Here is a 72,089-nt window from a genome sequence, read left to right as displayed (position 1 = left end):
CCTTAAAATGCTAAATTAATGGTTAGTATAATTATAACTGTTATTCTCCCTCTCCCTGCCCTTACCTTTGTAATCAAGTTGAGAAAAACAAAATAAACCAGCATGTTGGCCATGTCTGATAATAGTAAACACCATCCCCTACTACAGTGTGCCATGTCTCTTCTCAGAGTACTGAGGCATTGCCTTCCCCGGAGTCCTCTGAAGTCATGAATGCTCCCTTCATTGACCACCATTCTAATATTTGTTCATCTTATTTTCCTTTTCAATGTCAACGCTATCTTCCAACATGTGATCTCATAAAGGATAGAGCATCTTCCTCATATTTAAAATAGGAGTTTCCCGAACCACTAATTCTTAAGACTATTTTGAGTCTTTCCCTTTCTCCAATTTAGAAAGTGCTTTCAAGCTGTACAGTGAACACGTAGGCAGTTCTCATACTGGGACATTAGAATGAGAGCTCCTTGAGGGCAGGGGCTATCTTTTTCTCTTTATTTTCTCAGTGCTCAGTACAGTGCTTGGAACGTAGTTGGAGGTTTAATAAATGCTTTTCCCCTTCATTCACGGTTCCTGGCACATATTAAGCTCTCAATAAATGCTTTTTGGCTTGAATGAAGGCCTTCTCCCTTAAATTTCATACCTCTTATTATAGACTCCTCTCCAAAGTTTCTGAAGTTTCAGTTCTTGTCCAAGTAGGAATAGCAACAGGCCTATTAAAGTTCAATTTAGGGTGCAAGTTTAGGAGACTTCCATCCCATGGCCAAACTGCAGCTGCCTTGGGTTCTCCAAAAGAAAGAAACATAATTCTTCTCACATAACTTGACTTAAACCCTTAATTAGCAGAAGGTGATTAGCAGAAGGCACTGCATCAGTGTTTGCTTTCAATTTATTTCAGGAGGCTAGGAAAAGGTAGGTCAGGCACTAACTGCTTTGCCTCTGTCCCAAATATGAAAGGGAATTCCTTCTGGGTACTTGCCCAGATCAGCTGCTCCTCAGCTCCTTGCCCTCCAGCAGGCCCTCTCTCCATCATGCACACCAAGGTATCAGCTCAGGGCCAGGAGGGGAATCATTCATCTTTTCAGGTGAGCTGGAATTGAGGTCACTCCTGAACAAGGGGTGGCTAATTAGAAGTATTCCCAGCAGCTGGCGAAATGACTCCTCAGGCTGGGGGCAGGTCCCTGCAGTGAAAGGGGAGCATCTCTAGCAGCCAATTGTGACCAAATTCAGTTCTTCATTGCAAAGAATGGGTCTCTTTCCTTCCCCAGGCTATTTTGCTCTGTTGCTCAGTTGACTTTTCTACCATTGTAAGGCAAAGTATTTGGCTCAGGGGTCTAACTCTGAAGAAGAAAGTTCCCCAGTCTTTAGTGAGGCAATCAATTAAATGAGAGATACCAAAAACTGGAGGAAAAAGTTCAACCTAAATAAAAAGAAAACCAGCTGTGCATGGATATAACAAAGGAGGTCAAATAGAGAGAGAAAGGTCCCATATATGCAAATATATATACATATATAGAATCTCAACACTTTTTGTGGTAGCAACAAATTGAAAACAAAGCAGTCACCTATAACCAGTAACAACTGAACAAATTGCATTATATGAATGTAATTGATTATTCTGCTATCAAAAAGAACAAGAATCCTTATCAAGAATTCAAAGGAACTTGGGACGACTAATAGGAATTGGTGAAGAGAGAAAGGAATAGCATTAGGAGAATAATTTATACAGTGAGTACAATTATATAGAGGAAAAGAACATTGAAAAGCTTCAGGACTCTTATTGGTGCAGTGATAAATTAGGACTTGAGATGACAGGGTGAAGCAGGCTTCCCGCTATTAGAAAAATCTGAAACAAAAATCTACTACAGTGACTGAGTGAAGTCTTTATTACGCTTCTCGCGAGAGAAGTGGGCACAACACCCTTTAGGAGCACGTGGGCGTGGGTTCAGAGGTAGAATCAACTTTTAAACCATTATTAAGATCCACACTCCACCCATCAGGGCTCCTATTGGTCTAGTTCATCAGAGTTACACCCTTCCTGGACAGCCATCGCATGTTGTCTATGCTCTGTTAACTCCAGTTACTTCATGGGTCCCATGTTCAAAAATGGTGGCTATCTCCACCCTTGGGGTGTGTCAGTTCCTATTCAATAAGCTTATTAAGCAAGCACAGTGGAGAAAAGCCTTTGCCTGGTGGCAGCCCTGTCCTTGAACCTGATGGGTTGCAACTGGTTTAGTCTCTAGGGCTTTTTTCTTAAAGAACTAGTTGTTTCCGGAAAAGTTGGGAGCACTTTCTGATTGGTTGAGGAACTATACACAAGAACTTGGAATTTCTTATCCTGCTGTGGAAGCCTAACCCCCTAAAATCTTTCTTACACCCACTACCCACACTGCCTTGGCAGAAAGGCGGTAGACTGGAGACCAGTGAGTATGGCAGGTTTAGATACTTCCTCAAATGTACATTCTAGGCAGTAACTCACCAATAGGAGGAGGATGCCACAGGGATATTGGCATGTCCAGGATGAAAAGAAAGCCCCAAATGTCAGGAATGGAGAATGAGGAATAAACTTTAAGGAATGGCCAATGAATTTATTTGTTTTACTTTAATATGCTTATTTGTTGCAAAGAATTGGTTCTTTGGGGGGGAGATGGAGTAGGACCAAAAACCAATAGTGTTAGGAAGGAAAGAAGTAAGGAAGAGAAAGAAAGAAAGAAAGAAAGAAAGAAAGAAAGAAAGAAAGAAAGAAAGAAAGAAAGAAAGAAAGAAAGAAAGGAAGGAAGGAAGGAAGGAAGGAAGGAAGGAAGGAAGGAAGGAAGGAAGGAAGGAAGGAAGAAAGAAGAAAGAAGAAAGAAGAAAGAAAGAAAGAAAGAAAGAAAGAAAGAAAGAAAGAAAGAAAGAAAGAAAGAAAGAAAGAAGAGAAAGAAAGAAAGAAAAACTTTTTTAAAAATTCCTCTATAGCCATCTGACCTCCTTGCTCCTTCTGAAACCATTTAGCTTTTCTATATGTGAGGGCAAAAATATTTAAAAAGCACCATTCTCACCTGGTCATCTGCAGCAAAACAAGACCTTGCTGTCAAGCTCATAAAAGTCCACAAGCCGAGGTGTGTTATCGGTTATGAGAATCTTATTCATTCAGTGAAGGCCAAAGGTATTGGGGGAGGAAAGCGCTCTGACATCCCTAGTCCACCAATAGGATTTGCAAAATTGGCCTTTGAGAGCAGTCAGCCAGTGCCCATAACAGAACAAGCATGATGAGAAAATCAAGTCACTGCAAGGAGTTTTGCTGCTGTGGAAATCAAAATGGAAAAAGGAATATATTTCTTCAGCACTTTGGCCTCTTAGAATCCCAGGCTTTTTCCAAAGTCAATTCAACTCAATTTAATAAGCATCTGAAGCACCTACTTTGAGCTGGACCCCTATGCTAGGAGCTGTGAGATCTCTTCATCTTTAAAATGAGAAGGTAGTACTAAATGAATCCTAAAGTTCCTCCCCTCTCAATCTCTGAACCTCTGAACCGAACACAATTCCATTTTTTGCCCCACCCCCATAGCAGTGACAAGATTCTCCCCACTTCTGCCCATTTCATAACAGCCCCACACGACTCCCAACATACAGGCCCATTGGCTTCAGTTCAGTTTTCCAGCCTATAAGAGATGTAATGGAAGTTTAGAAGGACCAAAGAAAGGGGGAAAGTATCTAGCTTTAGCTCTTAGCTGCCCTTGTGGAGGGTTAAGTGAGACATGCTAGACAACAGCTTTTTAAAAAGTGAACCTATGAGCGGTGCGGAAGAGAGAAAGAAGCGGGGAAGGAAAGAGAAAAAGAGAGGAGGGGGAGAGAAAGAGACAGAAGAGAAAGAAGGGAAGGAAAGACACAGAGAGAGAGAGAGAGACAGAAGAGGAGGTGAAGAAAGAAGGGGATGAGAGAGAAGGAGGAGGAGGAGAGAGAGATTTCCAATCACCAGGATTTTCCAGGAATTCAGTTTTTTTTCCCCTTTCTTCCTTATGAGCATTCATTCTGGCACAACAAGGAAAGATGATTTCAATGTGTTTATGTCTTCCCGTAAAGAAGTTTGAGAAAATCTCACATAATCTGACAGTATCTCATCAATCTCACAGTAATGTCACATAAAAGTATTAACTGCTGGTTTTGGGTTGTTTTGGGAGGTTTTTCAGTCGTTTCTGGACTAGACCTGTGACTTCATGGAATTCCAATGAAGGAAACTCCCTCCCCCAAGACAATTGGCCCCCTTTCTGACTCAGAGTCTTGGTCGTTGTCCTTCCTTCTCGAAGAGGACCAAAATGACATCAGTATGCTGGAGTCAAGTTCCAATGCGTTCAACTGTGGCTGATCAGACCAATGAGAGCTCGGAACGCTCCACCACAAGCTGGGCACAAATAACCCACATGAACATTTGGGGTGGATTCTCTAAAGTTGCATCTTATGTTTCTTTCGAGCTACTTCAATTCCGCTTTGCTCACAGAGCACTGCACCTTCTCTGAAGTGGGCATGCCAGGCTGAGTGGCCCTGTCAATGTCTCCCATGTCACACAATCAATTCCAAAGTTCTGCAGAGAGACCTTGAGAGTGTCCGTATATCACCTCTTCTGACCACCATGTGAACGATTGCCCTGTGTAAGTTCTCCATAAAATAATCTCTTTGGCAAGCATACATTTGGCAATCAAATAACGTGGCCAGCCCATCATAGTTTTGCTCTCTGCAATAGAATTTGAATGCTTGTCAGTAGTGGCTGGAATTAAGCTATTTGCTCACTGTCACACAGCCAGCATGTGTCAGAGGCCAAACCTGAACCCATGTCTTCCAGACTCCTATGGAGGCTTTCTATCTTCTCTACCAGCAGCAGTTCTCAAATTTTTTGTTCTCAAGCCCCCTTTACACTCTTAAACCCTTTCCTTCCCCCCCCAAAGTTTTTGTTTATGTGAGTTATAACTATTAATATTTATCATATTTGAAATGAAGACATCTTAGAATTATTATAAAAATAATTTTGACCTTGGGACCCCCAGGGTTTCTCTGGACCACACTTCGGCTTTTTTCAATTACATGTAAAGACAGTTTGCATTCATTTTTGTAAAATTTGAGTTCCAAATTTTTCTCCCTCCCTCCTTTCCCTCCCCCCGCCCCAAGACAGCAAGCAATCTGATCTACGCTAGGAATTCTCTTTGCCATTCTTTCTTCCTCACTGATATTCCATTTAACATGAAATTTTGCATCTCTCACTTCATTTATTCCAGGGACTCCGGTGGTCCTAGTAGCCAGGACATTATTTTCTCTGAGGCTATACTTGAATATGTGGCATTACTCTCTGAATCAGGAAGATCTGGGTTCAAGTCTCATCTCTTACATTTATTGGCTGTGTGAACCCAGACAAATCATTTAACCTCAATGGTTGTGAGCTCCTTCAGGGCAGGGACTGTCTTTTGCATCCTTTTGTATTCCCAGCACTTAGTACAGTGCCTGGGACATAGTAGGCTTTTTAATAAATATCTGCTGATTGATTGATTAAGACTACAAATTTCAGAGGAGGTGTTGACCTGGACTAGTAAAGGAAATTTTCTCAAATGGGAGTTCCCAATACCAATGAAATCACAGTTGCAATCCCTATCATATAAAATATGGTCCTAATCATATAAAATAAGAACCCATGTTTTATATGGGTTTTTAACTATTTTTCGTATCATGGACCCCTTTGACAATCTGGACTCCTCAGATGATGTTTTTAAATGCTTGAAATAGAACATACAGATGATAAAGGAAGGCAATTACATTAAAATATAGTTATCTATCTCTCTATCTCTCTATTTGTATTTTTAAAGTTTATGGACCCCAGCTTAAAAACCTCTATGGTATACAATATATGCAGTTTAATGACTCTTACTTAATGAGCTGACAAATTGAATGAAAACATTAACTGAATCCTCTATTATGAAAAATAAAGCTGAGGCTGTAGATGGGTACATATCAGTAAGTTCTAGAATGTTCTAACCCTCAATTATACTTTGGTTGTCTAGTCCAGAATACTTTTTCTTTGAAAAGTAACAAATGGAAAGTCTTTATTGATTACTAACGGGATGATTGCATCTTCAAGCCAACCCAGTAGACATTTTTTTGTTAATGTGCTTACTCCAAAAGTCTTAAAACCTATTAAGGAATCTCCCTACGGGAAAACTTGCTGACTGATGATGGCAAATTGGCTTTAGCTGTGGCTGGAAGTTGTGTAGTTGCCAATTATCCACTGCAGGGTCTTACAGGAAACAATGTATGTGAGAAAGAACAGGCAAAGACTGAACCTATGGAAGAATGGGGGTGGGGATAGAAAGTCAGTCTGTTGAGAGTTGACAATGATAAATGTCACTGAGGCTGGTGGTGGGGAAAGGGTAGAGTTAGCAACTTCTTATGGAGCGTAGTCAGATTGGGAAGCTGTAGGCTCGATCTCACCTGAGGCTCTTTCATCATCCTTTAAATGGAAACAGCATCAAAGCAGTAAAATCAATGTACTTACCTGGTGGAGACCTTGAAGGTACTACATAATGTCATTAAGTGCCTGAGTCCATCAGAGAGAGCTTAAAGGATGGAGCCGGGCCAGGAGGAAGTGAAGTTTTTAATTCTTCAGAGAAATACAGACTGGAGAATAAAGAAAGGAAAACTAACAAAGGGCCCAGCCAGGGATAGAACCAAATAATAGCTTAATGAGCTAAATGTTGACATCCTCAGATAATGGAGTAGTGTGACTATAAGCCCAGCCCCTGGAGATGGGGTTCTGGTTACAAATAAATCACAGTCAATTTTCTGCCATTTCAGTGAACCAGGCAGCTGCTTTGAAAGTTGGAGTGAAGAGGGAGAAAAATGTTAGCGGCCTTAACTAATTACGTACTCGCAAACTCATGACAACACCAAGAGAATTCAGAATGGATTAGGAATAAAATGCAAAAAGAAAGAGAGAATCACAGGATTGCCAGAGGAGGGACTTAGAGATCATCAACTCCAATTCGATCATTCCACAGGTCAGATTTTAAGACCTAGAGAGTAGAAGTGACTTACCCCAGATTCCACAGCAAGAAAAGAGCAGAGATGGAACCAAATCTAGATCTTTTTACTCCAAGTCCAATATCTAATTCCAGTCCTGTATTACCAAATATCTACTAGACATATCTTCCTTGCGTGTACCATAGGGATCTCAAATTCAACATGTTCGAAATGTAAATCATCCTATTTCCAAAAAAACAAACAAGAAAAAAACAATCCCTCCTCCAAATATACCTACTTCTGTTAAGGGCACCACTATCTAGTCATCCATAGTCAAAACCATAGCCATCTATACTTCCTCCCTCTTCTCCCATCCCCATATCCAACCAGGTGCCAAGTCTTATCAGCTCTATCAATGTGACATTTCTCACATCAGTCTCTTTATCTTTATTTATATCAATGCCATGCCAGGAAACTGAATCACTTCCATTTGAATTGTCTTAGGAAGATTCTGAAAATCATATGGCAGGATAAAATACCAGACACTGAAGTCCTTTCTCAAACTAAGCTGCCAAGCATTCAAACTCTATTGCGAAAAGTGCAACTGTGATGGGCTGGCCATGTCATTTGAATGCCAAATGTATGCTTGCCAAAAAGACTATTTTATGGAGCATTCACACAGGGCAAGTGCTTACATGGTGGTCAGAAAAATCGATACAAGGACACTCTCAAAGTCTCTCTTCAGAACTTTGGAATTGATTGTGGGATATAGGAGACACTGGCACAGGACTGCCCAGAATGGCATGCCTTCATCAGAGAAAGTGCTGTGCTCTAAGCAATAGAGAATCGATGTAGCTCCAAAGAAATGTGAGATGTGCAAATTCAAAGAATCCACTCCAAATATTCACATGGACTGTTTGTGCCCAACCTGTGGTAGAGCATGCTGAGCTTGTATTGGTCTCATCAGCTACAGTAGGAATCACTGTAACTTGACTCTGATGTCATTTCCATCCTCTTTGAAGATGAAGGACAACAGCAATTTATGCAGCCTCTGCCATAATCCAGGCTCTCATCCCCATTCACTTGTTCTATTGTAATAGCCTCCTATTTGCTACTGAGAGAGATGATTATTTCTCTCACATTAATAACCAATTATTAAATTAGGATTAAGGTTATTCCCTTTCTGTTTCCTCATTCAGAAATAAGCACCTGTAGGTTATTTGGCCAGTCCTCTGAAGGATATTGCTGATAGATGTGATTGCCCAAATCCTCAGGATGTATGCTTTTCCATCTTGGATGGAACTCTACCCAACTTAGAGAACTTACAAACAGAATCCAGTCTAAGCAAGATCTTGCCCTTAGGAAATGAACCCCATCTGTCCTTAAAACCTTCCATCAGAATTTAGGTGACCCAACTTACAAAAACAACAAGCAAGGGCTGAGGAGAGATAGATCCTTTTATCCTGATTGCTGGGTGCAGCTGAATTTCATGATTAGGTCACATTCTCTGCAGGAGGAGCTGAAGACTTTTGCCAACCTCCTCATTAATATGTCCACCCCCTTATTGACTGTTAATGAATCAGAGTTGATTTCTACCCTCAGGAACACTCCCCCCCTTCTTCAAATCTATTTAAGCATTCAATATTCTCTTTTAGAACAGGGGTCTTTGGTTGGCAAAAGAAAGCCAATAACCATTTTACTAATTATCTGCTAACCATAATTAATAAAATTATTAATTACTCAGAAACTATGTCTCTAGAACTTTTCATGTCACACTACCCTTCCCTTCCTCCAATTCATCTTCTACACAGCCACCAAAATGACATTTCCAAAACACAGATCTGACCACGTCACACCCTCATCTTACTCAAAAAAACTTCAGTGGCTCTCTTTTGCCTTTAAAATTAAAAAAAAAAGGTCAGAGCAAAACTGACTATATTCCAAACGAATTCAAGAAACAGGGCTAGCAATCATGATCTCAGAGAAACAGTAGCAAATTCAGGAAAGAACAGTCAACTGAACGGTAGCATAGAAAATGCACTCATATCGATATTTAACATATCTCCCCCAGGATCAAATACCAAATCCCTAGACTCACATTTAAAGTCCACTATTTTCCAGATCTCCCCTTTCCTTTCCAGTTTTAATTTCACATTTTCTTCTTTGTAGACTGCCTATTCCAGTCAAAATGACCTGCTAGCTGTCCCTATACAGGGCATGCCATTTATAGCTCCATGCCTTGCAAAAATTATTTCCTATGTCTGAAATCAATCAATCTATAAACATTTATTAAGAACCTATTATGTGCCAGGCATGAGGCAGTTAGGTGGCTCACTGGATAGAGTGCTGGGCCTGGAGTCAGGAAGACCTGAGTTTGAATCTAGTCTCAGACACCTAGCAGCTGTGTAATCTTGGGCAAATCACTTAACCTCTGTTTGCCTAGGAGGCAGGTAGATGGCTCAGTAGAGAGGTGCCAGGCCTGGAGTCAGGAAGACCTGAATTCAAATCTGGCTTCAGACACTTACTAGCTGTGTGACCTTAGACAAGTCACTTTGCCTTAATCCACTGGAGAAAGAAATGGCAAACCACTCCAGGACCTTTGCCAAGAAAATCCCATGGACAGTGTGGCCCATGGGGTCACAAGGAGCTGGACATAACTGAACAACAATATGTTAGGCAGTGTACTGAGTGCTGGGGTTACAAAATAAGATAAGACATTCCCCACTTTCAAGGAGCTCACAGTCTAATGGCGTATACTCCATTTTCCCTCCACCTCATTAAATCTCTTAGCATCCTTCAAAGCACAATTTGTGTCTTCTTGTTAAAAAAAAAAAGCCTTTCCTAATTCTTTCAGTCATTAGCATTCTCTCCCTCTTGAGATGACTTCATTTTACTTAGTATTAACTGACACCTACTGGCTGCTTGGGGATGTTTGACCCCAAGCAAGGCACAACTCGGTGCTCTAGGCAATTAATTCTCTAAGACTGTAAGATGTAGAGGAGATGCCAACTTTTATTACTAGAAGGAGTTTCCTCGTGTGGGAATCCCCTATATCAGTGAAACCATGGGTTCAGACACAGTTCCTATCCCATGCATATAAGATATAATAGGATCCTATGCATACAGGCATAGGCATACATACACACACACACACACACACACACACACACTCATACATATACACATAGCATAGAATAGAAACTGGGACTGAACTTATGGTATATGTATGTATGTACGCATATGTCTGTGTATAAAATAGTTACTTATCTATGATACCTACATACATGTTATATCAACCCAGGAGAATATCTGTTCCTCCAGGTCAACCACTAGTTTTATCTTTGTTTGTTTTCATTTTGTCTTTGCATCCACAAAGCACATGGGTTTGCATACATGGCATGCCCTCATCAGAGAAGGGGCTGTGCTCTATGAGCAAAGCAGGATTGAAGTGGCTTAAAAGAAATGTGAGATGCACAGACTTAGAGAATACATTCAAATGTTCACATGCACCACGATAGACAGAAAGCTGTTTCCACTGGGACAACCATGGTAAAATGGGATATCTGGTTGCCCAACTCTGTGCAGGTCATCCCTGCCTCCATTTCAATGGATTTGGGCACAATATGAAATGCAGGAAGTTGTGATGTATAGATGGGGAATTCATCCTGGCAATATAGCTTAGTTTCCCTCTCTAGCTGAACTAGTCATGGGGTCTCATGTTCCAAAATGCTCCCAAATCTAGGCAAACAAAAGAAGCCCCAGCTGGGGATTCTGTCCCTTAGCTGAACATTCTCATTATTCCATATAGGATCCAGGGCAACATTGCACACTAAATATAGTAGCTGGCATTTTTCTTGTACTTTAACATTTGCAAAGCACTTTACAAATATGATCATATTTGATCCTCACAACAGCCCTGAGAGGTAGGTGCTGTTACTATCCCATTTTACCGTTGTGAACTGAAGAAAGAAAGGTTAAGTGACTTGCCCTCTTCTGCCCTAACCTCCTTAGTGACCTCCAATCTCACCTTCCCAACCGCCTTTCAGCCATCTCAAATTGGACATCCAGTAGACATCTTAAACTAATCGTATCCAAAATAACTTATTTCCTTTCCTCCCTAAGTGTTCCCCGCTCCTACTTAGCTTATTACCATTTTCACCACATAATCGTCTCATATTTCATGTCAATTTTTTTGCAAAAAATGGGGTGCAACCATTATGTGAAGCTTTTAAAAAATCGTGCTGGTATTACTTAAAATTCATTTATTACTAAACTGTCTTTGGTACAAGATTAGGATGCATGGAATACTCATGAATATACATTAAAACTGGAAAGACACAAGTCTTACCATATCACGTGACTTACTCATCGTACCTTTGCGCCTATGACTCTTCATTGGGTTGAGTGACAATACCATTAGTACTGCAGTGCTCTAAACAAATCGCGTAAGTCGGCTTTTGGAAATATACTGACAATGCACCTGTGCTGAGAATTTTAGTCTCAAGCCACGAGGTGCGTATCCATATGCCACTGATGAATACATTGCTGCTCTGTTTATCTTTTAAGCGGTGTGATGAACAGAATTATACCATGTGACAATTATGCAATGAAAAATTATAAACCAATTTTTGGACTGAAAAAACAAGTCTTAAGATAGTGACGATCATGTGGTGAAATACGGTGCTACAGAGGGCAACACCATCCTCTTGGTCCCTCGGGTCCCACCACAGGAATCATGCTGGACTTTTCACTATCTCTCCTCTCTCATATCTAAGCTGTTGTCAAGGCCTGTCAATTGCAACATCTTTCTAATCACTCTTCTCTTCCCTGACACTGCCATCCCTCTAGCATAGAGCCTCATCGTCTCATGCTGGGACTATTGCAATAGGTGATTGTGGGTCTGCTGGCCTCAAGTCTCTCCCCACTCCAATTCATCCTTCGTTCAGCCACTAAAGTGATTATCCTAAAGTACAAGCCCAATCACGTCACCCCATCCCACACCCCTACTCAATAAAGTCTGTTGCCTCCAGGATCAAATATAAAATGTCCTCTTTTAGCATTCAAAGTCCTTGATAACCTGGGCACCTTCCTACCTTTCCAGTTTCTTGCACCATATTTCCCAACATTTACTCTTCAATCCAGTGACACAGGTGTCTTGGCTGTTGTATGAACAAGACACTCCATTTCTCAGTTCCAGGAATTTTTTCTGACTTTCCCCCATTCCTAGATTGATCTGCCTCCTCAACTCTGCCTACTGATTTCCTTGGCTTCCTTTAAGTCTCAATTAAAATCTCATCTTCTACAGGAAGCCTTTCCCAACCCCTCTTTATTCCAATGCCTTCACTATTAAGTATTTCTTATTTATCCCATATATATCTTGATATATATACAAACATATACATATATATACACACACCTATATATACACATACATCTATCTATCTATCTATCTATCTATCTATCTATCTATCTATCTATCTATATTTGTTTGCATGATGTCTCCCCCATTCAGATTGTAAACTCCTTGAGCCTGGGACTGTCTCTTGCCTCTTTTTGAATCTCCAGTGCTTAGCACAGTTCCTGGTACATAGGAGGTACTTAAATATTGATTGATTGATTGATTGCCCAAGCTCACACAGCTAGTTAAGTGTCTGAGGCCAGATTTGGACTAGGCCTTGCTGAGTCCAAATTCAGTGCTCTATCCGCTGTGTCACCTACCTGCCTCTAAAAAGGGTTATATTTGGACTTAGAGGATGTGGACTTTATCCTGATTCTGCCACTTATTAGCTGTATGCCTCTAGATAAGTCACTTCACTTTTCTGTCTGTTTCCTCATGTGTAAACTGAGTTTCACTAGATGATCTCTAAGGTTTCTGCTGACTCAAAATCTATGATCCTTTCATCTCATTGTAGCCTTAGACATAGCCCCTCCTTATGTGTTCCCCCTCCCAATTCACATGAAATAATTTTCCATACAACACCTAAGAGAGGGAAGAATATTGGACTAGGGCAGTGTTCAGTAGACTGGATTTCCAGTTCTGGTTTTGCCCTGAACTAGCTTTAACAAGCCCATTTTCCTCTCTGGTCCTTAATCTCCCCATTAGTAATATGAGGCAGTTGGGCTACAGTTAAGCTAGAGAGAGAAGACTCCATAGGATCATAACTTTGGAGCTAAAATAGCCATTAGAGGCCCTCTGTTCCAACCCCCTCATTTAATAGGCAAGCAAACTAAGACTGAGAAAGGGGATATGTCTTACTCAAGGGCACACAAGTTAATTAGCAGTATAGCTAGGACTGGACCACACAGTCTCTGATCAAAGGACATCCCCACCTGGATAAGGCCTTAGATTAAATAATTGCTCTGCTACCAGTTCCCTGAGCTGTTCAAACTCTGCCTAAGAATGAGAAATGTTATCAAATATTTGAAGCCTTGTCATATGGAATGGGGATTAGATTTGTTCTCCTTAACCCCCAAGGGCAAAACTTAAATGTAATATGGAGAGATTTGATAACAATCAGAGTTGCCTGAGAGTGGAATGGTCTAGCCCAGGATGGAGTGGGTTCCTCCTCCCTGGAGATCTTAAGGCAGAGATTGTATGACCCCTTAGGTGATATATTGTAGAGGAGATTTCTGTTCAGAAATAGATACAGGAATTCTGTGACGCCTTCTGATAATGAGACTTACTGAGATTCTGTAATTCTGTGACTGGGTGATATATACATAAGGTCCCCTCCCCCTCTCTGTAGGTCTATAGCATTTGCTTATTACTGAAAATTTTCTAGAAATTTCTAGTTTATCCTAATATCTAGTAGGAGGCACACCGATCTGAAAGGGTACTTTTCTTAATCAATCACACCAGCCGCCTTGAAATAGAAATTGGGTTTCCATTAAGAAGTCCATGTAGGTATCACTGTTTCTCTCACTTGTATTTGTTGTAATAGATGTTCAGATATAATATTGGGAGCTAGAGCCTTGTTGAAATCTCTGAGCAAGGTAGTCTACATTGAGGAGGACATGGCCTACTATGAGGACTGCTTAGGTGCTCACTGTGCATCCTGAGAACTCTTTCTTTTTCATCATGCTATAATTGTGAAATATTCCTTTAAAAATGTCACAAATTATTTGAAAAATGAATTGCATAAATAGATTGAAGAACAAATTACCAAATGGAGGAATAAAGGAATCCAGCAGTCAGTAAAGGAATATTGTTCATGTTGAACAATACTAAAATATAACTCTTTATTGGAGAAAAATTGCAGTAGTATTTAGGGACAGAGGCATATGCAGAGAGTGTTGAGAGTGAAAAGCACATCAGAGAACCCCCTGGATGGGGAACAGCTGGGTAGAATTGGATGATGGAAATGGAATTGTTGGATTAGAAGTACCAGTACTTATAAGCAATTCTGTAGCTCTCCAGGGTTCTGAGTATAGTCAGAGAATCACTGAATTTGAGAGCTGGTAGGGATTTCCATGGCCATGTAGGCCAATTCATACATGAAATTATTCCATATACTATAATGTACCTTCTACTACATTGTCCAGACTCTGCTTGGAGACCTCCATGGAGAAAGAACCCACAACCTATTCTAGGAATGCCCATTCCACTTTGGGACAGCTATCATTGTTAGGAAATTTTTCCTGAAGTTTAGCCTAAATTTGACTCTTCACAACTTCTATTCATAATTCCTGGTTCTATCGCCTAGGGCCAAAGAGGACAAATCTAGTCTGTCCTTCAAATATTTGCACATAACTATCGCGTCCTCCAGATTCTTCTCTTCTCCTGGATAAATACGCCCAGTTCTTCCAACTAATTTTCAGGTGACATGGATTCCAGGACCTTCACCCTCCTGCTGGTCCTCTTCTGATCCATCTCCATCTAATCATTTTGTCTCTTCTGTGGCAGTATCCAGAACTGAATATAATGCTCAAAATGACCTCTGATGATGGCAGAGTTCAATGGGACTCTCACCTTCCTATTCCTGAAGGCTGTTATCTTCTGAATGTAACCCAAGACTGCATTAGCCATTTTTAGCAGCCGTATTGGGGGGGGGTGGCATATTTAGTCATCCTGCTCTATAATTTGCCACTAGACTCAGATAGTTCTGGAGGAGAAAGTGAGGCTGGTGACTTTTCACAGTCCTCCCTCACTTAAATCCAATTCACTTGCAAGTCAAGGCATCACCTCTCTGACGTCATGGTCCTCTTAGAAAATGAAGGACAAACAACAGCCATGTCACACTGCTTATTCTTATTAAGCTTTCAGTCCACTAAAACTCCCAGACCTTTTTTCTTCCAGAAAAACTGTTGTCTATCCACAGTATACAATTGCTTGTACCCAAGTACAAGACTTTACATTGATCCCTATTAACAGACTCACAGACTGCTGGAGGTGGAAAGATTCTTGGAGGTCTAATCTAATCTCATTGTATAAATAAGGAATTGAGGTCATCCGGCTGGTGAGTGTCAGGAGCAGGGGAAGAATCCAAATCTTCTAAATTCCAGCTCAGCACTTTTTCTACTGCACTGTGCTGGTGTGGGGGACATCAGATCAGACACTTTTTAATGTGTTTTACTGCACAGCATAGGGGTGTGTGGGAGAGAAGAGGGCAAATACGCAGATAAGGTTAAAAGGAATGGGGGAGCAACAGATCCTTTGAAGGAGTCCGAGGATACTTCATATCACCTTCTGTCTCACCAGGTGGTACTTGGTGGCAGCTTGGCCGCCAACGGGCTGAAAGAAAAGGTGAAGATCCCATGTGTCTATGGTCCTCAGGAGTCTGTGTAGGTCCAGAGACAGATCTTGTGGTAATCACTTCCTGTCTCTCAACCATCTCTTTTCCCTTTGACTGCTCTCAGTTTCCTTCTGTTGTTGTTTTTTTTTTTGAAAGGGCTTCTTAAACTGGGGTTAAATTGTTTTAATTTGGGCAGCTAGGTGCCACAGTGGATAAAGCACCAGCCCTGAAGTCAGGAGGACCTGAGTTCAAATCTGGCCTCAAGCCAAAAACTTGACATTTACTAGCTGTGTGACCTGGGCAAGTCACTTAACCCCAATTGCCTAAAAAATTTTTTAAAATTTGTTTTCAATTTAATTTTTTAATTTTAATGCCACTAAATTTAATTTGATGAAAATTTCAATAACTATATTTTAATATGATTGGTTTCCTTTGTAGTCATATGCATTTAAAAACATAATTCTGGGAAGGGCCCTATAGGTTTTACACCTGCCAGAGGGGCCCATCACACACACACATACACACTCACACACATACACACAACACACACACACACACACACCACACACACACACACACACACACAAAACGGGTTAAGAATCCCAGTTCTAAGTGATGTCTAAGGCCCTTCCCAGCTCTAACATTCTGTAATTCTGGTTGGCCAAGTTCCAGGAAGTTGATAAAGCTTTAGGACTATCCTAATTCCGTGTTTACATGTTTAATGATGCAAGCATTGGTCTTGAAGTCAATTCAGTAGTCAATTCAATTCGCCTTAATGTCAACTCTGCAGCTTCCAGCCTATTTTCAAGGCTTAGCTGAGACCATACTTTCTGCAGCAGGCCTTTCCTGGTCCCTTTCTCCCCAACCCCTCCCCTTGCCCTCTTCTCTGAGATTACCTCCGATTTACAATATATATGTGGCATATTGGATAATACACTGAACCTGGAGTAAGGAAGAACTGAGTTCAAAGATAACTGAGACATTTACTAGCTTGTGTGACCCTGAGTAAGTCACTTAACTTCTGTGCCTCAATTTCCTCAACTGCAAAAATGAGAATAATAAATAGTATCTACTTCTCAGGGTTGTGAGGATAAAATGAGTTAAGATCTGCAAAAGTGCTTTGCAAATTCAAAATGCTATGTAAATGCTAGTAATTTTTGTTGAGTATCTATGTGATAAGGACACAGCTAGGTGGTGCTGAGGGTACAGCAGTGGGCTTGGAAGCAGGAAGATTCATCTTCATGAGTTCAAGTCCTCAGACACTTACTAACTGTGTGACCCTGGGTAAGTCACTTAAACCTATTTGCCTCAGTTTCTTCATCTGTAAGGGAGGAAATAGCAAACCACTCCAGAGTCTCTACCAAGAAAATCCCAGATGGGGTCACAAAGAGTCAGACATGACTCACCAGCAGCAACAATCTATGAGACTATGGGCAACCTAGCTCTCTTTTCTAAGCAGTTTCCTCATGTTTGAAAATAATAATTCGATTTTCTATAACACTTTAAGGTTTAAAATGAGTACCACATCCTTGTAATCCTTGGTTCATAGGATTTTTTTCACCAAAAAAATAAAATTTTATTGATATCTTTCATTTTTACATCATCTGTATTTCCCAATGCTTCTGTCTCCTTTCCTCTCCCAGACCTTACAATGTTCTGTGAAATGGAAAGCACTTTGCAAACTGTGATATGCTCTAGAATTTCAAAGTCTCGTTTATGTACAGTGGGACTGGTATGGTTATGGGCTGCTAGGCAGCACCATAGTGCATAGAGCACCAGGCCTGGATGAAGATAGACTCATCTCCCTGAGTTCAAATTTGGCCTCAGACACTTACCAGCTGTGTGACCCTGAGCAAGTCACTTGACCTCAGTTTCTGAATCTGTAAAATGATCTGGAGAAGGAAATAAACTACTCTAGTATCTTTGACAAGAAAACCCAAATGGGGTCACAAAGAGTTGGACAGGACTGAAGATGACTAAACAAATACAGCGAACCAGTGTGGTACCAAGTGCATCACAAAAGGGGGATCTGAGCAGGGGTGGAGTGTGTCACAGTTCAACCTGACAGCTGATGTCATCAGAATGTGACTTTCTCTTTGTGCCCATATACTATTCCGTTGTATTTCTAGTTTCCTTCAATAAAAAATATTTTGTAAACATTTATTAAGTACCTACTGTGTATGGAGCATACTAGTACTTGGTACTGGAGTGCTTACAAACTTTCTAAATTTAGCTAAACCTCATTCTCTGGGGTTTTTTTGTTCTTTTTTAGGCAATTGGGGTTAAGTGACTTGCCCAAGGCCACACAGCTAGTAAGTGTCAAATGTTTGTTCTGAGCCGGATTTGAACTCAGGTCCTCCTGACTTCAGGACTGGTGCTCTATCCACTGCGCCACCTAAACGTTATTCTCTGACCTCATGCAGCTCACTGTCTAGGAGGCACAGAAGACACAAACACATTCAACTTTAATCCACAATATCACATGACAAATGCATCAGAGAGACAGGAACAAGGAAATAAAGGCCCAAAGAGTTAGGTTGTCACTCACAGGGTGTATCAGAGAAAGTGTCCTGGCCATTGGGGCATTTGAACTGGATTATAAAGGCATGGTGCTTAAGAAATGTTTTTTGATTGGTTAATTGTTTAAGGCAAGGCAGCACACATTCATTAAGTGCTTACCATATGCCTTGTAATATGCTAAGCACAAGAAATACAAAATACAAGAAAAAAGAAAGAAGGTCCCTACCCTGAAGGAGTTTACATTATAATGAGGGAAGACAACATATGATAGGGTTTTTAGTTGTTTTTTATTTTAAGGGTGGGAGTTGAAGGTATCTGGTAGGGAGGCATGGTATTGAAGTTGGAAAACTCAGAAGCTTAGCAAAGAAGAGAATGAAGGCTGGCCTGCTTAGACTCCTCTCTGTTATAGAGACTGTGGAAGGAATTCACTGATGGGAAAAGGAAGAAAGGGGCCAAAATAGTAGATGGACATTCCAGGGTAAGAAGACCATAGGGTATAATGGATGTTCTGGGGTAAGAATTCAATAGATGAAGAGGATGTCAGTTATATTATAGTGGGGAGCCCTTTCCTCTGAGGGTTTGAATCGCTGACTGCTGAGCTCCCTTTCCCTTCTAACTCAAGCTCTGTATAGAGATAAGGGAAACTGTGAGCAAAACAAAAGCTAGAGTGAAGGATCTATCAGACGATAAAAAGGTGTATCCTTTGGCTTGGCATAGAGAAAGTGATGGGAATGATATGACATCAGACTGGAAATATATTGGGGAGGGCCCTCAATGCCAAGTGTTTTGGTCTGGGCCTGACTCAGGCCAATCTCCTGGCCTGTTCAATGTTGGAAAAACAGGAGACATTCATAGGTCAAAGGCAGACAAACAAGTGCATTAACCAAGTGTTTGATGAGCCTACATATCCCAGCTACTGGGACAAGAGCTCACTATCCGGCAAACACTTTTAGGAAAACTGGTAAGCAATCTGGCAGAAACTAGATATAGACCAACATCTCACACTGTATACCAAGACAAGCTTCAAATGAGGAAATGGTTTAGACATAATGGGTAACATCATAAATAAATTAGAGGAACATGGAAGAAATTGCCTGTCTTACCTACAGGCATGGGAGGTCATGACCATGAGAGACAGAGAGACAGAGAGAGAGGGAGCAGGTAAAACAGACAATTTTGGATACATGAAATTAAAAAGTTTTTACACGAATATAACCAGTGCAACTAAAAATAGAAAACATGCAGGGAAAAGTTTCTCTAATAAAGATCTCATTTCAAAGATACAGAGGAAACTGAGTCAAATTTGTAAAAATAAGAACCATCACCCAATTGATAACTGGTCAAAGATATATGAATAGGCCATTTTCAAAGGAAGAAATCCAAGCTATTGTTAGCCATGTGAAAAATACTCTAAATCAGTAATAATCAGAAACAGAAATTAAAACAACTCTGAGGTATCACTTCATGCCTGTTAGATTGGCGAAGCTGATTTTAAAAAAGGGAAAATGACAAATATTAGAAAGGCTATGGGAAAACAGGTGCATTAATACCACTGTCGGTAGAATTGTAAACTTGTCCAGTCATTCTGAAAAGCAATGTGGAACTAAGACCTCCCCCCCAAAAAAAAACTATTAAAATTACTACATGTATACCACAAAGAGATTAAAGAAAGATGAAAATTACCCAAAGGTACAAAAATATTTATAACAGCTCTTTTTGTGGTGGCAAAGAATTAGAAACAAGGGTCGCCCATCAAATGGGAAATAATTGAATAACTTATGGTACATGTATGTGACAGAATACCATTTTGCTATAAGAAATGATGCAAGGGATGGTTTCAGAAAAACCTGGGAAGACTTGTATGAACTGATTCAAAGTGAAGTGAGCAGAATCAGAAGAACAATTTATACAATGACAACAATACTGTTTAAAAAAAAAAACAAGCAATTTTGAAAGACTCCTGAACTCTGATTGGCACAACTGAATGAACCATGGTCCCAGAGGACTCTTAATGAAGCTTAATATCCACCTCCAGACAGAGAGATGATAACTCAGAGTGCAGATTGAAGCACATTTTTTTGGACATGGCTAATGGGGGGACTTGTTTTGCTTGACTATATGTTTGCATTGGTCTTTTGTTTATTTTTGTTTGTTTTCTCAATAGATGGTAGAAGAGTATTCTGAAATGAAAATAAAATAGACTTTAAAAAAATTAATGAAAGGAGATTACCTAACTATAACAGGAGGAGGATGTTAACTAGGATATACATTGAGGATATGCAGAATTGATTCAGTCGAATAAGCTTCCTTTCCTGAGTTAGTCGTCATGGTCTGGAGTTCCTTGTGACTGTCATGTTTGTATTCAAGTCACTAGAAAGTTATATCAGTTGACTAACCTTTAATCCCCAGAAAGAAGTTTTTATTAATATAATATACAATAACACCTACCTCCCAGAGTAGTTGTGAGAATCAAGTGAGATGACATTTGTAAAGAGCTTAGCAAGTGCCTGGCACATAGTAGGTGCTTAATAACCACTTATTTCCTTCCTTTTTTCCAGTATTCCCTCTCTCTGAGAAGATCAGAGTGGCACCTACTACTAATTACTTACAATGTGTCAGACATTGTGCTAAACCCTTATATTACCTGATTTGATCTTCACAACAACCCTGAGAGGTAGCTACTATTTTTATCCCCATTTGACAAATAAGGACACTGAACCTGAGAGAAGTTAAGTGACTTGCCCAAGGTCACACAAGTAAGTGTCCAAGGTCAAATTTGAACTCAGGCCATCTTGACTTCAGGCTCAGCATTTCATCCACTGCACCACCTATGTTCCTCTAAACCAAATAAAGTCTAATGGATTATTTCAATACCTTTTAAGGAAAAACTAGTCTAACTGACACAGGGACAGAGGTTAAGATATCGCACCCCTCCCCCATACCAGAGAAAAGGATTTAAGCTTTATTCCATAGGAAGTTTTGGTGGTGGTGGTGGTGGTGGTGGTGGTGGTGATAGTCAGTCATTTTTCAGTTGTATCCTACTCTGTGACCCCATTTGGGATTTTCTTGGCAAAGATATGGGAGTGGTTTGCAATTTCCCTCTCCAGTTCATTTTACAGATGAGGACACTGAGGCACACAGGGTTAAGTGATTGCCTAAGGTCACACAGCTAATAAGTGTCTGAGGCCAGATTTGAACTCAGACAGATGAGTCTTCCTGACTCCTCTCCAATGCATTCCCTAGCTGCCCTCCATAGGCAATAGGGGGCTACTAAACATTTTTGAGCACAGGTGTTGAATGATGAAAACCATTAGCCAGCTGCCATGGCTAATTTTCTATTCATCACCCTAGCAAGAAAAGCAGAGGTATTAGGCTCACTTTCTTGCTTAGTAAGGAATAAACTGATACCCACTACAAATTGGCCAGTTACATAAAGTGACTATCCTTCTTTCCTCCTCTCCATCCAAGGAAAGGTCTTCTGTCCTTATAACCATGGTGGCAGATGTAAATTATTCCCCAAATCCAACTTTGTCCTAATTCCCTTCTCAAGAAAGAACATTAGGAAGTCTCCTTGTCAAAAAACCTGCAGGAATCACAGAGATCCAGGACAAAACTTTATCAGTCACCCACAGAACAAGTATCTCACTCCTGGAAGGGTCAAATTAGCCCATTACTGATGGCCCAAGGCTTCACTTACCAGCCTATTTGCTGTGAGGTTAATGTGGAGTTTTAAAATTTGCAATGGCAGATAGCAAAACATGACCTAATCAAGAGAAGGATGTTTCTAATGAGAAAGAGAGAGACAGAGAGAGGAAGAGGAAGAGAGAGAGAGAGAGACAGACAGACAGAGACAGACAGAGACAGACAGAGACAGAGATTATCAAGTACCTGTGGACGGTCTACTATGGCACTGAATAATTGGATCCTACCTACAAATTCCAAATCCAGGCAAGGCTAGTTTCTTCCTAGGCATTGTTAGTGTAAGGTTAGCAACAGCCAACAAGCCACCCCCAAAACCAGTATCTTGCAAAAACAAGCAACCAGAAGTCATATCTCTATCCCTCCACATGGAGCCTCCACATGTAGGAGGTAGGCCAGGCTGTTGTTTTTGCCCATGTAGGTTATATATGTCCACATGGGTCAGTCTGGAGATGGCTCAAAGGGAGGCAAGAATCAATACATCTCTAGAATCTCCTTCCCACTCTACTCCAGGGGAAGGGAGACTTTGATTCCTGCCAGGAGGGAAAACATAAGGTTAGGGCCAGAGGTTGGCCAACTCTGCTCTCCTCAGAGAGAGGGGATACTAGAAGAAAAGAAGGAAATAAGCATTTATTAAGCACCTACTACATGCCAGGCACTTACTTGGCTCTTTACAAATATGTCATTCAATCCTCACAACAAGGTGATAAGTGCTATTATCATTCCCATTTTATAGTTGAGGAAATTGAGGCAGACAGGCTAAATGGCTTGCCCATAATCACACAGTTAGTGTCTGAGGACAGTTTTTAACTCAAGTCTTCTTGACTCCAGGTCCAGCACTGTAGCCCCTGAACCACTTAGCTGCCTGGGAACTAGGCTAGAATTATATCTATCTGCTCTGTTCAATATTATTGGTCTAGGGCAAGTAGCTTTCAGGTTTAAGCTACAGCTCCTCATTGGTCTTTGTTCACAGAAATCAAGGTCCCAAGTGATATATTTGAGGCTTGACCTTCTCACCAGATGTCACTTGCACAATAAACACACATAGCAAATAGCAAAGAAATCCATTTATCCAAGTCAATGGCAAAACAGAAATCTGAGAAAGCATACATAGGAGATTATAAACCACACAATAAAGATTGAAGGAGCTCTCCCGTAGGGAGCAGCATCATTAAGCCCCGTCAACAGAGTCCCTGATCTCACCCAAGGGGAAATTCCTGAGGTCTCTAGTGTTGCCAGCTAGGAAAAGGGACATGATCAGAGTTCCAAGTGTAGGCTTCTTCCCTGAGTCTTTCTCCCTTCATGGACCTGCAGAGAAGTTGGGATCATGCATTTTCCCTCTCTCCTTCTCTCTCTCAGTCCTCTCTCCCTCTCCCTCCCTTTCTCTCACTCCCCTCCACTGAAATATCTCTCCTTTCTAGCTCTCACCCACTCTACCCACCCCTCACACAGATTCAGGGCATTAAGAAATCAATATCAGTCATTGATGATAGAGTCCCATACAAATGGCCCTATAGGTCAGAGTAGAACAGGGATTCAGGGTTCCCTCAGGCAGGGTTAGGAATTGGGGAGGGTGGTTAATGTTCAGTCAGAAAATAATAGGCAAGAGGACATTGCCAGGAAAGTTGAGGTGAGGTCTGGGTGGCCTAGCGTGAGAGAGGGAATCTCTGCTTGTCATCAGAAACAGCTGGATTCATCAGGTATCCCAATGGGCTATAGGACAAGGAGGGGAAAGGGAAGGTCAGGCCAATTATTATGAGCCCTGGCTAGGGCTCTCCAGGTGGTACCACTCCAGGTCACTGTGAGGAACAAATGATTGTAAAAGTACTTTGAAAACCTGAAAGTGCTACATAAATGTTGGCTATTCTAATTACGATCATAGGATTTAGAACTCTAAGGGGCTTTAGAGATCATCTAGCCCAAACCACCCTCTCATTTTAGGAAACTGAGGCAAAGAGAGTGGGTGATGGTGTCAGGCCAAAGAATCATCTCTACTCATCCAGGAAGCCATTCCTGCCAATCTAGAAGGGAAGCAGCAAGCCCTTAGAAAGGGTACTGGCATGGAGTCAAAGGATATGGGTTCAGATCCAGTCTCTGAATGTATCTGTGTGACCTTTGGTAAATCACGTAACCACTTAATTCAGCCTCCTCCTCTATAAACGAAGATGATGGGACTTCAGGGGCCATGAAATCCATTTCTTCATCAAAATAAGGGGATAGTTTTGTTCACTGAAAAAGATGAATGAATAAATTTATCTATTTACTAAAATAAATCAATGTTCATTTTAAATCAGAAATAAAAGCATAAGCCCATTAATTCCCAAGACTGACAAAAACCCAGCATCCGCTTGGCCCTTGGGAGTTGAGCACACTGAACCCTGGACACAAGGGCCCAAGGATGATTCCAGACTATTAAAACCGCTAAAGGGTCCTTCTACCTCTTTAGCTTGCTGGTCCCCCTTCCTGTGAGGTTTGGCAAAGTCAAGCCCCACCCTCCCCCCCAAAAAAAGATTGAAGCATAACCTTGCACCTTTCCTGGTGTCAGGAAGATGATTTTTTTTTTACTATTTCTAAGGATGCTGTCAATTACATGAGAATAATCCTTCCGTGCAGGGAAGCCACAGAATTCCCTCTTGGGGTTTTTTGCTATTGAAGGTCTTCAAGCAATAAGTGCTTTGAAAAGTCTCAAAGAATCAAATTTAGACTTGATGTGTATAGGGGAAAATCCGTATTCCCAAGCAAAGAGAGCTATCCAAAAGTGCACTGCATTGTTTCAGGAGTTCATGGATTCCCTCTCACTAGAAGACTTCAAGCAAAGTGAGAAAAATTTTTGTTGGATTGTATTACTTATTCCCTACATTTTTATGTGAATCTATCCATTTCCTCCAACCTTTAACCCCTGGAGGTTAGAAAGTTTCTGAAAGGTATAGCTGAGTAAGATAATCACACACCTAGCCCCCAAGACATCTACCTAGGCAGGGACTCTAGCTTTAGTTTACCCTATAAAGAGAATCAGTTAGGTTCTCCTCAGGGACATGTTCTTTTGCCCTTGCTTTTAATAGGTAGGAACTCAAAACTATTAACCCACCTCCTCATTAAAATGTCCACCAGTCAAAGTTATCGTAAGTTTCCCAGGGGAGGTGCAAATGATGTACTGTCAGGCCAATCAGAAGGAAGACCCACCAAAGTATAAAAGACTGTTGGCCTTCTGTCAATGTCTTTTGGCACAAATGAAGGCTAACCATAAGACCCCTTTGTTACCAGGCCCCATGTTCCTGCTAATAAAGTTTATCTCATTTGGACAATTGCCTCAGTCTGCCCTTTTTTGTTAAATTCTGACTGCTACAAAAGGCTAGTTGAGTACCACCTTTTGGGTATATTCTAGAAGGGATTTTTTTTCAGGTATCAGTTGCCCTAGAAGGTTGCTGAGGTCTCCCCCAATTCTGTGATTCCATGAGTTGGGCAGGTGGAAGATCATGGACTCATAGATCTTTTTTTTTTAATTTTTTTTAAATATAAATTTATTTATTTTTAGTTTTCAACATTCCCTTCCACAAGTTTTTGAGTTCCAAATTTTCACCCCATCTCCCCCTTCCCCCCACCCCAAGATGGCATGCATTCTGAATATCCCTTCCCCTACTCTGTCCTCTCTTCTATCTCTCTCCCCTTCTCTTATCCCCTTCCCCTTCTATTTTCCTGTAGGGCAGGATAGACTTCTGTACCCCATTTCCTATATTTATTTCCCAGTAGCATGTGAAAACATTTTTTTTAAAACATATGTTTTTAAAACTTTAGGTTTCAAATTTTCTCTCTTCCTCCCTTCCCACCCACCCTCACTGAAAAGGCAAGCAACTCAATATAAGTTGTACATGTGCAGTTATGCAAAACACGTCCATAGTAGTCATGTTGTGAAAAACTAACTCTATTTCCCTTAATCCTATCCTGCCCTCCCATTTATTCTATTCTTTCTTTTGATCTTGTCTTTCCTCAGAAGTATTTACTTCTGATTAACCCCTTTCCCAATCTGCCCTCCTCTCTATCATCCCCCTGCTCTCTTGTCCCCTTTCCCCCCTATTTTCCTGTAGGGTAAGACAGATTTCCATACCCAATTGAATGTGTATGTTATTCCCTCCTTAAGCCAAATCCTATGAGAATAAGATTCACTCATTCCCTCTCACCTTCCCCTGTTTCCCCTTCCACTGTAAGAGACTTTTCTGTTTTTTTTTGTGAGATAATTTACCCCATTCTACCTCTCCCTTTCTTCTTCTCCGAGTATAATCCTCTCTCATCCCTTAATTTTATTCTCCAGATATGACCCCTTAATCTTCAGCTCACCCTGTGCCCTCTATCTATCTATCTACATATACATACATATAATTTTTTTCCTCCAACTACCCTGATACTGACAAAGGTCTCATGAGTTATAAATATCATCTTTCCATGCAGGAATGTAAACAGTTCAATCTTAATAAGTCTCTTATGATTTCTCTTTCCTGTTTACCTCTTCATGTTCCACTTGAGTCCTGTATTTGAAAGTCAAATTTTCTATTCAGCTCTGGTCTTTTCATCAAGAATGCTTGAAAGTCCTCTATTTCACTGAATGACCATTTTTTCCCCTGAAGGATTATACTCAGTTTTGCTGGGTAGGTGATTCTTGGTTGTAATCCTATCTCCTTTGCCCTCCGGAATATTATATTCCATGCCCTGCGGTCCTTTAATGTAGAAGCTGCTAAATCTTGTGTTATCCTGATTGTGTTCCCACAGTACTTGAACTGTTTCCTTCTGGCAGCTTGTAATATTTTCTCCTTGACCTGGGAACTCTGGAATTTGGCTACAATATTCCTAGGAGTTTTCCTTTGGGGATCTCTTTCAGGAGGAGATCTGTGGATTCTTTCAATTTCTATTTTGCCCTCTGGTTCTAATATATCAGGGCAGTTTTCCTTGATAATTTCTTGAAAGATGATGTCTAGGCTCTTTTTTTGATCATGGCTTTCAGATAGTCCAATAATTTTTAAATTCTCTCTCCTGGATCTATTTTCCAGGTCAGTTGTTTTTCCAATGAGATATTTCACACTGTTTTCTAATTTTTCATTCTTTTGGATTTGTTCTACTGTGTCGTGATTTCTCATAAAGTCACTATCTTCCAATTGCTCTATTCTAATTTTTAAGGAAGTATTTTCTTCAGTAAGCTTTTGGACTTCCTTTTCCATCTGGCCAATTTTGCTTTTTAGGGCATTTTTCTCCTCATTGGCTTTTTGGACCTCTTTTGCCATTTGGGTTAGGCTATTTTTTAAGGTGTTATTTTCTTCAGTATTTTTTGGGGTCTCCTTTAGCATCACTCTCAGTTTTTCCTCTACTTCTCTAACTTGCTTCTCAAAATCATTTTTGAGCTCTTCCATGGGACCAATTCATATTTTTCTTGGAGGCTTTGGATGTAGGGGCTTTGACTTTGTTGTCTTCTTCTGGTTGTATATTTTGGTCTTCTTTTTCACCAAAGTAAGATAATATAGTCTGACTCTTTTTGCCTGCTTGCTCATGATCCGGCCAATTACTTGAGTTTTAAACTCTTTGTTAAGGTACGAATCTGCTTCCAATGTGGAGAATGTACTGTCCCAAGCTTCGGGGGTTTGTACAGCTGTTTTCAGAGATACTTGTAGGGACCTGTAAATTTTCAGTTCTTCCAAGGTGGTATGATAAGGGGCAAGGTGTTTACTCCTTTCCTGGCCTGCGACTGCAAGTACTCCTTTCTGTCCTGTAACTGTGAGGAGGGGCTCCTCTCCACAATCACTACGAGCTCCACCAAGCCAGGGCTCCTCCTCACCCCAGCACCGCTGCCCAGAACTGTGGCCCAGATCCAAACACGGGCAAAGGAAGAGATTCCTGCCTCAGCACTGGCAAAGAGATCCCTGCAATCCCTCTCTGATCAGCCACTGGATTCCCCCTCAGTCTGTGGGCCGGAAGCTCAGGAAGCAGCTCCCCCCCAACAGGGCCACACTCTTGGGGAATGGAGCTGAAACCCCGCCTTCCTTTCTCAGGCACCGACAGAAACAGACTTTTTCCACTGACCTTCTAAGTTATCTTTGGCATTGGTGGATTGAGGAGTCTGAAAACCTCCACAGCTGCCCATTGATTCAGTCCTCTGAGGCCTGCTCCAGGTTTGCTGCAGCCTGCGGGCCCACGCTGCATCCTGTGCACCCAAGCTGCACTGCGCTGTGCTCCCAGCCTGGCACGATACACCTTTCTGATCAATCATCCACGTTGTCTTGGGCTGGAAATTTGTTTCACTTTGTCTTTTTGTGGGTTCTGCTACTTCAGAATTTGTTTAGAGCCATTTTTTATGAGTATTTGGAGGGGTTTGGAGGAGAGCTCAAGCAAGTCACTGCTTTCACTCCGCCCTCTTGGCTCCGCCCATCAGACTCATAGATCTTAAGTTAAAAGGGACTAGAAGCTCTTACCAAATGAATGTCAAAGCATCACCGTGTAGTGGCCTGGGAGTTAGGACACCTTGGTTCTAGTCCTGGTTCTTCCATTCTCATCACTGGACCTCAATTTCCCCCATTAATAATAGGAGGCAATTGTAGACTGGAGAAGAGAATGAATGAATGAATGAGTGAATGTATGAATGAATGAAGCGTTTATCAAGCACTTACCATGTGCAAAGCTTTGTGCTAAGGCTTAAGGATTGAAGATATAAGTAGAAAAGTAAGACTATCTCTGTTTTCAAGGAGCTTACATTCTAATGGTGGAGATAATACATATGAAAAGTCAATACGAGACCTACAGAGATCATTATACTCTTTTTTGAAACCACTGATCTGGCCCAATGCCCTTATTTGATAGACATGGAAAAACTGAGACTCAGAAAGTGAAAGTGTCTTGCCCGAGGTCATAGGGATAGTAAGGGGCAGGGGCAGGATTGAGCCATGTTGCTTCTAATAAAATGTTACCCCACCTGACTAAGGACTTAAACCCTAGACCCTTAAAATAAAAATCTAAGGCCCAGATCAACTTTTTTTTTGACTGTATAAAGAGACCATTTCTTATTAATCTTATTCATTTCTTAGTGATCCTTAATCACTGAATGGGTGTTGCTTCAGTCAACCTGAGACCTGTTAAAGACCTTAGCTTGAAAAGCCCAATGTCCCCCACTGAATCCTGAGCCATCTCCAGTCCTCCTGATCTAGATCTGGCCACTGAACCCAGATGGCTGTGGAAGAGAAAGTGAGGCTGGTGACTTTGCACAGCCCTCCCTCAGTTAAATCCAATTCACTTGCATGTCATGGCATCACCTTCCTAAGGTCATGGTCCTCTTTGAGAACGTAGGATAAACAACAGCTACGAGGCTCTCCCAATGGAGTCATCCAAGCTCTGTTTAAAGCCTGGTGGATACTGGTCTGCATACATCAGGCACTTAAAAAATGTTTTCTGAAAGCCACTTTTTGAAGGAAAGTAAGAGTAAAATGGAATACTATATGTGTAGCTGGAAAATCTTATATCTTGATGCCTCCCTGACTTGCTAGACGTCCATCCTTTAGGGATTAGGATTAAGTCAGGAATTAAAAGTTAGATATGAGACTCTCAGAATGAATCTGACACACACCAAATGCCCTCTTTGATGTGCTCTGCATCCAGAGCTTGGGGTTATCCTAACTCACATTTCTGTAGCTTACAAAGTATTTTCCACTTCACAAAACCCTCTGAGGTAGGAATTACAAGGATTATCATGCTTGTTGTAAACTTTAAAGTGCTCTGGCAAGGTGAATTATTGGGGATGTGAGTCAAATGTGAGGAAAACTAGCTCAGAGAGGTGAGATTCTTTGCCCACAGCCACGAGGGAAGGTAGTAAGTGGAAATGTTGACAACTAATACCTAATTTCAAGTACTGAACTCCTTCCACTGACCAATCAATCCATGAGCATTTACTAAACACTTGCTATAGACTAGACACGGGCAACTGGGAGGCTCAGTGGATAGAGTACCAGGCCTGAACTCAGGGAGACCTGAGTTCAAATATGAACTCAGACATTCACTAGCTGTGTGACTTTAGGCAAGTCACTTAACCTTGGTTGCCTCCATTTACTCATCAGTAAAAAGCACTGGAGAATGAAATGGCAAACCACTCTAGTACTTTTGCCAAGAAAAGCCCAAAAGGCATTGCAAAGAGTAAGACATGACTGAAAAACAACTGAACAACAAAAGAACAACCAGAAGGTGATGGGAACTTCCTTTCTGACTTCTGAGGTAAAAGGAACATCACCTGGTAATTCAGAGGCAGCTCCCTTCAAGAAGGACTGGTCTCTAAACCAGAGATTCTCTGTATGACCACACTATGTCATGTCACCAAGTAAACACCTGGGCTGTCTCCAAGTGCTGTGTCACTTCTGTCCCAGCCATGTGAATTTACTTGAATGTAAACTCATACAAAATATGTCTAGGGAATTATTTCTGCCTCTAAATGAGATCAAAGAACTCATTCTAAAGTCTAGCAGAAAGAGTCTCTCGATTTTCTGTGCTATGGGGTCTTCCATACCCTCACACATCCATCTGTTCAGCCAATTAGGAGTCGTCTGAACTCCCTCGATGAGGTTTAAAACAGGTATTAATTGTCAGCGAGGCCCACAGAGAGACAAAGACTTAGGAACAGCAACCATAATGAGTTCCCTAATAACATTCTGATGCCACTTTATAAATTACTAAATTGTTTTCCCGAAGAATACTTCAAGATACACACCCTTGCACTAAATACAGACATCTTGTACTAATTATCCCCAAGACACATTCATTCTGTGGCAGACCCAAACCTGGGTACTAAAAGCCACCTGTATCCTTGGGGTTCTTGGAGCCAGGGTAGGGAATGAGCAAAGTAGAGGATCTCAGGGATAAGCTCTTCATATCTTTTCCCAGGGGGCAACCTGGGACAAAATTGACTGACGGGGATGCTTCTGGTGCCTTGTTTGTTTTCTAAAATTAGTCAGCCGTCTCCTGTGTTTGTCATTTTTGATCATTCATGGCCCAGAAGAATTACCCCTCGACTCAAAAAGATTAATACTCATGGCTGTGAGATAAATGTAACCGCATCCTGACAGTTGCTCTTGCTTAACTGAAGAAAACGGGACAATTTGTCAGCACTGGCATTTACACCATCATGGTTCGGGAACTCTGTTGGTCCTGAACATTTCCCTTCTGATTAAAAATGATCAAAGGAAAGAAAAAAGCCACTGCCACAAGGGGAAGTATGGCATACTGGAAAAGGAGGCTTGTCTAGGCCATCAGTGTAAGGAAGGGATTAGGAAACAGCTGAGTTTAAATCACGACCATAGATAGGCAAGGAATTAGCCTCTCTGAACCCCAGTTTTTTCAGCTGTTAAAGGGGATGGAAATGCCTGCAATCAGCTCACAGGATTATTGTGTAAAGTGAGATAATTTATGCAAAATAATATATTATAATATGCATCATATATTATGTAAATTCAAGCTAACTTTTATTTTGAAAGACACAGTCAGCCTTGAGAATTCAAGGCAGCTTGAGCAGAATGGATGGAGTGTTGGACTTGGAAAACTCAGGTTTACATCCTACCTTAGATACCTACTAGTTGCATAACCTGAACAAGCTGCTTAACATCTGTTCCTTGGTTTCCTTGATCATAAAGTGAGAGTGGACTCAGTGGTCTCTAAAGTCTCCTCCAGATCTAAATATATGATCCCATGAATGAATGGGTCTTGGTTTTTACCAAAATAATAATAGAAGGCATTCAAAAGAAAATTTTTTTTAGGGTTCTGTTTCTCAACTCTACTCTCTTGCCTTGTGCATGGTCAGGAGAGTCTCCAGAAGCTATTGGCTTGCTTTCTTCTTTATCTTTCTTCCTGGGGGAGAATAGAGCAGAAACCTCTGTCCTCTGCATCTCCTGGTGAGCAGAGAGATATCCAGAAGTGTCCTCTCTCCTTTCCTTTCTTCTATTCTCCTTTCTTATTTGGCATATTCTCTCTGTTTCTCTCCTGATTGTTTTCAAATTGAAAGCCCCTACCTGGAGAATGAAGCAGAATTTCTCCTTAAATCTCTTTACTCTAGAACTTAGAGCCTGAACTTTAAGCAGAGAAGGTAGTCACTTGACCATGGCATAAAGTCTTTTTTATCTCCATACTTACCAAAAATGAGATCCCCAGAACTGATCATTTTTATTGATAGCTTCCCTACAGAATAGTTGTGGCAAACTGCTTGTGGGTGCCTTCATTTTAAGAATTGTCACCTTCCCTCTTTATCAGCTCCATTTCATTTTGAAAGAGTCAACTTCCATTCCTTTGTTCTTACGAGCCTTGATTCACCAATACCTTTCTTTTAAATCATCTTTCTCCTCCTTTTTTTTTTTTTGGCAATTGGAGTTAAGTGACTTGCCCAGGGTCACACAGCTAGTAAGTGTCAAATGTTTGGTCTGAGGTCACATTTGAACTCAGGTCCTCCTGACTTCAGGGTCAGTGCTCTATCCACTGTGCCACCTAGCTGCCCCTCATCTTTCTCTTCCTTAAGATGTGATAATATTTGTAAAGCATTTAACACAGTGCCTGACACATACTGGCTACTTAATAAATTTTTTTTTTCCTTCTCTTTCCTAATCTGGATGACCTATTTCATAGGACAGCTATAATTAAATCACTTCACAAACTCTAAGCTTTTGTCGAGAGCTACCATCATCATTATTAATGTTATTATCGTCCCATGTTATCCCTAGCATGAGCCCACCATCCGTACCACTCCCATTCTTCTCTTGGTCATGGATTGTCGCATATAATCCTTATGCCCTTATTTGAAGAGGGTAAACTGATATCCTGAATATATCTTATAAAATCTTAAATGGATTCTTCTCCCTCATTCCCTTCTACCAGCTCCACCATCATCAATATGCATTTCTCTCTCAGCATCTAATATATTGGAATGTCAATAGTGCCTTGTTCTGTAAAATACATCTAGTACTTTCATATTGTATCTCGCCTCATAAAATGGCACTTGAATTGAAAAAAACAGCAATAAAATGAATAAAGGAAGTTGTGTAGAATCAGAAAGAAACATGTGATTTCGATATTGACCCAACACTTTCTTTTTTCCCCTTCCTTATAAATACTGGCCCTTTTCTCTCACATTTTCTGCTCATTAAATTTTACAATTAAGAACTAATTAGTCTAGAGTTCTTGGAAATAACAGAGCTGGGGAATATAAACCAATATATACATGCTATAGTTTCATTGAATGTCAGATTTTATACTTTAATGTGCTGATTCCTCAAGGAATTAATCCATGATCTGCATTGTGAGATTGGAAGCCATCCACACCTTCTAGTCCTATGCAATGCTCGTCCATGACATTGTATAAGTCCCCTACATAGAAGTTCTAGGTGACATGCCAGAGGTCTTTCTTTCTTTCTTTCTTTCTTTCTTTCTTTCTTTCTTTCTTTCTTTCTTTCTTTCTTTCTTTCTTTCCTTTTCTGGCTAGGCAATGAGGTTAAGTGACTTGCCCAGGGTCACACAGCTGGTGAGTGTTGTGTGTCTGAGGCTGGATTTGAACTCAGGTCCTCCTGATTCCAGGGATGGTGCTCTATCCACTGCACCACCTAGCTGCCCCTTGGAGGTCTTTCTTCGGTAGAATCTAGTTGAAATGATGGACCTGGAGTCCAAAAGAACTGAGTTCGAATCCCACCTCAGACACTGACTAGCTGTATGACCTTGGGTGAATCACTTAACTTTAGTCTTCGATCTCATTTTCCTCACCTTTAAAATGGAGATAATGATAATTAACACGTATATAATGCTTACTATGTGGCCGGCACTGTGCTAAGCACTTTATAATTTTCTCATTTGATCCTTATAACAACCTTGGAAGGTAGGTACTATTATTATCTTTATTTTATGAATGAGGAAACTGAGGCAAATAGAAGTTAAGTGACCTGCTCAGAATCACATAGCTAGTATCTGAGACTGAACTTGAACTCAGATCCTCCTGCCTCCTGGACTGGAACTATTATCTACTATACCACTTCGCTACCTAGGTAATAGCACCTACCTCCCAGGGTTATACATAGCTAGGTGGTACAGTGGATAAAGCACCAGGCCTAGAGTCAAGAAGACTCATCTTGCAGAGTTCAAATTTGGCCTCAGACAAATTTGGTGTGTGACCCTGAGCAAGTCACTTAACCCTTTTTGCCTCAGTTTTCTCATCTGTAAAATGAGCTGGAGAAGGAAATGGCAAACCACTCCAGTATCTCTGCCAAGAAAACCCTGAGTGGGGTCACAAAGAGTAGGACACAACTGAAAAATGACTCAACAACAGCCCTGGGTTGTTGTGAGGATCAAATGAGACAATATTTATAAAGTTCTTGGCACAGTGCCTGACACATAGTAAGAGCTATATAAAATCAAATAAATTGCGTGATCCAAAGAGGATCCTATAATTGTGCAGCTCTTAGCCAACAGCTGGTTAATAGGGGCCTTGTCTAGCAGCAGTCTACAGTTACTCAGACTCAAACTCAGGTCAACAACTTGCAGAGCTCAGAACAGGGGGAGCAGTGATAAGATTTTACCTTGGATCAGACTACTTTGGGAGTGCTGAAAGGTTTTGGGTGCGGAGCCTAAGTGTCCCTGAGATCCTATAATAACATGATATTTAGTACCCCAATAAAATAGCAACAGGACCAGCCTAGAACTATGTGGAGCTCAGCCCTAAAATTCAAATCCAAAGCCACAAGGTACTCTGGAAGAATAAGCAAACAATAATGACAAAAAGAATCCAATAATAATAATAATAATAATAAAAACTATTATGATGACAGGGATGTTCAAGATACAAACCCAGAAGGAAAGATTACAAAATATCTGCAAGCAAAGCCTCAAAGAAAAACACAGCTTGGGGATAAATTTTAGAAATACTAGAAGAGATGAAGCAAGTTTTTTAGAGAGTTAAAAATGTATTTCAGTGAAATGACAGCACTAGAGAGAAAAAATAAAAAAGAAATGCCAGCCATGGAAGAAAGAATTGGAAAGGGAATCAATAGTTTGGGATAAATGGTACAAAGCCTTGCCCAAGCAACCAATTCCCTGAATATTAGAATGAACCAAATAGAAGTCAATGACACCATGAGACAACAAGAAATATTAAAGCAAACAAAAGAATGAAAATTGGAGAAAATATTAAGGCATACAAAATGCAAATGACCTGAAAATGTATTAAGGAGAAAAATTTAAGAATCATTGGACTACCTGAATGCCGTGGCCAAGGGGAAAAAAAAACCTAAACATTATATTTCAAGAAATCTTAAAAGAAAACTACCAGGTCTTTCAGAGCCAGAGGACAAAGTAGAAATAGGAAGAATAATACCAGTCACCTCCTAAAGGAAACCTCAAAATAGAAACTCCCAGAAACATCATAGCCATTCTAATCAAGAACAAAATAATGTAAGCAGGAAGGAGGAGGAGTAGAGGAAGGAGAAGGAGAGGGAGAAGAAGAAGAAGAAGAAGAAGAAAAGAAGAAGAAGAAGAAGAAGAAGAAGAAGAAGAAGAAGAAGAAGAAGAAGAAGAAGAAGAAGAAGAAGAAGAAGGAGGAGGAGGAGGAGGAGGAGAGGAGGAGGAGGAGGAGGAGGGAGGAGGAGGAGGAGGAGGAGGAGGAGGAGGAGGAGAAGGAGAAGAAGAAGAAGGAGAAGAAGGAGTAGAAGAAGAAGGAGGAGGAGGAGGAGAAGGAGGAGAAGAAGAAGAAGAAGAAGTAGAAGGAGAAGGAGAAGGAGAAGGAGAAGAAGAAGAAGAAGAAGAAGAAGAAGAAGAAGAAGAAGAAGAAGAAGAAGAAGAAGAAGAAGAAGAAGAAGAAGAAGAAGAATTATTCAAGTACTGAGATGCCACTGTCAGGATCACACACAGTTTAGCAGCCACCATTTTGAAGGAGCAGAAAGCTTGAAATACCATACTTCAGAAGGAAAAGGAAATAGGCTTACAGACAAGGATAATTTACCCAGAAAAACTGAGCTTGGTGTTGCAGGATATGGGGCGGGACAGTGGGGAGTGAGGGGGAGGAAAAGTGGGCCTTTAATGAAAATAGAGGACTTCCAGAATTCCTAGAGCTGGGAAGAAACTTTGAAATTGAAACATAGAATTTAAGAGAACCATAAAGAGGTTAAACTGAATGAACAATGATAAAAGACTTTGTTGTTATTATTATTCTTACATTTTTGAGTTGTGTCTGACTCTACGTGATCCCATCTGGGATTTTCTCGGCAGAGACACTGGAAATGGTTTGCCATTTCCTTCTCCAGCTTGTTTTATGCATGAGGAAACTGAGGTAAACAGGGTTCAGTGACTTGCTCAGGGTCACACAGCTAGTAAGTGTCTGAGGCCAGATTTTAACTCCTGAAGATGAGTCCTCCTAACTCCAGGCCTGGTGCTCTATCCACTGTGCCACCCAGCTGTCCAATAAAGACAAACAAGAATAAACTGCTCATATTCAAACATGAGGAGATGATACTTGTCTCCTCTGAACCTTATCACCTTCAGAAGTCACAGATCGAGTCTAATTAGATAAAGTACCTGTGAGTGGTTCTGTTATGTCTTGATGACTTAAGAAAAGAACAGAAGACTCATCATCTTCCTGAGTTCAAATTCACCCTCAGATACTTACTAGCTATGTGACCCTGGGCAAGTCACTTACCCTGTTGACCCCAAATAGGTTCACGAAGAGCTGGGCATGACTCAAAAGTGACTAACAACGTCTAACTGCAGATCCAAGACTCTTACCAGTATACAGTACTACTTCCTCATTCCCACCATATTTACTCTACAGAAGCTGACTTTGGCCATTGCAGAGGCAGCATGGAACTGTAGAAAGAGGGCTGGCTCAGAGTACCTAGGTTCAAAACCTGCCTCTAGTACTTAATTCCTTTACGACCTTGGGTGAGATGGTTTCTTTACTTATAAGATAAAAATAGTGGAGTAGATGATATTAAGGTTTCTCCTAGCTTTAAAATCTTTCATCTGACTAAGATTAACTTGTCCCTAGGGTAACAGGGGCAAAGATCAGGAAATGACACCAAATAAGAAAGAAATGCAGGTTTACCAGGGCAGGGCTTGTCTTCCAAGGACTGATACTTCAGAGTGAGAGTTTAACTACTATAAACTTGATCCATTTTCTTTCTTTCTTTATATGCACATGTGTATCTTTACAAGAATTTACGATCTCTTCCTCCCACTGTTCCCTCATTTGAACAATAACAACAAAAAAAGTCAAGAATAAAACCTTCATAACAAACATGCATAGTCTAGCAAAACAAATTCCCACATTGGCCATGTGCAAAAATGTATATCTTTTTCTGCATTTTCTGTCCATCCTCTCTCTGGCACGAGATGGGTGGCACATTTCATCTTCATTCTATTGGACTCATGGCTTATCATTGCATTGATCAGAGTTCTAAAGCCTTTCAATGATGTCTTTCTCAATTATGCTGTCTTTGTATAAACTGTTACCTTAGTTCTGCTCACTTCACTCTGCAACAGCGATCTTCCCAATTTCCTCTGACATTGTCTAGTTCATTATTTGTTATACATAATAGTATTCTACTGCATTCATATGCCACTTGTTTAGCAGGGGCAGCTAGGTGGCACCATAGTGCACAGAGTGCTGGACCTGGAGTCAGGAAGACTTATCTTCCTGAATTCAAATCCAGCCTCAGACACTTACTAGCTGTGTGATCCTGAGAAAGTCACTTAGCCCAGTTTGCCTCAGTTTTCTCAAGCGTAAAATGAGCTGGAGAAGGACATAGCAAACCACTCCAACATCTTTGTCAAGAAAACACCAAATGGGGTCATTAAGAGTCAGACACAACTGAAATGACTAAATAACAGCTTGTTTAGCCATTCCCCAATAGATGGTCACCTCCTTAGTTTATGGCTATTTCAAAAAAGAGATTCTATAATTGTTTTTGTACGTACAAGTCCTTTTCTTCCTTCACTGATCTCTTAGGGTACAATTTTAGTGGTGGTATTGACAGGTCAAAGGGTATTCACAGTTTAGTGACTTTCTGGGGAATGCTTCCTTGCTTTCCAAAATGGAAAGACCAGTTCACAGATCACCCAACATTAGTGTTTTCATTAGTTTGGTGTTGGGAAATTCCTTTCCACTAAGTGGGGTAGCAACCTAACCACGCTATATAAATCCTAGGGAGTTGCCTAAGGTTCTTAGGGATGCAGCAACTCACTTAGGTTCACATAGTATAAGAGATGGGGTTTGGACTCTGGTCTAAGCCTAGTACTCTCTAGTACTGTGCCACACTACCTTTAAATGAGAATTTTTTTAAAACAGAACATCAAATGTATTCATGTTTTGCCCCTTCCTATTACAATTCTATGCATTTTTTCATGCATTTGTAAAAAATCTTGAGACAGCCTCATTACTAGCCTCGTATAAATCATTCAATCTACCAGAGCCTCAGTTTCTTGAGCTACAAAATGGGAATAATGATACTTGTAGATATAATATTCCTGATAGGCAGCACGGTATAGTAGATAGAAATCTGGGTTTGGAACCAGGAAGACCTGGGTTCAGGTCCCGCCCCTGGCTCATTCTGATTTTGTGATTATGTTAACTGCTCTGTTCATAACTTGTAGGAAAGGTGCATATCTGCATTGGTAGAGACAATCTCCTCATTTGGGTGTTCCCTACATCAAGGAAATTACAAGTCTAGTCCTTAGCCCTAAATACCCATAGCAACCATTCTCACAGGGCTATTGAGAGATCTAAATGTGATAATGTATGTAAAGTGTTTTGCCAACTCTCAAAGTCAGCAATCCTCACCCTCGTGGTAGCAGCAAACATCACGACCTCACAGAGGTTTGGGGAAGACAAAGATGAGACCTGGAGGTGGAGCAGAGCTTTGGAGAAACCTCCTTTTCAAAAGGAAAAAAGAAAAGTAAAAATGAGTCACTGTATTACTGGATTCTACTAAAGAAATCAGCATCTCCTCCCACCACAATCTGCCCAACTCCCCAGTGTATGCCGCTAGCCCTACCACCCTCTCGGTCAGCTAGCTTTAAAAATTGGAAGTCATCCTTCTTTTCTCTCCCTTGCTTCCCTCCCCCAACATTAAATAAGTAGCCCAGTTTTTTAGATTCTAGCCACACACATGCAAAATCTCTCCTATCTGTCCCCTTTTCTCCACTCACAAAACCACCATCTCTGGACAGATCCTCAATGTGTCTTGCGATTTATTATAGCTGGTCTTCTGTCTCTACTCTTTCCCCTCTGCTTCAGGCCTTTCCTGGTTTTCTTTCCTTCCACCCCCCCAAAAATAATCACTTTATAGTAATTCCTTATAGATTAACTTATCTATGCACATATATCCACCCAGTAGAATGTAAGCTGCTTGAGATCAAGGATGTGACAGTTTTACCATTGTAGCCCTGGTACTTAACATAGCACCTAACACATGGGAGTCACTTCAAAGATTGGGGTTTTTTTTAATTGATTGAGTAGACTCAGAGTTATTCCATCATGTTCTATAATGTTAAAAGAATCTATAAAAGTGTGGAAGAGGGAAGAGAAACCAGTGGAGGAGTTGAAGAAGGAGTGGCCAGGGAGGTAGGGGGAGAGCCAAGAGAGTGGTATCTTGGAAGCCAAAGAAGGAGAGAATTTCAAGATGGTGAAGCAACAGTGTCAAAAGAGAGAGGGAGGGGGAGGGAAGAAATAAGCATTTATATAGCACCTACTGTGTACCAGGCACTGTAACAAGCACTTTACCAATATTATCTCACTTAACATAATATTTGAGAGGGGCCACCAAGGATTAGGACTTGGAAAAAGTCATTGGATTTGATGACTGAAAAAGGTCACCAGAAGGAGAAGTGATAAGTGGAACTGGTTTAGGGTGGGAAGGCAGAGAGAGAATCATCTGCTGAGTTTTCAAAACGTGAGTTGGTGGACACAGAATCAGAGCCTTTACTGTTGTGGGAGTACAATCAGTTGTACATGGTAACCTGAGATCAAGCCTTTCATAATTTAGCAGCTAGATGGTACAGTGGCTAGTGTTGGAGTCAGGAAGATCTGAGTTCAAATCTCGGCTCACATGTGTACTAGCTGTGTGACTCTGGGCAAGTCACCAGCCCTGTTCAGCCTCAGTTTCTTCATCTGTAAAATGAGGGTAATAACAGCACCTATCTCCCAGGGTTTTCATGAGGGTATCAAGCACATGTAAAGGCCTTGCTACATAAATGCTAGCTAAAGAAATAGCCGTCTGCCCAAATCCCATCATCCCCTCTTCCCCCAGATCTACCTTCTCAGAAACAAGAACTGCATGCCACACCCCAGCTTTAATCTTCCCCATTGCCCTCAACCGGTTCCCCACCTGAAAGCTAATGCTACCTTGGCCTTTGTCCACTTCTGCTCTAGTCTCTGCTGAAATGGAGTGTCTGAAAGACATCAGGCTCTTTGAAAGCAAGAGGTAAGGAAAATGTGAGAGCCTAGCAGGATCAAAGCTGGGGAGAGGGACAGATACTTGAAGCCACAGACAAGACTCACTTTAACCTCAATTAGAGAAAAAACAATAAGAAACAGGAAGACTCTTTACAACTACTGGAAAGAAGCCAGTTATGGGGTGTCAGGCAATTTTATAGGAAAGAGAGTCTCTATGGGGCTTTTAGATTTCCCCATATAATCAAAAAAAGAAGGCAGGAACATTCAGTCCAGGAAAGTTAACTCTATAAAGGGGCCCAGGGGGCATCTTTCATGGAGTGGCCACTTTCACAAGTCTGCCTGAAACCATTTGTCAAATGCTGGGGTAGATCAAGGTTGATCTCTTAATGGCTTCTCATATCTATAGTCAGTGGCTGAAAGGTTGTCTTCCTGAAAAACTGGGCAAGGTGCAGGGGTGGGGGGAGGGGGGAGAGGCGAGGGCAGTGGGGTTAGAAGAAAAGAAGAAGCCTCACCAGGCTACCCCTTGGCCCTTTTTCCTTTGCATTCTCCCTGATTCTGATGTTTGGTTTTTGGTTTTGGTTTTTTTGGTTGTTTTTTTTAGTACCAATACTAAAAGTACCCCTGCCCCAACTCCTACCTCATTTTGACATACCTCACTACCACACCCACAGTGAAACAGCTACCGCAAAGATTCTAAACAGATTGTTAAGTGGGTAACATGCAGGTAAATATTTAACAACAGGCTCTCCAAAATAAAACTGTATACAAGACATACTTTTAAGTTGAACCTGCATTATATGTTTGTTTAGAGGCAATCGGGTTAAGTGACTTGCCCAGTATCACGCAGCTAATGAATGTCTGAGGTCACATTTGCACTCAAGTCCTCCTGACTCCAAGGCCAGCTTTATCCACTGCACCAACTAGCTGCCCTGTTTAGCCTGCACTATTAACATTTTCTCATCCCTTTCATAAGTCTAGGCAATTAACAAAGTAACAACTCAAACCCTGATTTGCGGCTTGCTGACATAGAATGAAGCCGGCACTTACATCCAATTCCTAGGCAAGTCAAGGCAGCAGCCTCATGATGGCATTGCTCCTGTTTGAGAGCAGTGGACAGGCAATAAATCAACAGCCAATGTTCAAAATGGAAATTTAACAATTGGCTTGAAAGCCCCTTCCAGTAGACTCCAGTACACCGCCGACGAGGGCTTGGGGAGACTCCCGCTGAAACAAGGGGATCCAGAAGACAAATAAAACTCTCAGAGGGGTCGCTTCTCTTCCTTTATTTCTTTGCCATAGACTGAAGGACTGCTAGGTGGCTCAGGAGATAGAGCACTGTCTGGGAACCATGAAGACTCATCTCCCTGAGCTCAAATCTGGCCTCAGGCACTTACTAGCTGTGGGACCTAGGGCAAGTCATTTAACCGTGTGTGCCTCAGTTTCCTCATCTGTAAAATGAGCTGGAGGAGGAAATGGCAAACCACTCTTTGCCAAGAAAACTCATGGACAGTCCGACATGACCTAATAACAAGAACTTAGCACAATGTGTGGCATACAGTAGGTGCTTAATAAATGTCATTTCTTGATTGAGCAAAGTCTATAAACTTGTTCTGTTTGTTTGCTTTTTAATGTTTTGACAACTTTTTCCCAATATAATTGGTTTCTTTTATAATCCTATGTATTTTACTTTTGATAGTTAAAATTTATGCTGATATTTATGCTGAAAGGAGTTCATAGGCTTCACAGGATTGTACAAAGCATCCATGATACAAAAAAAGGGCTAAGCATGTCTACAATAAAGAGACAATGTGGTGTGCTGAAAAAAGCTGGTGGCTGCTACTACTACTACTACTACTACTGCTACTACTACTACTACTACTACTACTACTACTACCTAGTATTTGTATATCACTTTAAGTTTTGCAAAGTGATTTACAAATGTTATCTCATTTGATCTTCACAACAATCCTGAGTCATAGGTGCTATTATTAGCCTTATTTTCTAGATGAAGAAAGTAGAGTTAAGTGATTTGCTAAATTTGATCTCAAGCCTTCCTGAATACAGATCCTGGCTCTATCCAATTCTACTTAGATGCCTGGATCTTAGAGCTCAAAGGTGCCAACTTAGAGGGGAGAGCTCAGAGGTCAGCCAGTCTCTCCCTTTCATTTTACAGATGAAATTTTAATGATTTGTCCAAGGTCACATAGGAAGTAGCATACCTGAGCTTTTAACCCAAGCTTTCTGATTCCCAAGCCATCCTTCCTTCACTTAGGTCTTAAAGTCAGAAGAAATCTAGGTTTAAATCCCTGATGCTTACTAACTGTGCGGTTAAAGGCAAACTAGAAGGTACAAAAAAAAAAAAAGGTCTCCTGTCCTGGAGACATCCATTAGAAAAGCAGTTGAGCAGCTAAATGTCCATGTGGGACAGAAAGAAACAGGGACTATCTTTGGAGAAAATGGAACAGAATGAAATCACAACCATACTGTTCAGAACTGAAAGGAAACCTCTAAAACAACCTGCTAGAAGAGAAGAAACCCTCAAACTTCTGCCAGCTGCTAAGTTTGATGTACCCCCAAATCTGTTGTAACCAGCATTGTAGGGATTGTTTGGGGACTTGCTCCTAATGTGCCTAGAAAGCTGAATCCCACAAAATGTTTAAGAAAAAGAGGAATTTAAAAGGGATTATGAAGATAAGGATTATGGGAGAATTCTCAGCCCAGCAAAAACCAAAGCAATCTAGCCATGGTTTAAGTACCAAGTATGCGGTCTACTAGACAAGCTATTAATTCAAAAATGAACATGAAAATATTTTTAAATGACTCCTATATCATGAAAACAGAATGCTTAGCAATGATCCTAAGTGTGTAAGGTATACAACTAATCAGCTTTGCAAAGAGGATTATAATGAATTAATGGTTTTTTCTAAGCCCAGTTGGGCATGCCTATGCATTCAGTCATTTTGACTCCCAGCTTGGAAAGAGTGAGAGGGAAGAGAAAAGGAAGAGAAAAGAGAGAGAAGGAGGGAGCGAGAGGAGCAGAGGGAGGTAGCGGTGAAATGGGGTAGAGAGAGGAGAGGAAAGTGAGGAGAGAAAGGGAGAGGGAGAAAAAGGGAAGAGGGGGAAGGAAGAAGGGTAGAGAAGAAAGTGGAAGAGCAAAGGGGAAGGGGGAGAAGGGGAGAAGGAAAAAGAGATGGAGAGAACAAATGGAAGGGAGAGCTGGAGGAAAAATATGATATGGAGAGGGTAAGATGGGTGGGATAGGTTAGGGTTAAAGTAAAAGACTGCAAAAGCAAACCTTGGCTTTTCAACTCAATTCCTGATTGAATGAGATTCAGTCCTCCTTAATCTTCCTTTTGATGCTTTCCCTCTGTTGATTATCTCCAATTTATCCAATCTCTATATTGTTTTTATACAACTGTTCGCATGTTGCCTCACCTATTAGACAGTAAGCTCCTTGAGAGCAGGGCTTTTTTGCTTTGATTTGCATTCCCAAGGCTTAACATGGCACCTGGTACATAGTAGGTGCTTAATAAATGCTTGTTGACTTGATTAGATGCAGGAGACCAAGAATGACTGAGAGAGGATGGCTGTCAGAGAGAGGGGGCTCCCACTCTCTGAGCCACCATAAGATAAGGGTTAGACGCAGTGCCTAGAAAGAGATGTTTTAGTCAACAGCTAGCAGGTGAAAGAGAAGAAGAGATAGGAAACAAGGTCAAAAGTAGCTCTAGCCAAGCCAGGGGCCTTGCTTCCAATCATATGCCCTCTTCTAATATTCTCTACACAACCTCGGGGTAACAATACCTCCCACTGAAAGCTCTATCAATGGGAGGACAGATGGGAGGAAAGGGAAGAATCCACTTGCCCAATGTCACCCAGGTTAAGTAGCAGAGCCAGAATTTGGCCCCAGGTTCAAATCCTGCCCTCTATCCTCTGTGCTATATTACTTATTTATGAATTCACAAACCTCTTGCAGCAACTTCAAGGCTCCCCAGAGGTGAGCAGCTCAGCATTTGGGGACCACTGAGCTCCACATTCTACAAATGCCCTTTTAGTTCAAACAATCCATTACCCAGTGATTTGTGTCTTGAAATTGCCAGTCAGCAGTAAATGGGCCTTCATTGCAAAGTGGCCTAATTTAGATTGATCTTCGTGAGAAACTGGTATGTGAGGGTTAGAAGGTCAGAACTGCAAGAGTCCTGAGAGATAATCTGAGATCTGGGGTTTTAGAATAGTGGAAATTCAATATGAGTAGACAATCTGACATGGTTGCCAAAAAGGGAAATGTGAACTGTGTTTATATTAAGAGAAATATTATTAAGAGAAATAATATATTAAGAAATATATTAATAAAAGTACTTTCACAAGTAAGAAGGTCCCATTATAGTCTGCCCTGAACAGACCACTTCTGAAGGGCTATGTTAAGCTCTGGGAACCATAAGTTAGGCAGGATGTTGCCAAACTTGAGAGCATCCAGAGGATGGGAAATAGAGTGGTGAAGGGCTTAGCTTGGAGAAGAGAGGATGTAGGGTGGGAGAATGCATTATAACTGTCCCTGAATATTTGGAAGACAGAAGGGGGAAGGGAAGAAGCATTTATTAAGCACAGGCACTGTGCTAAGAGTTTACAAATATTTCATTTTATCCTCACAGGTGCTATTATTATCCCTATTTTACAGATGAGAAAATCGATGCATAATGAGGTTAAGTGACTTGCCCCAAATCACACAGCTAGTGTCTGAGGTCACATTTGAACTCAAGTCTTCCTGACTCCAGATCCAGCACTCTACCACTGTACCACCTAGTTGCCTCCAAGCTACTAGGGCAAACAAACTCCAGAGATGGTAAACCACTAGAAAGGGCTTCTCCTTTTGATGCCCCCTACTATTTGTTAAGGTGTAATGTATCTTCCCACTAGGGGATACATACTCTGACTCTGCCTGCCCCCATCATTTGGAAGCCTCCAGAATGCCTTCCATTCTTCTGGGGCCCCTTATCTTGGACAACTTCCTCTAAGTGTATCATTCTAAACTAGATGAGGCAGTAGCCCTGCCATCAAAACACATTTTAGAAAATAAGTATGTAATCTACAGCATGCCCAGATGAGGACAACCAGGACAATGAGGACAGTAAATAATGTGCCAAGTAAGTATAAGGGATTAGGAAAAGTGAATACTGGAGTCTCTGCTCAACTTGAAATCAGCTACCCAGAAGCCCAGTTGAAACAACAGCTACCTCAGTCCCAAGGTCCTGGAATATTCCTTTCCAGCCAGAGAAGAAACACGTAAAGCCCAGGCAGTAGTCACATGTCTGACCCCTGGAACTGATCAGTATGAACTGAGAGATCCAATTAGAGTGACACCGAGTGGCATGTCCAAACCCCAGTTAGGGTGGGGAGATGTATCTTGTTATTTCTTCATTATTTCAAACCCTGACAGGTGAAATGAACATGAGAACTGAACTGACAGCTCCCTAGAGCCAAAGCTCACCAGGAAATCATGTGGCTTAATTTAGCACAGCCCAGGAATGGGCAATGCCAGCAGTGCTAAAAGCCCACGATAAGGTGCTGGCAGTAGGAGAGTGGGAAGCCTGAGGATGGGGTGCCCCTGCTGAAGAACTGAAGGGGAGCCCCCTGGCAACTGCTTTGCCACCTAAAGAGAGGAGATCAAAAGAGCAGGTTGCCATGCAAGGAAAAAGAACAACTTTGCATTTGTACAACTGTTTAAACCACTCCTGGAGTCTGGCCTCATCTAGTCCAAGACCACAACATCACAACACGAGGTTATAAAGTCCAACTTCAAAAATGGGGAAACTGAGACCACGGAAGGGTGTGTCTTGCCCAAAGTTACATAGGTAGTGGATGAGGTAGCCTATAAAGTGGGATACGAACCAGGTCCTCAGACTCCAGACCCAGTGTTAGCCACCAGATGAACTGGACCATACCATTAAAAAAGCGCGTTCAGGTGACATCTTCTTTTCCACCAATCAGCTCAATCCATGTTCATTCAATGGCTATTTATTATACCCCCTAGTCACTCTTTTGAGAGCAACTAGGTGGCACCATAATACACAGAGTGCTGGACCTGGAGTCAGGAAGATTAATCTTCCTGAGTTCAAATCTGGCCTCAGACACTTACTAGCTGTGTGACTCTGGGCAAGTCACTTAACCCTGTTTGCCTCAGTTTCCTCATTTGAAAAAAAGAGCTGGAGAAAGAAATAGCAAACCACTCCATTATCTTTGCCAAGAAAACCCCAAATGGGTTCATGAAGTATCAGACACAACTGAACAACAAAAGTCACCTTTTGGTCCTGCATCACCAGTTGCCTATTTTGAACTTGATGTCCCATGGGCATCTCAAACTCAACACATTCCAAACAGAACTCATTATTTTCACCTCAAAACCACCCTTCTGTATTTTCATAGCTCTCACAAGTTTTCCTTAACCTTCTTTTGCCTTCAGCATTATCCTTGACTGATTTTTTACCTTTACTCTCATACACACCTATATCCAATCATTTGCCAAATCTTGTCATTTCTACATCCTCATCATTTACAACTGTGTCATCTCTCTACTCACATGGCTACCATTCTACTTTCTGACCTCATCATCACTCATCAAGGCTATTGCAATGGCCTCCCAAATGGTTATCCCAGTGGGTACAGCACTGGGTCTGGGGTCAGAAAGACCTGAGTTAAAATCTGGTCTCAGATACTCTCTAGTTGTGGGACCTTGAGCAAGTCACTTCACCACTATTTCCTCAATGTTTCCTCAATGATAAAAATGGGGATAATGATAGAACCTATATTCTATGGTTGTTGCAAAAATCAAATGAGATCAAAATTGTAAAACACTTAACAGCATGTCTAGCACATAATACATGCCTAATAAATGTTCACTTTCTTCCTTCCTTCCTTCCTTCTTTCATGTCTTAAGCCTCAACCCATCCCACCCTCCAAAATATGCTCTATTTAGCTGCCAAAGTGATTTTCCTAAAATCTATGTCCAACCATGTCATTCCCCTACTGAATAAACTCCTGTCACTCCCCATTTCCTTCAGGATAAAATATGTCAGATATAAACTCCTCTGTTTGGTATTTAAAATCCTTCCATACTGATCCCTTCCTCTCTCTCCACTTTTATTGGATACTGCTTCTCTGCACACATTCTATATCAAGTAGACTTTCTTACTTTTCTTCAAGCACAGAACTTGATCGTTAATATCCCTGGTCTTGCCCTGGCTGCCCCCATACCCAGAATGCAATCCCATGTTTCCATCTCAAAGCAGCTTACGAGTCACCATCTACATTAAAGCCATCCTGGATATCCCCAGTGGCAACTGCCTTCTGCCTTTAAAATTACCTTTTATTTATTTTGTATAGTGAGAGTCAATTTAGCATATTAGATATTGACTTTGCCTCAGAACCAGAAAAACTTTCAGTTCAAGTCTTACCCCTGACACTTAGTGGTTTTGTCATCCTGAGCAAATCAATTAATTAATCTTTCAGGAAAAAAAATCATTACATTGTTCTTGCCTATTTAGAACTCCTGTACCAGCAGTGATGTGTCACACATAAAAAGAACTATTTTCAAAAAAATTCAAACAAAATGAAGTTTCTGGGGCTCCATGCTGACCTGAATGTCTTCAAGTAGCAGGAAATTCAGCACCATTAAAATATCAAGAATCTGTGAAGTCTGAGATCCTGAGCTGTCAATGACATTTTGGAGCAGCCTGGCAAGAAAGAGACTCAAGATGGACAGAAGCACCGTGTCAGCCACTGAGAGGAAAGACAGACAAGCATAACCCATAATAGAATAGGCAGGATGCAAAAAGATCTTGAAGGGCTGGAATATTGGGTCAAATTAAATATGAGGGGGGCAGCTAGGTGGCGCAATGGATAGAGCACCAGCCCTAGATTCAGGAGGAGCTGAGTTCAAATCCAGCCTCAGACACATAACACTTAATAGTTGTGTGACCCTGGGCAAGTCACTTAACCCCATTGCCTAGCCCCCCCCAAAAAAAACACAACAAATTAAATATGAGGAAATTTAATAGGATAAATATTTAAAAGAAAACAACTTTACAAGCACAATAGAAGGGGCAGTATAGCCAGGGAGCTCTTTGCCTAACAAAAAGATGGGGGAAGGGCTAATGAGTCCACAATATAGTATGGATGAATGTATGGATGAATGAATGAATGAATGGTTGAATGAATGAATGAATGGCTTTACTAAGCACTTATTATGGGCCAAGCATTGTGCTAGGACTGCAGATACAAATCAAAAAGGAAGGCATTCCTTGCCCTCAAGGGGCTTATACTCTAATGACTGTGGTAACAAAAGCCAAACGCCCAGGACTAGGAAGTTGATGATCATTATGTATACCACCCAATCTAGACTTCCTCAGATGCTTTTTGTTCGATTCTGGGTACTACATTCTAGGAAGATATCAACAAGCTGGACATAGTCTGCAAGGGAGATCAGACATGGAACAGAGATTGGAGATTATATCTTATAGTAATACCATTAGTAATATTTACAAAATACTTTAAGGCTAGCTAAGCATTTTACATACACTATCTCATTTGATCCTCACAATAACCCTAGAAATAGGTAGTATTATTATTCCCCATGAGGAAACTGAGGCTAAGATAATGAGTACTGTTTGAAGGAACTGGGAATGTTTAGCATGGAAGAGAGAAGACATAGGAGGAACAAGACAGCTGGGTTCAATCATTTGAAATACCCTAAGGATTACCCTTGTTCTGCTTGAACAAGGAGCAAAGGACAGAAGTTACAGAGAGGCTTAATTTAAAGAAAACTGTCCTAAGAATTAGAGATATTCAAAAATGGAATGGGCTACCTTGGGAGGTAATGAGCTCCCCTTCAATGGAGGTCTTCTCATGAAAGCTTCTGCCACAGTGCTGTGTTCACTTCTGAGGACCACACTTTAGGAAAGGCCCTAAAAAACGGCAATAAGGATGATAAAGAGACTTAAGTCCCTGCCAAAGAGGAAGGTTAAAGACACTGGGGAATTTTAGCCTAGAGGAGGAGGCTTGGATAAGTAATTATTGCAGTCTTCAAGCATTTGAAGGGGGTAGAACCAGGAACACCATAGGAAGTGGCGAAGAGGTACCAAGATATAGATGACAGTGCAGTCATCTATGTTAAGCTAGTGTTGCTCAGATACCTATCATCCCCTACTAGAATATCAGCTCCTAGGGGGCTGTTTTTTTCTCTGCACTCTAACATTTAGGACAGCACCTGGCAGATGGCAGGTGCTTAAAAATGTTTGTCCAATTAAATTGCCACTATACTGCTACAACACCTAATACCCTAGGTCATCCTCTACCTGCCTAGTGATGCAGTAGAGCACAAGCCCCTGGAGTCAGGAAGACTGGGTTCAAATACAGTCACAGACACTTACTAGCTGTGTGATCTCAGGCAAGTCATTTAACTTCTATTTGTCTGAGTTTCCTCAACTGCAAAAGGAAGACAATAATAGCATGGACTTCCCCGAGGTGTTGTGAGACTCAAATGAAATAATATTTATAGAGATCACTTAGCAATGCCTGACACACAGTAAGTGCTGTGTAAATGCTTATTTCCTCCCTCCCTCTAAAGTAGGAAAATAAGATCATATAAGTAGAGTTGGATAGGACCTTAGAGATCTTGTTCAACTCTCTACTTTTACAAATGAGGAAACTTGACCAAGACTTGACGAAGGTCACAAGTGAAAGTGAATGGTGATAGAGGAAGTTCTCAAACTTGGGTCCTCTGACTCTAGAATCCATGTTCTTTCCACTGTAACATGATTCAGGGCTCAGGATCCCATGCTTCATATACATCATTTGAAACTAAATTAAAGCCTTATAGGGTAGTGAAGACTTGAATCAGATCATGGCCCTACTGCTATACCTAGTCTCCCTTATAACCAGACCCAGTGTATATTTATAGTTCCCAAGCTATGGGGAAACACATCTTCAAAAGGTGGGGTTTCACACTAATACATTGTTTGTGGAGTTGTGACTGATCCAACCATTCTGGAGAGCAATTTGGAACTATGCCCAAAGGGTTATAAAACTGTACATACCCTTTGATCCAGCAATGCTACTACACTAGGTCTCTATCCTAAAGAGATCATAAAAAGGAGGAAAGGACCCACATATACAAAAATATTTATAGCAGCTCTTTTAGTGGTGGCAAAGAATTAGAAATTGAGGGGATGCCCATCAACTGGGAAATGGATGAACAAGTTGTGGTATGTGAATATAATGGAATGCTATTGTGCTATAAGAAATGATGACCAGGTGGACTTCAGAAAAACCTGGAAATACTTACATGAACTGATGCTAAGTGAAGTGAGAAGAACCAAGAGAACATTGTACACAGTAATGGCAACATTGTGTGATGACCAGCTTTGATAGGCTTAGGTCTTCTTGGCAATGCAATGGTCTAAGACAATTCTAAAAGGCTGATGATGGAAAATTCTATCTACATCCAGAAAAAGAACTATGGAGTTTCAATTCAGATTGAAGTTTACTGTTTTCTTTCTTTTTTGTTTTTTTTCCTTTCTCATGATTTTTGTTCTGATTCAACTTTCACAACATGACTAACGTGGAAATATATTTATTTGATAGTACATGTACAGCCTACATCAGATTGCATGCCATCTTGGGGAGGGGGAGAAATTTAGAACTCAAAATATTATAAAAGTGAATGTTGAAAACTAAAAATAAAATAAGGGAAAAAAAGGTGGGGTTTCAACTGAGTCTTGAAGGAGTCCAGGGAATGTGAGATATAGAAATGAGGAGGGAGAGCATCTGGGCATGGGGAATAGCCTTTAAGAAGGCAAAGAAACAGGAGACAAAGTGCCATGAGAAAGGAATAAGTAAGCCACTATAGCTGTACTGCAGCATCTTAGAGAGTTGCTTAAGACATTAAAAGCTCAAATAAGAAATAAGACTTGAACTCAGAACTTCTTGACCCAAAGCTTGCCCCCATCCACTACGTTTTGCTGCCTCTCATTCTCACCCCAGAGAGTCACTGAATCATTCTCAATACTGAACTCTCCCCAATCTCACTGGCCAATATTGTCTCATTCTCCATACTAGCTGCAGGATCCCAACAATAATATATTGTCACCACAGCCATGGCCCATCCATTCCCAAGAGAGTCTTTTAATATCCAAATCCACTGACACCAGACCTAGATCCTTCTTGGAGCTTTTGAATAGATTATGGAATTACAGCACCTGTTTCTTCTTTTAGCCTCAAGCCTCCAGGGCACATTTATTTCTCCTCTTTCCCCTTTCAGACACTTCAAATCCCCAGCTCCTGATTCCTATCCTATGGACTCAGATGCCCTTCAGTTCTCAGATTCTAATATAGACATATATCACTGATCCCCAGTACTGGGAACCATAGTGATAGAGGAACTGTCCAAGGTCCTTGTCACACTAGGCAAAAACACTCTACCTCTTCAATTCTGCAGAATCTGCCCTTGATTTCTTTATATTCTGAAACTAAAACAAGCTTTTAGACACTGCTTGGCATATCAAAGGGTTCTGGACACTCTCTCCCTCTCAGCTCCATAATGCAGATGTTCCCCAATGTTCATTCACACCAGGTTTCAGATAACTTGGCTCCAGCTCTTGACTTCAAAAAGCAACCCAATCAAATCCTTTTCTTGAGGTAATAATATATCATTTTCCCTCTTTTTTGTTGAGTGAAGTTAATCTCCTCACACCATCTAAGCACATCATCTGGGATCTAACTTCCTGCATCTGTGTGGGAATAATTAGATCTTTGCAGAAAAATGTGTTTTAAACCAATATTCACCAGCCCTCCCCTAAATGGGCTTTTCAGGCTAGCCAATAGCTTTTGCTTTCTAAAAAAGAGGGAAAGAGAGGGAAAAAAAGAGAGGAATGAAGTGAAGCATCTTTCTGAGACTAATGAAGAGACTGGGCAGATGATCAGGACCACTTGACGCCACAGGAATAGGAGGGCAGAGAAAATGACAGGATATAAAAGTCAATCAGCAGGTAATTGTGCTGAAGAAAATTAAGATTTTTTTCTTGGAAATCATTTAAGAAAAAACAAAATGAGTCTGTAAATACTGTGGCCTTGTGCTCCTGTATAAACAATACCATCCCCCTTCTAGTCCAATGGAAGGCTGTTTCAGCAATGGACTTCAAAACTTCTGTCAGGATCTCAAACACCAACTGGCAAGGTCCCACAACTTTTTTGCAAGCCTAGCCAAAGAATGGCAGTCAACCACAGCAAATATCCATCAACCACAGCAGATCATTTCACCTTTCTAGGCCTCAGCTTGCTCCTCTGTAAAAAAAAAAAGGGGGGGTTAAAATAGATGACTTATTGGGTTCCTTCCAGTTCTTTAGCTTATAGTACAGTTCAGGTAATAACAGCACAGAGGACTCAGCTATACCTGCTTTTACAAGATGCCTACAGGCAGTCTCTGAGCAGGAAAGGGGATGATGACTCATTAGAGCCATTGACAATAATTATTGCTGCCTTTCCTACCCCCATAGCTTACCTGTCCTGTATCTAGATTGTGGTAACACAAGGATATGGGAGCTCTTCAGTGTGGGTACCTCCCCCCCCCACCAATGATACTCTGACTCCTCCACACTTTAATAGATCATCTTTATGAGTTGTTAGGACCAAAGAAACACACAAAAAACCACCTCATGGCTTTGACACGCTAAAGAGTGTCCTGCTATGTGGGCATCACTTGCAGGCACTAAGGATTCATAACCTATAAAAGAGAAGTATCAGGAGAAACACGAGAACTGCTTTCTAATATTTGAAGGATTGTCACATGAAAAGGAGATTCAATTTGCTCTGCTTGCCTCCAGAGGCCTGAATGGGGAGCAAACCATGGCAGTTGTAAAGAAGCAGGTTTTATTTCAAGGTCAGGAAATCTTCCTTACAGTAAGAGCTGTGGCAAAATGGAAAGTTTTACTCTCAATGTAGTAGCTTCTCTTTCATTTGAGGTCTTCAAGTGAAGGCTAGATGACCACTTGGTAGGTAAACTGAAGTGGGCATTCCTTTTGGATAGAGGCTAGACTGGATAATTCCTGAGGGCTCTTCCAACTCTGAAATTCTGCAATTCATCTGGTGGACAAATACTCGGTAAGGACCCTCTCCATTATTATTTAGACTGGTCAATCAATTGATCAGCAAGTATTTACTAAGCATTTACTGTGTGATTATTGAACATAACTCTAGGTACTGAGGATATAAAGAAAAGAACAACACAATCCCTGCTCCCAACTCGCCTAATAAGGAAGACAACAAATATGTGTGTGTGTGTGTGTATACACTCCAACAATACAAACCACCAATTAATTGCCACTAATAAGGAGGTAAACCTAAGAACTCCAATCATAGAAGTAACCACGAGACCACCAACCCAACCCCTGAAGCTATCATCTAGGAGAGTAACCACTAACCAGAGGGGGCTCACAAGCCCCACCATCAATGCCAACACTAACTGCCAGCCAACTATAGTTATGAAGCAAGAGAACCAACCTCACTGAAGGCATCCAGACAGAAAGAGACCAGGGATAGCAAGCTGAGTCTAAATGGAGACAACACAGGACCTTGAGGAGGAAGGGCACTAGCAGTTAGAGAGATCAGGAAAGAATTCATAGAAAAGGCGATGTTTGAGCTTCATCTTAAAGGAAGAAAAAGATTCTACAGGCAGAGCTGAGAAGGGAGAGCATTTCAGGCAGTGGAAAACCCCAGAACTAAGAGGTGGTATCCTAGAAGCAGCAAATAAGCCAATGTAGCTAGATCATACAGTGCAGGAATAGAAGTAATATCTATATCTAATGAGAGCTGAAAATAGACTGGTTGTGAAGGACATTATATGTTATCTTCAAAACAAGGGGAGACACTGTAGTTAATTGAGTAGGAGAGTGACATGGTCAGATCTGGCTTAAGGAAAATTACTTTGCCAGCAGCATGCTGCTGCTATTCGTCATTCTAGAAGAGGACCATGACATCAGGGAGGTGATGCCATAATATGCAAGTGAATTGGATTTAAGTGAGGAATGGCTGTGCAAAGTCACCAGCCTCGATTTCTCCCCTGCAGCCATCTGAGTCCAGCGGCCAGACATAGATCAGAACAATTGGAGGTGGCCCAGGATGCAGCAGGGGAGCTTGGCCTTTTCAAGTTGAGGTTGAGGCTAGGAGACCAATAAGAAGACTATTGGAGTCATCAAAGTGAGAGCTGATGACCACATGAATGAAAGAGTGAGTGATGAAGAAAGGGAGAGAGGTAAGAAATGTCGTGGGGGAAGAAATGGCATGATTTGGCAACTAATTAGATCTATGGGGTGACTTATGGTCCTTAGAAGAGATGAAGGATCCACCACTGTCCCTAGATTCCAAGCCTTTTCTTCTAGGAAGAAAGCACTGAACCCAGAGTTGAATGGTCATAGCCTTAATGAACCCCACGTCACCTCCCCTCCATGGTGAAACTTCAGAAGATTTCCTTAGTGGAACTTGCAGTATAACTTTTTTTTAAGGCAATTGTTTTCTATGGCCTCTCCTGGTTCCTTTACTCAGTAGGTGGTAGAAAGCTGACTTTTATTGTAATAATGAAAGCAGAAGAATCCTATCAGATTTCCACAGGGCTGAAAGAACAGTTTTTGTGGTAGTTATGTGAGCATGTGAGATCAAAGAAAGGAATTACAAAAGCTTTGCTCTAGTTGCGGCCTCTTCTTATAACAATACCTTCAAATCACTGTTAGAAAAGGATTATCCACCCCACTTGAAACAGTGGCTATAGGATGGAACAAGGAGGTGGGTTTCTCCCATCAAAGTCCAAGTTCCTCAGCCAGGCACCTAACACCCTTCACTCTAAAGCAAAAAAAAAAAAAAAGTCCCTTCCAGAGCACATCTTCACATTGGCCTGCCTCTGATTGTCTGCCTATGCTATGTTTCCATTTTGAATTAATTTTTCCCCACCCCAAAAATCTACACCTGCACAAAGCTTATCCAACAAAAAAAGAGCAACACGAAACCTTTTTAAAATACAAAAGAGAGAGAGAGAGAGAGAGAGAGAGAGAGAGAGAGAGAGAGAGAGAGAGAGAGAAGAGGGGAGAGAGAGAGAGAGACAGAGACAGAGACAGAGACAGAGAGAGAAGAGGGAGGGGGAGAGAGAGAGAGAGAGAGAAGAAGAAGAAGAAGAAGAAGAAGAAGAAGAAGAAGAAGAAGAAGAAGAAGAAGAAGAAGAAGAAGAAGAAGAAGAAGAAGAAGAAGAAGAAGGCAGTTCAGAAGGGGACATAGACAAGCAGGGCAGATTTAGGACTATTATGCTAAATTTAATATATACTTAAAAAAACAAGCTGTCCATGATAGATTCACAGTGTCGTATACAATCCTTTTTTCTGTTCTTTGTACGTGACAATGTTCATATTTGTTGCTGTCTAACTGATATTTTTTAAAAAGAAAAACTTTTAAAAGACCAAAAAATTTTCTTCACCCTTCAGGACCTAGCTAAAACTTCTCTCTTTTCTAAAACCTGGGCTGATGCCACTAACAAAGCACACTTTACCATAGCATACCATTTGTACCTCTTTTATGTATTTGAACAACAACATGACAGTGGAAAGATTGTTGGGTTTGGAGTCCAGAAGACCTGGGTTTGAATTCTTCCTCTGACACAGACTGGCAATGTGACCATTCTCTGAGACTGTTTCTCCATCTATAAAACGCAACTGATGATTCTTCTAGAATCAACCTCATTCAATTGTTCTGAGGCACTAATGAGATCTAAATCACTTTACCAATTTTGAAGTATTACATTAATGTCAGTTATTTTTATTATCAAACTCTTCTAAACTGAGTATTTGCCTTATTCCTCCTCATAAAGTGCCAAGTTCTTTGAAAGGCAGAAACTGTGTGTTAACCATCTTTGTTCTCCATCCACCCCCAGCTCTAGTACAGGATTGGTAACCATTGGCATAGCAGAAAGATAAATGCCCCTGAATCAGGAGAGCTAATCTTGTCTCAGATACTTAGCATCTGAGTGACCCTGACACAATCTCTTAGCCCGACTAAGCCTCAGTTAACTTCTATGTAAAATGGGGAGAATAATGCCTGTCAGTGTCAGTGGGGCATAGAGTGGATAGAGAGCTGGCTTCAGTATCAGGAAGGCCTGGGTTTCAGTCCCATCTCTGAGCCAAAATGACTGTGTAACCTTGGGCAAGTGATTTAATTGCTTAGCGCTTAAGTTTCAGAAGGGAGGGCAATCTGAGTAATCAGAGGATGTTTCCAATCTAGCCATACATCCATGAAATCACAGGTATGGAAAATAACAAATACATATAAGCAAAAATAATGAATGTTATTTGTATCTACTTCATAGAGTTGTTGGGAGAAAAGCACTTTGAAAATTCTCAAACTGTTATGTCAATGAAGGCTATTACTGATGAATTAAGACCTCTGAAACTTTTGACAGATCAGAAAAGGGAATTTCTCCAAAAAAGAAATGTTTTCCTTCAATGTGGGCTCACTTAAAGTCCAAATGGGTCTGGGAAATGGGGAGGAAGTTAAGGGGGTGGGGAGACATTCCAATTCAAATTAGCCTTCAGGAAGTGGCTTCATGGAAGCAAAGCCTGAAGACATCTGCTAAATATCAGGGCAGACAATTCTGACTCAACTCTGCCAAAAAAGCAAGTCCAGGGACAATGAGCTTAGGGTGAAATTCTTCCAAATCTCAGTTTCCTTACAGTAAAATGGAAATGGAATGTAAGCAGAGATGTCTACTTCAGGACAAACAACCCAAGCACTAACACACATGGTGATTTTTGATTTTCTCCACTGTATCTGCCCTGCAGGAGGGAAGAATGAGCAACAGATTGTAAGATTATTTGCCACAAATGAAGTCATCTAGACAATCAATAAATATTTCATTTCAGGGGTATGGAGGTGGTATAAAAGAAAGAGTTTAGCTTATTAAAAATCCAGTTGGCTAGAGCAGAGTCTGAAGAGGGGTCCTTGTGGGTTAAACAACTTAAACCCTCCAAGCAAAGACTTGATTCGATCTAACCCAATGAGGATTTATTAAGTGCTGCTGTATGCAAGGCACTCAGCATCGTTGCTGACATCACGGCACTTCCATGCTACTGGATGGTTCCTGGAGCTCTGACATTGTACAGCCTAAGCTCCTTCCCAGCTCCAACACTCACCATTCTGCAATTCTTCCTTACTCAAACATTTCTAGGTCTTAAAAGCCTTACAAGTTTTGACGTTACAGGATCTTGTTCTGGCATGCTATGTTCTAAGGCTCTAACTAGTTCTGATATGCCATATTTTAAGTATAAGATTCTCTGTTCTAAGCCCCTTGTCAGTTCTGTTATTCTCTGTTCCAAAGAATCCTCCCTATTTTCTTGTCTAAGGCCTTTCCCAGCTCTGACACGCTCTATTCTAAAGTCCTCCCAGCTCTGTCATTCCCTGTTCTAAGGCCCCTCCTGGCTCTGACATTCCTTGTTCTTAGGTCCTTCCCAGCCCTGTTCTAAACCCCTTCTCAGTTCTGACATTCTCTATTCTAAGCCCTTTCTCAGTTCTGACAATCTCTATTCTAAAGATCCCTCCTAGCTCTGATATTTTCTTGTCTAAGGCCCCTGCCATCTCTGACGTTCCAAGTTCTAAAGACCCTTGAAATCTCCCACATTCTTTGGCCTTAAAACACCTTTTTAGCTCTGAAAAGTAGAGTCCTGGATTCTGGAGTGCCAGTCCTGAACTCTGATCCAATGGCGCCACCTGGTGTTCATTGCCAGCACTGAGGCTAGATTATTTTGCCTTTTCTTCTGTGACAAGTTAGTAAACTTACTGAGTGGGCACCTGCTACCTTCCTAGCACTGTAGGGAACCAGAAGAAGAAAAATCAAGGGCGTGCTGGAGCCAGCTCTGACCAGCTCTTGACAGCCAATTGTTAAACATTCAGTGTGAGCATTTACACTTTGGGAATCAGCAACAGCTACAAAGCCAGGCTTGATTTATTATTGTGATGACTGTCTATAGTTAAAAGTGATGGAGAAAATGTTAGTATTGCAAGTTAAAATTAAAGGTGGGTTGAATGTACTTTTTCCCCAGAGAGCCAGTTGTTAAACAACAATTCCAGATACCAGTACCAGAGAAGTGACTGGTAGTAAGAAACTGTCTCCTTTATCCAACACCATCTATGGCAGAAGGAGAGGCTCCAAAGGCCTTAAGCTCCCTGGCCTTGGTTTCCTCATCTGAAAAATAGGTCCCTGCCAACTCTAAACCTATGACCCTATAAAAGCAAAGTCAATGAGCATTTATTAGGCACCTGCTTATTGACTAGGTGTGGCATTAAGTGCTAAGAAAAGCAAAAACTTGGCCAAATCCCTCTTCTCCAGTCTAATGGGGGAACCAACATGCAAATCACTACGTACAGACAAGGTAAACACAGGGCAGAGACATTTCCAGAGAACCTGTGGCATACCAAAGCTTTTTCATCTTGAAATTTTGGATAGAATGCTTTCTGAAACACTTCCTACTCATATGCTTTCTAACAAAGAGGATGCCCGTTGTATGATCAGTGTGGACTTGAAGGAAGAGAATCAGATGTGGAGTCTGAGAACCCGGGTTTGAATCCCACTTCTGATGTTTCACACCTTGTGTGATGCTGGGGCAAATCTCTCTGAGCCTCAGTTTCCTAATATGTAAAATTACAGTGCGGGATGAGTTGGCCTCTAAAATCCCTTCTGACTGTATGGTCCTATGACTTTTCTTATTAACTGTTTGACCTTGGGCAAGTCACGCTCCTTCTGTGCCTCAGTTTCCTAATCTGTAAAATTAGGGGGTTGGATTGGATGGCCTCTAAAATCCTTCGACTCTGTGGTCCTATGACCGTTCTATTATCCGTATGGCCTTGAACCAGTCACAACCCCTCTGGGCCTTGGCGTGCTCTTCTCTGAAACAAAAGGATTGGATCAGTTGGGTCCCCTCCAGATCTCACTCCACGATCCGTAAGAGATGATGTCTGAGGTCCCCTCTAGTTCTAATTCTAAGCTTCAAATCCAAACTTAATGGTTCAGGATCACTACTATGAATTCAATTCAATTCAACAATGATCCAGTTATTAAGGGCCTATTATGTACAGGCTTACTATGTATTATGCTGAGCACCAAAGACCCAAAGATCCAAACAGAAAGAGTCCCTGTCCTCAAGCTTGAATCAGGGACTGGTTCATTTTCTTCTTTGCATTGCATCACCAAACGCAATGCCTGGCACATAGCAGGCACTTAATAAATGCTTGTTAATCGAATATTATTCAATATGTAAACAGATACGTTGTAGTACAAGGAAAACTGGAAGAGAGAGAAAACTGTTAACTCAGGGAACCAGAAGAGGCCACCTGGAGGAGGCCTTGAAAGGGAAGTAATAGGGTCAGCGAGGTGAAACAATGGATAAGTGCTGCCCTGGAGTCAGGAGGACCTGAGTTCAAATTTGACCTCAGCTATTTTCTGGGGTGTGACCCGGGGCAAGTCACTTATCCCAATTGCCTCAGAAAGAAAGAAAGGAAGGAAGGAAGGAAGGAAGGAAGGAAGGAAGGAAGGAAGAAAGAAAGAAAGAAAGAAAGAAAGAAAGAAAGAAAGAAAGAAAGAAAGAAAGAAAGAAAGAAAGAAAGAAAGAAAGAGAAAAAGAAGGTAATGATTGGCTGAAAAGTCAAGATAAAGAGGAAGTTCATTCCAGGTTTGGCGAATGGTTTGGGAAAAGGCAGAGATGGGAGGTAGAAAGTCAAGTCTGGGGAAGAGCTCATGGCCCCAATGCTTTGCTGACGATCTAGGGTGCCCATAAAACACGTAGTCTGCTCTTAACGGGGCTCTGGTTTCTTTTAGTGCATAAAAGCACATATTTATATAACACTGCAGAATATTTTCTTTTGCGTATTTTTGAGCGTGCTCCTAGGAACGATTCCATTAAGTAGACTCTTCAAGCAGTAGCTTCTTCGTTCTGCGGTTAATGGGAGTGATTGCTATTGTTCTTGCTGTCTTCATCATTGGTGTTCTTCAGTCATTTCAATTGTATCTGACTCTCCGTGACCCCATTTGGGGTTTCCTGGGCAGAGATACTGGAGTGGTTTGTCATTTCCTTCCCCAGCTCATTTTACAGTTGAGGAAACTGAGGCAAACAGGGTGAAATGACTTGCCCAGGGTCACCCAGCTAGTAAGTGTCTGGGGCCAAACCTGAACTCAGGAAGATGAGCCTTCCTGACTCTTGGCTGATGCTCTATCCGCTGTGCCACCTAGATGCCCTTGGGAATTGGTTGGAGGGGGTTATATTATTCATCATACATTTAATATTATTATTCATTATGAATTTTAAAATGTTATTTAGATCAAGGTCCACAGGTTTTTGCCAATCTTTCAAGAGGGCCAATTACATAAAAAAGGTAAGAACCCCTCCCCCAGAGGGTAGGGACGCGCCATTTCCCATTAAGATGGAAACAGAATGACAGATAGGTGAATAGTATTGGATCCAGAATCAGGAAGACCTGAGTTCAAATCTGACCTCAGATACTAGCTGTGTAACCCTGGGCAACTAACTCACTTAAGTCTGCTTCAGTTTCTTAATCCGTAAAATGGGGATAATAATAGCACCTACTTCCCACAGTTGTTGAGAGGTTAGAATGAGATATTTATGAAGCACTTTGCAAATCTTAAAATGCTATATAAATGTTAGCTTCTATTATTATTATCATTATTATTGTTGTTATTGTTATTATTATTATTGGAAAGAAAAAAAAGTTGTCCAAGAAAGATTATATTCAAATGAGGCAACTGAGGCTCTGAGAGATCATAGGATTATAGATAAGGACCTTCAAGGCCATAGAGTCCAACCTTTTTATTTTACTTATGTGGAAATTGAGGCAAACAGATGTTAAATAACCATCTTTGGGCAGGGGGGGAGGGGTGCAGGGGGCACAAGAAGGAGCTGGGGCTATTTAACCTGGAGAAGAGAAGGTGCTTTCCCAACTTTTCTATCTGCCCAGTCATCCAAGCTGACAACTCAGTGTCACTTCTCTTTACTCTCTCTTAATACTCCCACTCCCAAACCAATCTGTTGTCATCTTGTGTCTGCCTTTCCATCATCTCTGATCTCCTCTCCTCTGAGACTGCCACCACCCCGAGACAGGCTTTCATCACCTCATGCCTGTTCTACTACAAAAGTCTCCTGCTTGGGCACATCACTCCAAGTCCCTCCTCTCTCTGATCTATCTTCTACTCTGCTGCCCAAGTGATGTTTCTAAAGTGCATGTCACTCCTCTACTCAATAAACTCCAGTGGCTCCCTATTACCTCCAGGATCTCAAATATGAAAATTTTTGTCTGATTTTTAAAGCTCTTCACAACTTGCCCCCTTCCTACTTTCCAGTCTTCTTACACTCCATCCCGCTGACATAACTTTATAATACAACAGCACCTGCCTCTTTTCTGTTCCTCCCACAAGACGCTCCATCTCTGGACCTCCTGCCTTTTCATTGGCTGTGCCCCATTCTAGAATGCCCTCTCTCATCTCTGCCTCCTGGCTTCTCTGGCTTCCCTCAGGTCTCATCTAAAATTCCACCATCCACCAGAAAAACCTTTCCCTGTTCTTAATGTTAGTGCCTTCCCTCTGGCATTACATTCCCTATACTTTGCGTATATGCATATATACATAGGCATAGACATAGATAAACACATACACATACACCTATACACACATATACAGGTACATACATGAACGTATACTTACATAGTGTTTGTACATGGTTGTTTGCATGTTGTTTATACTTAGAATGCAAGTTCCTTGAGGGCAGGGACTGTTTTTGCCTTTCTTTGTGTCTCTGTGATGAGGTAGAAAAGAGTGCTTGAGGCAGATGGGGCAAGCAAGAAGTGAGATAGGAGAGAAGATGCAGGATGTGACCAGCCAGAAAAATGATCAAAGAAGACTATGCATTGAAGCCCCCACCATGGGCTTATCTGTATGCTTTCACAAAGCACTCTCAATTCCAGAACAACCCTTCCTCTCCCCTTTCCTGCTATCTTTGCTTATCACCTCTGGACTACCAGATATCTCTGGCGTTTTGGAGACATGTTTGGTCCTCCCATTATCTTGTCTCCTTCCCCCATTCCATAAAATTGTATTTAAACCACACCTTTGACCTAGCCAACCTATTGACCTTTGCCTCCTACAGGAAGCAGGGGCTGCTATGGAAGCATGGCCTGTGGCCTATATTCTGTCTGTCATGTAGAGTAGACTGGGCTCTGCCTCATGGGGAGCAGGCCCACTTGGGAGTATCACCACAATAAATGCCTTTCTTCAAGGATCCTCACATATATTCCTCATCATTTCAGGTAGCACCCCAACATTTTTGGGTGCACCCTAAACTCATCACCAATAGCTATAGAGAAGGTCTAAGTGAATTCTTTCACAACTAAACTGCTCTCCCAAGTCTGACCTCAACACCTAGAACTTAGCATGATGCCTAGCATATAATAAGCTCTTAGTTAATGTTTGTTGACTTACTGAATCAGTATACATATATTTTAGTATTTGAAAGACCCTCAAATGAAAGAAGGATTAGCATTGCTTTCTGTGGCCCCAGAGAATAGAACTTGAAACAGTAGAAGTAATAAAGGGAGACTCATTGTAATGAAAAGCATCCTAGCAATTAGGACCACCCAGAAGGGAATAGGATGGGCTACTTTGGGTTGTAAGTTCCCCTCACTTTCAAGGGAAAGTGGGATGATACCTTGCTGGGGATACAATGGAATATACAGGTTAGATTCTCTAGTCACTGTGATCTCTTCTACCACTGAGACGTTGTGACTCTTGGTATTCACAGGGAAAGATCAAGGTAAAGTAGAAGGAATTAAGCCCATTTGAGAGGGGAGAGGTAGTCTCCTTCCTTCTCAAAAAAAAATTTAATTTAGTATTTTATTTTCCCCTAATTACTTGTAAAAACAATTTTTAATATTTGCTTTTTAAAATTTTGAGTTCCAAATTCTCTCCCCCAACTCCTGCATTGAGAAGGCAAGCAATTTGAAATAGGTTATACATATGCAGTCACACAAAACATATGTCCATGTTAGTCATGTTGTGGAAAATAGACAAAAAAAAAAGAAAAAGAAAGAAAGTATAGAAAAAGTGTACTTCAATCTGCATTCAGAGTCCATCATTTCTTTCTCTGGGGACAGATGGCATTTTTCATCATGAGTCCTTCAAATTGTCCTGGATCATTATATTGCTGAGAACAGCTAAGTCATTCAGAGTTGATCATCATATAATATTGCTGTTACTGTATACAATGTTCTCCTGCTTCTGCTTATTTCACTCCTCATCAGTTCTTGTAAGTCTTTCCAGGTTTTTCTAAAACCATTCTTAAGCCTATTTTCATACTGACAAATTGATGTGACATGTAAAAATACATGTTTGTTTTATTTAATATTTTAGAGGAGTAAAGATTGTCAGCATCCATATTATCCTACAGATTTCCTATCCACATCATTGGAAAACTGTTTAGGAACCACTGAAGTAGGAGAGAAGTGAGGGATTGCATGAGTTAGGGAAAGAATTCTAAATATTTTCCTTTCTTGGTATTTGCAGTGCTCTGCACAGTCCTTGGCACATTATAAGCCTTACTAAGTGCTTGTTAACTTGATCTAAAGTCAGAAGATCTGGGTTTGAATACTGCTTCCATTACTTACTATATGTGTGATCTTGGGCAAATCATTAGATGGTAAGTTCCTTGAGGGCAGGGATATCTTTTACTCCTTCTGGTATCCCCAGCACTTAGCCCAGTGCCTAGTATCTAGTCAGCACTTAATAAATTATTATTAGGTGATTGGTTTAATCTCTCTAAGCTACAGCTTGCTCACTGATAAAATGAAGGAGGTTCTTACAGATCCTTTTAGTCCTAAATCCTATGATCATGTGATTGAAGGAAGAAGAGAGGCAAAGAACAGGGAGATGTTTTAGGAGGCTATTTCCAAAATTCAGGTATGGAAGTGAGATGGTGGGATGTCATACAAAGAGCTCTGGATTGTATTTACAAAGACCTACGAGCTTCACTAAAACAGCTAGTAGTTCAGGGCATAGACTGCTGAGTCTGGAGTCAGGAAGACCTGAGTTCAAATTCAGCCTCAGAAACTTCCTAGCTATGTGACCCTGGGCAAGTCACTTAACCTCTGATTGCCTGAGAAAATGGATCCACTGGAGAAAAAAAAATGGCAAACCACTCCAATATCTTTGCCAAGAAAATCCCAAATAGGATCATAAAGAGTTGGATGTGATTGAAATGACTGAACACCAAGCGATTCTTCATAATGCAGCCTTGGGAGAGTCATTCCCAGTTGGGCAGAGTGCAGGACTTGGAGTCAGAAAGACCCAACTTCAAATCTTGTTTCACACACTTACTAGTTGTTTGACCTCTGTGCCTCAGTTTCCCCATCTGTTACAATCAAAGGGTTAGGCTTGATGTTCTTCAAGGTCAAGGTCTCTTCCATATGAATCTATGATTGGAGTCTCCATTTCTTCATCTGTAAAACAGGAATAATAACACCTACCCTGAAAACCTCACAGAGTTGTAATAAAGATCACAGGTTCATAGAATTTAGAAGTGGAGGGGGCCTTCCACTATATGGGGAGCCTGTCACAATGCCTTAAGTCCTTCACCATCCAGAGATCACCTAATAATCAACCAGAGCTTATCAGGAACATTTAGTCAAAGTCATCCACTTTCAAGCAATTTCCTAAAGTCACACTAAAAAAAAATGATGCAATTTCCATCCAGTTTTATCTTTTGCTCTGCCTGCATGCATTTGCCCCTTTGGTCATGAACTTGCATGAATTTCCCAGGACATCTAAGACATTGGGAAGATGGTTTTTTTCTTGGCCTTTTCAGCTCTTTATTAACCTGCCATAATTGGACTGTCCACATTACTTCTCCAAAATCCTTTATCATGAAGAGCCATTGTCTCCAAGGAAGGAGAGGGGGGGTCACCTCAGGAACTCAGGGAGAACAGGGCGCTGGTTGGGTCTTAGCAATTAAGCAGGTGATCAAAGAGCATGATCCCCAGGAGAGGACATTCCCAGCTTCCATGCCTGCTAAGCCTCTTGCTCATTTTATCCTTCTCTGTGGGAACCAATAGGATGTGGAACCACTGACCACAGCTCCACTGTCAAAGCCTTACCAGGGGAAGAGAAAGGGGGAAAAAATCCATCAGCTCCCTTATTAAAATGGTACACTCAATCTCATTAATTTCAGGAGGTCAAATCCCCCCAAAATGAGAACAATTGAAATGAATTCCCACATAAGGGATTTGTTTTTAATTGAAGTATAATCCTAAGGAAATGTCTCATAGGCTTAGAGCTGGAAGGGATTGTTAGAGATCATCTATACAACGCTCTCATCCTAGAAATAAGGAAACTGAGACTCAGAAGGGTTATGTGACTTGCCTGGGGCAACACAGCTAGTAGATATCAGTAACTGAATTTGAATTCAGGTCTTCTTAACTCCAAACCCAAGTCTATCAATTACACCATATTCACTTTCTACTTCTGTTTCCAGCTGGGGTGGAGTCAGTTTGTGGACTGAATGGCTGTAGACAGAGACGGGGCAGGACTGACTTTAAACAATCTACAAAACTCTTCTCTAAAGACTAAATGAATCATGGTTCTAGACCATAGGTGTTTGAAGTACTGAAAAGAGAGCTTGGTCTAGAATTGGGAGACCCAGCTTTGAATATTCACTGTGACCTTATTTAACCTACTCAGTTTCCATGTTATGATGCAAAGAAAACAGTTTGTAAACTAACGCACAGTAAAATGGGTATCATTACCATCATTAATAGTGTGTGTGATGTAGCATAGTATAATGAGGGTGGCCTCAGTGTCAGGAAGATATGGGTCCAAGTCTGTAACGTGCAGGCTGTGTGACCCTGGGCAAGTCACTTGCCACCTAATACTTAATCTCTTAATCCTCCCAGACTAAGTTTTAAGAGTATAAAGTACAGAGAAGTTGCTGGTCAAGGGAGTTTTCTCACTTGGCATTCCGGACACTACTGAAATCAAAGGCCCAGATTATTCTTATTATGACTGTGACCCAATGTAACATAACACAGTGTAGTATGATACAATATGTGATATGATGTATAATATGTTACTATATGATATAAGATCCTATGACATATGATACAATATAATGCGTTAACATAATATCCCATAATGTAATACAATGTGATGTGATATGATATGATGTGATGAAATATAACATAACATAATGCAAGATAATATAATTACTTAAGCACTCTCTGGGAAGGAGAGCTGAAACCACAAATTCTAAGAGCTGGAGAAAATTCAGTCGAGCAGAGGGTGGGATGGAATAAGTCCAACGGAGGATCATCCCTTTGCTTGGAGATTGAGATACTGATTAACACTAGGACTTTCAATGTGGGGAGGGAGCTAGTGAAGAGAAGGCTGTGTACTGAAAAGTACCTGGTACTCATGGGAAGCACTTAATGGGTGCTTTATTATTCATTCATTTGTTGCTGGAAAGGAGGGTCTGTGGTCTGAAAGTTCATAGCTCATTTATCAGTCATTGAGCATTTATTATGCACTTATTGTATGCCAGGCACTCTGATAAGTGCTGGGGGATACAAAGAAAGGCAAAAACATGGTCCCTGCCCTCAAGGAGCTTACAATCTAATGAGGAATGGGGGGACAATTTGCAGACAGCTAGGTACATGCAGCAACAACAAGGGATCTGGTCAGAATGGAGTGAACTTTCAAGGCGGAGAAGAGGTTGCCAAGTGATGTTGGCAAAGGGAAGGTATGAAAAAAGCATTAGGTAGCAAGGAGTAAGCACATCTGTTATCCTTCCTGGACCTCTGTGTCAGAGGGTGTGAAAGAAGGGCAAGCCAGCCTTAAAGAGATGCCAAGAGACTTGGCATCTTCAGAAGAAAGCCAGATTTTGAGCGCCAGACAATGCAAGGAATAGGAGAGGAAAACATAAAATAAAGGGGAATTTGTTAACCATGGGGAAGAACAAGCATTAATTAAGCACCTACTGTATGCCAGGTACTGTATTAAGCATTTAAAAAGAATATTACCCCATTTCATCCTCACAGTTACCCTAGCAGCTAGGTAGGTGTTATTCTCATCACCATTTTACAGTTGAGGAAACTGAGGTAAACATGTTAAATGACTTGCTCAGGGTCACACAACTAGAAAGTGCCTGAGGTTGGATTTGAACTCAAGTCTTTCTGACTCTATCTACTATATCACCTAGCTGCCTACTGAGTACTACCTGTGAGTTTCCTATACCAATGAAAACACATCAAACCACCACCAGCAACAAACAAAAACCAAATGGAAAGATGAGTGTAGGTGATTAGAATTGATAGAGAAAAAATGGAGACAGGGAGGCCACAGCTGGGCCACTGTAATAGTCCAGGCAAGAGATTAAGGCCACGCTAAGGTGGCATCTGAGTGGACTGAAAGGAGACAAGTTCAAGAAATGTTACATATATAGGATGGAAGGTTTTGAGCAGTGGATAGAATGCTAGGACTAGAGTCCAGAAGACCAGAGTTCAAATCCAGCCTCAGACTCTTACTTAGCTCTGTGACCCTGGGCAAGTCACTTATTCTTGGTCGGCCTTAGTTTCCTCATCTGTAGAGTAGGTATAATAACATCACCTCATTGTTGTGAGGACAAAATAAGGTAATACTTGGCAAAGTGTTTTGCAAACTCTAAAATGTTAAATAATAAAAAATACAGCATTTATGTAGTGCCTATGAAGCAGATGAGGAAACTGAGTCCCAGAGAGGTTAGTGACTTGCTAAAAGGTCACACAGATAGAAAGTAGCAGAGCTGAGACTTGAACTCAGGTCCTCCAACTCCTAATTCAGCGATTTCTACTTACATTTTACCATGCTGCCTCCATCTCCTGTCCCTAGAGTCACATAGCCTATTTTAAAAGCAAATCCAAAGGACATGGGATTGTCATTTTTCTAGCCCATTTCCACCACTGCTTCCCTTTCATCATTCAGAGATAAGAGTTAGTTGTATTTGATGTTAGCAACTCTCCTCTAGGGTAATTCAGAATTGCTCAGCTGGGTCACAGGAAGGCTCAAGGCGTAGCATGTAGCACTTCCAGGTGGGCAGATCATTTTATAATTATTATCTCCTTTTATCCTAATCACCCTGGTAGGTAGATGGCATTATTATGCCCATTTCACAGATGGGGAAACTGAGGTAGACCAAGGATAAGCATGGGCAGTTAGGTGGCACAGTGGATAGAGTGCTGGGCCTGGAGTTAGGAAGACTCATCTTCCTGAGTTCAAATCTGGCCTCAGACACATACTAGCTGGGTGACTCTGGGCAAGTCATTTAACCCTGCTTGCCTCAGTTTCCTCATCTGTAAAATGATCTGGAAAAGAAAACCACTTCAGTATCTTTGCCCAAGAAAACCCCAAATGGGGTCACAAAGAGTAGGAATGACTGAACCAAAAGATAAATTCGGTTGCCCAGAGTCACAAAGTTAATAAGTGTCTGAGGCAGGATTTGAACTCAGTTCTTCCTGTCTTCAAGTCCAGTATTCTATCCACAATGCCCCCTAGCTACAGAGGGTGGATTCCACCCAATCCAGTCCAACAAACAGGATGCTATTCTTGTCCTAGGCACCACACCATGCCCTAGGATGAAGAGAGATGGGGCTGGAATCTATGACTTGGTTGCTAGGTACCTGGAGTTTCCTGGTGAAGACCTCCCTCTGCCAATGCAAGTGTTCACTTCCTCTGTGGCTTCAACTCTTAAAACTGCTAAGAACACTGAGAAATGAAGTGATTTGCTCTAGATCACATGGTCAGAATGTGACAGGGAGGACTTGGACCTACGTCTTCTTGGTTCCAATACGGACAAAAACAAAAATCAAAATCAAAACCAGTCCTGCCCTCAAGGAGTTCACATGCTACTGGGGGGAATCAGCTTGTACAAAGAGAACATAATATATGTACACATACATACATACATATAAACAAACCAACAAACCAAATGAATGGATGAATAAATGGATACATAAATAGATAAATGAATAGACAAGCAAACAAATAAATGAATGAATAAACAAGTAGATAAATGAGTAGATAAATAAACAAAATGAACGAATGACTAAATAGATGAATGAATGAATATGGAAACATACATACACACACCCTATGAGATAACTGGTAGAAAGCACACTAACACTGGGAGAGATTAGGAAAGGCTCCATGAAAGAGATGGCATCTGAACTGTATCTTGACCAGTGGTGGGGATTTCAGGAGGCTCAGGTTGACATGGGGAGAGTCTCTAGGTGACTGAGCTTCAGAAAGGGCCCCATAGAAAAATTGTGATTTAAATTCTTCTCCCAAATTTCCACTTCATGAGGGACTTTTTTAGTCTATCCAGTACCTTGCAGCTGCCTAGATGTCATTACTCAGCCTGATGCCTAGAAATACAGCCTTCATTAAAAACCCAAGTAGAAAGATAAATGAATGGGGAGTAATTTGAGTAGATGAAATGGGCCAGGCTTTGGGCACTTATCATAGCTCCAGCAATACTTCATATTTGAAGCCGAGTTGAATTGCTAAGTTCAGAAATGCCAGGGCTATTCATCAGCCCATGATTCTAGAGTGATGTGAAATAATGTTGGGAGCTTATAAAATATAGGATTTTGTTTTCTCTGGGTCTGTCTATTTGTTTTATAATGGACCTAACCCCACTATAAAGTGTAAGGAAATTAGAATAACTGCTGAAATCATTTGCTCCACGAATAGCATTTTTAAAATCATACTTAGAGGAACAAGGACATTTACAACCTACATTGAGGGGGTTTTATGCAAAGGGCACACTCTGCTTGTCCTTCTGGCAACATAATAGGCTAAATGAGAGTGTCCTTGAAAGAAGTCAAAGCCTCAGATTTCCTGGGACCCACACTAGAGGAGTAACTAGGGTGGGATCATTAGGCCTTTTCCCCAAGGTGTTGAATTTGAGGGTATTAACAGTACTTGCAATCTTTCTACAGAAACCATAGAGTTTAGCACCTAGTTAGCAAGAATAATTAATTGAAATAGGAAACTATCTGGGTTGAGTTTCTCCTTCCCCATTTCAACCCCATGACCTCTCCAGAGTCAACCTCAAGCCATTGTCCCAAAGACTCCATCTCTCCCCAATAAGACAATGTTTCATTTGTCCCCAGTATAAAAATTCTTATTTTCAACTCTGGCCAGAGCCAGCCCATCATGTCAATACACTCCAGGAATGAGAAGATTTCCCCCAAAGCTGATTGTTTCAGACATCATAAATAAATCCTCAGATTGAGGACACCAAGAAACTCAAAGTCAGGCAGACAAAAGATCCCTGTATTAAAGTTGATATTACTGGTGGCCGTAGAGGTGGTAGTGGTGGTAGCAGTAGCAGAAGAAGTGGTGGTGGCAGTAGTAGTAGTGGTGGTGATGTTAGTAATTGGCTTTTAATAATTAGTATTTAAAGATTTACAGGGCACTTTATGTATGTTATATCATTTGATCATCACAGCAACCCTGGGAGGCACTATTATTTTCCCTAATTTTGCAGAAAGGCTGAGAAAGGTTTAGTAAGTTCTCCAGGATCACACAGCTAGTAAGTTTCTAAGGTAGGATTAAAACTCAGGTCTTCCTGAGTCCAAGTCCAATACCCTTATCTATTTCAGCACCTCGCTGTGCACTGAAGACATTGGATTAGATGACCACTTAAGGTCCCTTCCAACCCTAGATCTATGATCCTGTGATTTTTTGATTAGTCAATGTGGAGTGATGAATTAAAAAGCTGTCCTGCTGAGATTCTTAAAATATAGCCACAGGCTCAGATTCTTAAGATCTGGCCCACTTACACTGGCAATAGATTCCTTAAGAGTCTGGCCCATATGATGGATGTTCTAATAAATCTTGTCTTTGGCTGAAAGAAGGCTTGGGTCAAATTCATTTGGGAAGGACCTGGGTGTTGTGACTTTGGGGTCCCAGCACCCCTAACCTCTGAACCTCAACATCTTGATGGCCCGTACAGGGAAGCTTCATAACCCCAAGTTCTTCTCCAGCCAAGACTGGAAGGTATATAAGCCTCTCCCCCCTTCTTTCTAGGCCTGCAGTTGGGGTCACTCTCCAAGCACCTAGTAGGGCTTGGAGGTGCTTTTTGGGCAGACACTTACAAGGCTGTCTCACACTCAGCCTGACGTTCTCAGGATCTCAGTCCACTGGTTCAGTTCAAGGCCATGGACCTGGGTACACCTCCTACAGCATAGAGGACAAGGACAGATGCCCTATCTGGAACTGTATGCCCAATTCTGTCATTTCTCTTGGTGCTAGGAAATTGGGAAAACTGCAGGTATTTTTTGGTTCCCAGAGGCTTACTTACTCCCTTTCTTCTAAACCTGTGAATCCTCCTTCAAGGAGGTTACAGCGAAAAGTTTGAATAGCTAAAACCATCTTAGCAGATTCTGGAAGTTTTTGACCAATCATTAGGGAGTTTTGAAACACCTCCTTACAACCCTGGTCACCCCCTTCTCCCACTCCCATCCCTCGAGTCAAGAGGATATCTATTAATCCTTCTCACAGGAGAAGAGAGTTTTACCCTCCCCCCCCACTCTTGAATTCATCCTCTACAGCAAGGGCC

The sequence above is a fragment of the Phascolarctos cinereus genome, unplaced genomic scaffold, assembly GCF_003287225.1.
Source record: "Phascolarctos cinereus isolate Bilbo 61053 unplaced genomic scaffold, phaCin_HiC Scaffold_4;HRSCAF=312, whole genome shotgun sequence".
NCBI classification, from domain to species: domain Eukaryota; kingdom Metazoa; phylum Chordata; class Mammalia; order Diprotodontia; family Phascolarctidae; genus Phascolarctos; species Phascolarctos cinereus.
The sequence above is the reverse complement of the archived record's forward strand: the minus strand, read 5'-3'. Positions refer to the sequence as shown.